Raw genomic sequence first — 65347 nt, forward strand, 5'->3', positions numbered from 1 at the left:
TCACTGCTATTTTATTCATCCTTGATAACAGCACCCAACTACACATGCCGCATTGTTATAACATATTTTAAAGACAACTTTCCTACAACATATAATAAACGATACAGACGACGAGGCTGCGTTTTCGCACGGCCTAAGCGACCGATTGTGACTCGTCTTAAAGTAGTTTAAAATTTACTTTGGTTACTGCATAGAGGGTGCTCTACTATCTCACTGCAATTTATTCGTTCTTGATAACAGCACCCTCCAACACATGTCTCATAAAAGAACACCTTTTAAAATTACTATTAACTTCTTATAATCATACAAAAGGACTGGTTTTATAATATCAAAGAATACTTAAAATATTTCTTTAATCCCCAGGTCAAACATAGGATCATTTTGTCCTTAGAACACACTGATAAAATATTCATGGAATTTAATTAGATAACCTTGTGTTTATGTCCTTAACACAGTTTTCAAATTACACAATACCTGACAGAAACGAGGCTGCTTTTTCGCACGGCTTAATCGATCGGCGCATCATTCCGTCTAAACGCGCATCACCTCGTAATACGCACATTAACGTTTAAATAGCATAATGTAAAATAAAATGCTTTTAAAATGTGACAATGATTTGATGTATTTTAAACAATACCTTAAATTACACAATACTTTACAGAAGCGAGGCTGCTTTTTCGCACAGCTCAATTGTTTGGCACATCAACCTGTTTAAATGCGCATCAATTCGTAATACACACATTAACGGATAAATAGCATGTTAATGTAAAATAAAATGCTTTTTTACAGCCTATAAATTATCACTGTTATTTCTTAACATTATTATGTTCAAATAAGCCTATAATTTATCATTGTTATTTCTTGACATTATCATGTTTAAATTAGTTAAAAAGGAAGTTATTAGTAGTAACCCAGGCCTATAACATGTATGTGGTAATTAAAAGTGTTTCTTATTCAAATTACATTCATACATCTGTTAGTTCAAAACCTAATTTAATTTATGGTATGTTAGTATAATACACTACAGAACATTCAATAAAACTTCTCAAATTTATGATTAAAAGCATTCTTTTAAAGAACTACAAATTATATATTGTATTTTTTTCTCCCAATTACATGTATGAGGTATTTACAAGTTCAAATGATATGTTAAAGTGTTTTTTATTAAAATAGCGTTCATACATTTGTTAATTCAGAACCTCATTTAATTTATGGCATGTTAGTAGAATACACTACAGAACATTCATTAAATCTTCTCAAATTTGTTAGTTACTGGATTAAAAGCATTTTTATAAAGAACTACAAATTATAAATTGTAATTTTTTTCTACCAATTACATGTATCAGGTATTTAAAAGTGCAAACAATATGTTAAAGTGTTTTTTATTCAAATAATGCTCATATATTTGTGAATTCAGAACCTCATTTAATTTATGGCATGTTAGTAGAACATTCATCAACAAATATAATCAAATTTATAAACTACTGGATTAAAAGCATTTTTATAAGACTTTAAATTATAAATTGTAATTTTTCTACTGATTAAAATATAAATTTGCTACTTTGTTTTATAAATTTTAATCAAACTATGGTTATTTCATTTATTTATATATGTTAGTGGTGAGATTTAATCTACAGTGAAAAAAAAAGACCTCAATCATAATAGACAGACTTTGTTGTCAACAAAGCCGAAACTACGAATCATTTTATATTTTGTTAGTAAATGTTTTTATTTTTTTATTTATTACTTGAATTAGCCCAACTCTGTAACTTGTTAATACATTATGGTGAAATAAAATAATAACATACTACAGTGCATTAATAGGGTTCTTTGATACCGTATGAAAGCTTTGATATTGGTCGCAATATCTTTAACGCGTGATGACTTTATGTCCAGACGACTTACACTCTGACACAACTTTTTTAACAGTTAGTGTTGCACAAAACTATTATGTAATCCTACCTAGAGATTCCATAAAAATGGGAAACTCTGATCATTTTATCGTTCTTATGTTTAATTCATTATAGTTAGTATTTTAAAACAAAAAATTGATAGAGTTAGGTTGTTGTTAGTTGTAACATTTGTTCATATACTGGAATTGTCATGTAAATATTCATAAACTTTTAATAATGTCATCTTGTGCAACACACATTAACACAATAATAAGATTTGTTAGAGGCAAAAAATTAATAATAAATAATATAGAACTTGTATTTAGATTGAGTATGTTTGTATTTCAAAAATAACATATTCATAACAAAATTATTTTAAGATGTGTTAAGGCTAAATACATTTAATAACATTGATTAATTTCATTAATTTATTAATTGTAATTTTTGTTTGTGTTTGACAATATTTTTGTTTAAAACTTATATTTTGTGTTATATATAAATATTTTAGAAACATATAATTTGGGGGATTAATTTTTGTGTTACTCTAGGTGTATGTTAAATTGTGTATTTTTAACATTTGTCTATGAATAATGAAGAAAATACAAACACAAATCACAAATGTGATATTTCTGTGACATTCAACACACGAAAATTTTTCGTCCGCACGGCGCAAGCTTAAACCTATCCGCAGCAACCTCGCTTCTATAACAACAAATTAAACCAGTGAATACTTATTTGGAGTCTAAAAACGACCAACCAAAGGTTCTGTAAACAACATTGATTAAGTTTAACATCAAAATTCACTGATAGTAATGCATACACTTATAAATAAGTAAACCACTGTAAGCAATTTATTTAAGTTCAAATTTGTCTAATTGGGGGGATTTTGTCAACAAAATTAATTAATGGGTTGTCTTTGCCTAAGAAAAGGGAGTTTGACCGTGAAGAAGCAGCACACACCTCCGCACAAGGCAGAAGCGGCACACACCTCTGCATCACTGCAGAAGCGGCATGCACCTTTGCATGACAAGTGCAATCTCACAATGTCACCATTATAGGAGCTGATACTCCCATGATAAGAGACAGACTATAATGGGATACACTGCAAGACATCATACTGGGGAGACGCACTTCAACACGCTGTCGCCTCCCACATTGACGTATTTTTGTTAATAAGAAAGAGTTATTCCATTCTGTTCTATATTTATCATTTCTTTGTGGGGGGATTTCTTCAACATAATAAATTAATGGGTTGTCTTTGCCTGAGCCCAAAGGAGTTTGACTGTGAAGAAGCAGCACTACTTCCGCCTGAGGCAGAAGCGGCACACACCTCCGCATTAATGCAGAAGCCGCATGAACCTTTGCATGATAAGTGCAATCTCACAATGTCACCATTATAGGAGCTGATACTCCCATGATAAGAGACAGACTATAATGGGATACACTGCAAGACATCATACTGGGGTGACATACCTTCAACACACGGTCGCCTCCTACATTGATGTATTTTGGTTAATAAGATTAGATCAAGAGTAACCCGAGTCTATTTTATATTCATCATTTCTTTTTGAGGGACTTCTTCAACATAATAAATTAATGGGTTGTCTTTGCCTGAGCCCAAAGGAGTTTGACTGTGAAGAAGCAGCACTACTTCCGCACAAGGCAGAAGGGGCACACACCTCCGCTCTAATGCAGAAGTGGCATGCACCTTTGTATGATAAGTGCAATCTCACAATGTCACCATTATAGGAGCTGACACTCCCATGATAAGAGACAGACTATAATGGGATACACTGCAAGACATCATACTGGGGTGACAACCCTTCAACACACTAATGCAATAGCAATGCAGAAGTAATTAAAAACTAAAATATTTATGTATTTAAGTAAACCATTATACATAAGTACACCATCGCAAGCAGCTTTTTGTCATCAGATTTTGCTGAGTGTCATCCTGATTAGCTTAGTTCAATTAGCAGGGCTACCAACGTGCAGGTTTCAGGATACCGGCCCCACGCGCTTTCTGAGATCGTAAGAGCCAATTGCACCGCCCCCTAAGTGGGACAGGTCCGGTCCACTGTCCCAACTTCGGCGCCAGGACAGCCTCCCTACTCTTAGTAACGCGGTCCCTAGTTGAAAGAACTAGGGACTACTTCCGTTGGTCAACCATACTTGTGATAACACCGGCACCATCCTAGCAGATGAGGAGCCCAAATGCACCTTTAAGATCAACCACCCAGTGGCCCGAGCCGGAAGTAGGACCCCACATGCCACGTGCACGTGTCCAGGTCCCTTTTCGACCGCTGCACTCCTCCGTCAATTCCTTTCGACCGCCGCACTCCTCCGTCAATTCCTTTCGACTGCCGCGCTCCTCCGTCAATTCCTTTCGACCGCCGCACAGCTCCGTCAAATTTCAATCGGACCGACGCACTACCAAGTCCCTAAGATCGCTCGTTGCATAGCATAAAAATGCGTATGTGCTTGCTTGCTTGCAATGGTGTACTCATTTACAAGATAATAACGGTTTACAACAAAAAGAGTAATCAAACTATTGAAACAAACCCACAATACCTTAAGATGAAGACAAACTGCTTGGTTGTGCATTCATGATTGCTTGATGAACATTTTCAGATGTCTTGTTACTGATGATTATCCATTGCTCTTCTGTGTACACTGCAGCGGCGAATCTCTCTTAAAGTTGATGACAAACTGCTTGGTTGTGCATTCATAATTGCTTGATGAACATCTCAAATGTCTTGATACTGATGATTATCCATTGCTCTTCTGTGTACACTGCAGCGGTAAATCTCTCTTAAAGTTGATGACAAACTGCTTGGTTGTGCATTCATAATTGCTTGATGAACATCTCAAATGTCTTGATACTGATGATTATCCATTGCTCTTCTGTGTACACTGCAGCGGTAAATCTCTCTTAAAGTTGATGACAAACTGCTTGGTCGTTCATTTATGACTGCTTGATGAACAATTCAGATATCTTGATACTGATGATTTCATACACAGTGGGGTTGAATCTCTCTGCACTTGATTTTAGAGAACTATCAGATACATCACTCACTCTGAAAAGTCAAGTTTTGAGAAAACGCACCGATTCAACAATGACAATATTCAAAATCCCAAGGATGATGACAATTTATTGATGGACCCAGTGATGATTGGTATAAATTTTTCAGTTTGATAAGTCACTATTGGATTTTAACTCTTCAAAACCTTTATTTATGTTCAAAGAAAAATCATTAAACCTTGTCAAACTGTTTAATAAGTAATCTGTTTTTGAAGCTAGGTCATTTGTTGTCGAATTAATGTGCTCATTTTAAAGAAGGCATATTGATGTGATTTCTTTTAAGCTCGAATGACTTTTTGTTCCCTGAACTGCAATTATCATGGCTAGGTTAAACCATAGGAAATAAAACATGGTTGTTTCCCCAAAACACTATTCACTATAGAGAGTATTTCATTGAGTGTTACACCTTTTGAAAGCTGAAAAAGGGCGAACACTTCACATCTGTTGAAATCGGACCAACAGTAGACATTCAAATATTAAACAGTTGGAGACAAGGGTAAATAAATAAACAAAAACTTGTTAGTGATCTACCTTTCACTGGAGAGTGCAGCTCCTACATCTTGGATTGGTCATCTACTTCTCCTCAGGTAGATGTCTTTGGAAAAGCTTCGTCCAGCTTGAAAACAAACAAGTGCATAATTGAAAACAGTTTTAGAAGACTGCCAATGAATAACTGTAAAGTAATGGAATCAGCCAAGGTTTGTTTGATACTACCAAGATATGGTGTTGATATACCAACAAACAGCAGCCGATTTGCCTGTTACGACAGCCAAGCAAATCCCCCATAGCCAGCCAGGAGAAAGGAGGGTACTGCCTGAATGACACACACAATAACTATGACTATAAGAAGTGTTGCCTGTTACATTTGCCAGTACATTCCCACAGAATCCCCTAGCTGTAAAGAATGCCATGAAGGCTAGCCAGGAGCAAGGGGGATACTGCCTGAAGAAGACAAATTAGAACTATAGCAGTGTTGCCTCTTACAACAGTCAGTATATTCCCCCAGAGTCGACCAGGCTGTAAAGAATGCCATGAAGGCTAGCCAAGAGCAAATGGGGTACTGCCTGAAGAAGAAACATTAGAAATATAGCAGTGTTGCATCTTACAACAGTCAGTATATTCCCCCAGAGTCGACCAGGCTGTAAAGAATGCCATGAAGGCTAGCAAGGAGCAAGGGAGGGGGAGGGGGGTACTGCCTGAAGAAGAAACATTAGAAATATAGCAGTGTTGCATCTTACAACAGTCAGTATATTCCCCCCAGAGTCGACCAGGCTGTAAAGAATGCCATGGAGGCTAGCCAGGAGCAAAGGGGGTACTGCCTGAAGAAGAACCATTAGAAATACAGCAACGTTGCATCTTACAACAGTCAGTATATTCCCCCCAGAGTCGACCAGGCTGTAAAGAATGCCATGGAGGCTAGCCAGGAGCAAAGGGGGTACTGCCTGAAGAAGAACCATTAGAAATACAGCAGCGTTGCATCTTACAACAGTCAGTATATTCCCCCAGAGTCGACAAGGCTGTAAAGAATGCCATGAAGGCTAGCCAAGAGCAAAGGGGGTACTGCCTGAAGAAGAAACATTAGAAATATAGCAGTGTTGCATCTTACAACAGTCAGTATATTCCCCCAGAGTCGACCAGGCTGTAAAGAATGCCATGAAGGCTAGCCAAGAGCAAATGGGGTACTGCCTGAAGAAGAAACATTAGAAATATAGCAGTGTTGCATCTTACAACAGTCAGTATATTCCCCCCCAGAGTCGACCAGGCTGTAAAGAATGCCATGGAGGCTAGCCAGGAGCAAAGGGGGTACTGCCTGAAGAAGAACCATTAGAAATACAGCAGCGTTGCATCTTACAACAGTCAGTATATTCCCCCCAGAGTCGACCAGGCTGTACAGAATGCCATGAAGGCTAGCCAGGAGCAAAGGGGGTACTGCCTGAAGAAGAAACAGTAGAAACATAGCAGCGTTGCATCTTACAACAGTCAGTATATTCCCCCAGAGTCCTCCAAGCTCTTAAGAATGCCATGGAGGCTAGCCAGGAGCAAAGGGGGTACTGCCTAAAGAAGAAATATTAGAAATATAGCAGTGTTGCATCTTACAACAGACAGTATATTCCCCCAGAGTCCCCCAGCTGTAAAGAACGCCATGACGGCTAGCCAGGAGCAAGGGGGATACTGCCTGAAGAAGACAAATTAGAACTATAGCAGTGTTGCCTCTTACAACAGTCAGTATATTCCCCCAGAGTCGACCAGGCTGTAAAGAAAGCCATGAAGGCTAGCCAAGAGCAAATGGGGTACTGCCTGAAGAAGAAACATTAGAAATATAGCAGTGTTGCATCTTACAACAGTCAGTATATTCCCCCAGAGTCGACCAGGCTGTAAAGAATGCCATGAAGGCTAGCAAGGAGCAAGGGAGGGGGAGGGGGGTACTGCCTGAAGAAGAAACATTAGAAATATAGCAGTGTTGCATCTTACAACAGTCAGTATATTCCCCCAGAGTCGACCAGGCTGTAAAGAATGCCATGGAGGCTAGCCAGGAGCAAAGGGGGTACTGCCTGAAGAAGAACCATTAGAAATACAGCAGCGTTGCATCTTACAACAGTCAGTATATTCCCCCCAGAGTCGACCAGGCTGTAAAGAATGCCATGGAGGCTAGCCAGGAGCAAAGGGGGTACTGCCTGAAGAAGAACCATTAGAAATACAGCAGCATTGCATCTTACAACAGTCAGTATATTCCCCCAGAGTCGACAAGGCTGTAAAGAATGCCATGAAGGCTAGCCAAGAGCAAAGGGGTAACTGCCTGAAGAAGAAACATTAGAAATATAGCAGTGTCGCATCTTACAACAGTCAGTATATTCCCCCAGAGTCGACCAGGCTGTAAAGAATGCCATGAACGCTAGCCAAGAGCAAATGGGGTACTGCCTGAAGAAGAAACATTAGAAATATAGCAGTGTTGCATCTTACAACAGTCAGTATATTCCCCCCAGAGTCGACCAGGCTGTAAAGAATGCCATGGAGGCTAGCCAGGAGCAAAGGGGGTACTGCCTGAAGAAGAACCATTAGAAATACAGCAGCGTTGCATCTTACAACAGTCAGTATATTCCCCCCAGAGTCGACCAGGCTGTAAAGAATGCCATGAAGGCTAGCCAGGAGCAAAGGGGGTACTGCCTGAAGAAGAAACAGTAGAAACATAGCAGTGTTGCATCTTACAACAGTCAGTATATTCCCCCAGAGTCCTCCAAGCTCTTAAGAATGCCATGGAGGCTAGCCAGGAGCAAAGGGGGTACTGCCTAAAGAAGAAATATTAGAAATATAGCAGTGTTGCATCTTACAACAGACAGTATATTCCCCCAGAGTCCCCCAGCTGTAAAGAACGCCATGACGGCTAGCCAGGAGCAAGGGGGATACTGCCTGAAGAAGACAAATTAGAAATATAGCAGTGTTGCATCTTACAACAGTCAGTATATTCCCCCAGAGTCGACCAGGCTGTAAAGAAAGCCATGAAGGCTAGCCAAGAGCAAAGGGGGTACTGCCTGAAGAAGAAACATTAGAAATATAGCCGTGTTGCATCTTACAACAGTCAGTATATTCCCCCAGAGTCGACCAGGCTGTAAAGAATGCCATGAAGGCTAGCAAGGAGCAAGGGAGGGGGGGGGGGGGTACTGCCTGAAGAAGAAACATTAGAAATATAGCAGTGTTGCATCTTACAACAGTCAGTATATTCCCCCCAGAGTCGACCAGGCTGTAAAGAATGCCATGGAGGCTAGCCAGGAGCAAAGGGGGTACTGCCTGAAGAAGAACCATTAGAAATACAGCAGCGTTGCATCTTACAACAGTCAGTATATTCCCCCCAGAGTCGACCAGGCTGTAAAGAATGCCATGAAGGCTAGCCAGGAGCAAAGGGGGTACTGCCTGAAGAAGAAACATTAGAAATATAGCAGTGTCGCATCTTACAACAGTCAGTATATTCCCCCAGAGTCCTCCCAGCTGTAAAGAATGCCATGAAGGCTAGCCAGGAGCAAAGGGGGTACTGCCTGAAGAAGAAATATTAGAAATATAGCAGTGTTGCATCTTACAACAGACAGTATATTCCCCCCAGAGTCAACCAGGCTGTAAAGAATGCCATGAAGGCTAGCCAGGAGCAAAGGGGGGTACTGCCTGAAGAAGAAACAATAGAAACATAGCAGCGTTACATTTGACAACAGTCAGTATATTCCCCCAGAGTCATCCAAGCTCAAAAGAATGCCATGAAGGCTAGGCAGGAGCAAGGGGGTACTGCCTGAAGAAGAAACATTAGAAATATAGCCGTGTTGCATCTTACAACAGACAGTATATTCCCCCAGAGTCCCCCAGCTGTAAAGAACGCCATGAAGGCTAGCCAGGAACAAGGAGGTACTGCCTGAAGAAGAAACATTAGAAATATAGCAGTGTTGCATCTTACAACAGTCAGTATATTCCCCCCAGAGTCGACCAGGCTGTAAAGAATGTCATGAAGGCTAGCCAGGAGCAAGGGGGGTACTGCCTGAAGAAGAAACATTAGAAATATAGCCGTGTTGCATCTTACAACAGTCAGTATATTCCCCCTGAGTCGACCAGGCTGTAAAGAATGTCATGGAGGCTAGCCAGGAGCAAAGGGGGTACTGCCTGAAGAAGAAACATTAGAAATATAGCAGCGTTGTTCTTACAACAGTCAGTATATTCCCCCAGAGTCCTCCCAGCTGTGAAGAATGCCATGAAGGCAAGCCAGGAGCAAAGGAGGTACTGCCTGAAGAGGAAACATTAGAAATATAGCAGTGTTGCATCTTACAACAGTCAGTATATTCCCCCAGGGTGCTCCGAGCTGTAAAGAATGCCATGAAGGCTAGCCAGGAGCGAGGGGGTACTGCCTGAAGAAGAAACAATAGAAATATAGCAGCGATGCATCTTACAACAGTCAGTACATTCCCCCAGAGTCGACCAGGCTTTAGAGAATACCATGAGGTCTAGCCAGGAGCAAAGGGGGTACTGCCTGAAGAAGAAACATTAGAAATATAGCCGTGTTGCATCTTACAACAGTCAGTATATTCCCCCAGAGTCCTCCTAGCTGTAAAGAATGCCATAAAGGCTAGCCAGGAACAAAGGGGGTAATGCCTGAAGAAGAAACAATAGAAATATAGCAGCGTTGCATCTTACAACAGTCAGTATATTCCCCCGGAGTCCTCCAAGCTCTAAAGAATGCCATGAAGGCTAGCCAGGAGCAAGGGAGTACTGCCTGAAGAAGAAACATAAGAAAAATAGCAGTGTTGCATCTTACAACAGTCAGTATATTCCCCCAGTGTCCTCCTAGCTGTAAAGAATGCCATAAAGGCTAGCAATGAGCAAAGGGGGTACTGCCTGAAGAAGAAACATTAGAAAAATAGCAGTGTTGCATCTTACAAGTCAGTATATTCCCCCAGAGTCCTCCCAGCTGTAAAAAATGCCATGAAGGCTAGCATGGAGCAAAGGGGGTACTGCCTGAAGAAGAAACATTAGAAATATAGCAGTGCTGCATCTTACAACAGTCAGTATATTCCACCAGAGTCCTCCCAGCTCTAAAGAATGCCATGAAGGCTAGCCAGGAGCAAAGGGGGTACTGCCTGAAGAAGAAACATTAGAAATATAGCAGCGCTGCATCTTACAACAGTCAGTATTTTCCCCCCCAGAGTGCTCCCAGCTGTAAAGAATGCCATGAAGGCTAGCCAGGAGCGAGGGGGCTACTGCCTGAAGAAGAAACATTAGAAATATAGCAGCATTGCATCTTACAACAGTCAGTATATTCCCCCAGAGTCCGCCCAGCTGTAAAGAATGCCATGGAGGCTAGCCAGGAGCAAATGGGGGTACTGCCTGAAGAAGAAACATCAGAAATATAGCAGTGTTGCATCTTACAACAGTCAGTATATTACCCCCAGAGTCTTTCCAGCTGTAAAGAATGCCTTGAAGGCTAGCCAGGAGCAAGGGGGCTACTGCCTGAAGAAGAAACATTAGAAATATAGCAGCGTTGCATCTTACAACAGTCAGTATATTCCCCCAGGGTGGTCTGAGCTGTAAAGAATGTCATGAAGGCTAGCCAAGAGCAAAAGGGGGTACTGCCTGAAGAAGAAACATTAGAAATATAGCAGTGTTGCATCTTACAACAGTCAGTATATTACCCCCAGAGTCTTTCCAGCTGTAAAGAATGCCATGAAGGCTAGCCAGGAGCAAAGGGGGTACTGCCTGAAGAAGAAACATTAGAAATATAGCAGCGTTGCATCTTACAACAGTCAGTATATTACCCCCAGAGTCTTTCCAGCTGTAAAGAATGCCATGGAGGCTAGCCAGTTATGAGGGGGTACCGCATAAAAAAGACACATTAGAAATATAGCAGTGTTGCATCTTACAACAGTCAATATATATTCCCACAAGAGTCGCCCCCCAGCTGTTAAGGACTGCCATATAGGGGCTAGCTTGGAGCAAGGGGAGACTGTCGACACTGGGTTAAGGTCTTGTTGTCGTGTGCCAAGCACCAGTCAGGTTTGGCTCTAGGAAGAGAGGGCTGGGTCATAGTTGACTTGGCGGAAAACATTTGCCAAACAACGTACACATTTCTTTGCATGTCTCGTCCTTATATAGAAAATGATTAATATTAATTTATGTCAAGAGCAATAACAGTCAGAGGTAAATTTTCAAAGTATTATTTGGGGAACTTAACCTTTCACTGGATTGTGCAGCCTCTCTTATCAAACGCCTGTCTTGACTTGTTGATGGTTAGATGTATTTGGAGATAGCAAGCCTTTCTGCAACACAAGAAAAATTATGAATTTGCATTAATTTATGAATTTGCATTATCAGTGATCACAAATAGGAATTAAGGGCTATAGCCCAAAGAAGACACCTCAGAACTATAGTTGTGTTGCCTCTTTTGATAGCCAGTACGCTCCCTTAGACAACCTCAGCTGTAATGACTGCGATAGAGGCTAGCCAGGAGCAAGAGAAGGGAGTACTGCACAAGGAAGACACATTAGAACCACTTGCCTCTTACATTCTGCCAAGAGTCCCCCTAGCTGTGCTGCCTCTTACAACAGCCAGTCTATTCACCAAAGAGTCCCCCCAGCTGTGAGGAATGCCATAGGCGCTAGCCTGGGAGCAAGGGGAGAACCTCAATCACTATAGTAACACTGGGTTAAGGTCTTGGGTCATAGTGGCTGGGTCATAGTTGGGTCATAGCGGAAAACATTTGCCAAACATCATACAAAATTTCTCTGCATGGTTCGTCATTCTATAGAAAATAGAAAAAACAAAAACATGCATAGGTAAATGTTCAAAATATAACTTGCCTTTCACTGGATTGTGCAGCTCCTGTATTGTTGGCCAGTCTTGGTTTGTTGAGGGGTAGATGTATTTGGAGGTACCAAGCCTTGCTGCAACACAAGCAGTAAAACATTGGCAGTAAAACATTTTAAGATAAGTTTATTTTCCCTTAACAATAACTTAATAAATTGCATGAACAAACATTAAAGAAGGCTAAGAAGATTTAAAAGATTTTAAGAACAATGTGAAGGGAAGGGAAGGGAGTACTGCACAAGTTGGGAACATCAATTGCCTGAAACTGTTTTCATAGGGGTTTGTAATGAACTTTACTCAGCAGAGAGCTTTTAAAATGAAACTCATCCAGCAAATGATACACCAAAATTTGAGTTGCTAAAAACCAAGAACTTGTACTAACCGTGGCGTTTACCATGCAATATCCAAGTATCCCTATATAAACAACACAACCATGCCAGTCTGTTTCAATTCAAACCACTTTTGTAATATAACAAGAATTGTAATACCACAAGAAATAACTGTTTTTAACATCTGTTAAGACCTGACTAACAACAGACATTCTGCACAATTATTACAGAGCTCCATTTTGAACCAGGGGTATAGGGTGACAGTGTATGTTGGGAATTTACCTTTTACTGCCAGCTCCTACATCTTGGCTAGTCTTGGACATCTTCTTGTTGAAAGGTACATGTCTTTGGAGATCCTCAGTCTAAGTACAATACAAACAAATCTATATAAACTTGCCAGACTTAGTGTTTTAGCCATCATTTAAACATTTAAATTCAGCTAACTTGCTTTTACCTACTGGTTTTTTGAAAGCAGTCACAAACTGGTTTACCAGTAAGCTCTCAGAGTGAACAATTTGACACGCACAATTTAAATTTGAGTGCCGTGCCGACAAAAACCGACTGTTAAGTTCATTTGCTTTTACTGTTGGATTTTATTGGACACTTTCAATCACAATTAAATGGAGACAAATCATTCAATCAAACAGAATGGTGTATAAACGAGCTCTCAGAATGAAACCATCTTGCAATACGCTTAGACAAGCAAAATTTTAATTATAAACAGCCGATGATTTGTCTTGATATTTTGGTTCAACATCCAGTTTTAAAAGTTACCTACCAAGCATTTCACATGAAATACCCCACATGAAAAAGTAAAGAAACAAACCTTCATTCCTGTAAACTCTGAAATGACTGAAATACATGTACACATCTTTGAATAAATTGTAACCCAAACATTCTGCACAAATACTATAGAGCTTTGTCGAGAAGCAGAGGTATTAATATAAGCAATGGAGTATTCTGCTCTTTGGGTGGTTTAAAGACAGTGGACACTATTGGTAATTGTCAAAGACCATTCTTCTCACTTGGTGTATCTCAACATATGCACAAAATAACAAACCTGTGAAAATTTGAGCTCAACTGGTCATCGAAGTTGCGAGATAATAATGAAAGAAAAATCACCCTTGTCACAAGAAGTTGTGTGCTTTCAGATGCTTGATTTCGAGATGTCAAATTCTAAATCTGAGGTCTCAAAATCAAATTCATGGAACATTACTTCTTTCTTGGAAACTACTCCTTTTCAGAGGGAGCCACTTCTCACAATGATTTATACCATTAATCTCTCCCCATTAGTCATTACCAACTAAGGTTTTATGCTAATAATTATTTTGAATAATTACCAAGTTTCAACTGCCTTTAAGGAATTCACCTTAAACTGAAGATTGCAGTCCTCTCTCAAGGGTTGATCTTGGACATCTACTTGTTTGTGAGTAGATCTCTTGGAAGATGCTAAACCTTCTACAACACAAACAAACTAAACCATTTGCAACTATAAGTTTTTTAAAACATTATGTAGCTCAGTAAAAGAGCCAAAATCTCATAAAATTGTCATTCCAATCCTTGAAAATTAGTCCACATAAAAGAAGTAAACAGCAATGCCACAATAAAGTGTCTCTGGTGTGACATTCTCACGAGACGTCTAATCTTTGAATAATAAATACCTTAAGTAGTGGTTTGATTACTCTGTAGGGCTACCTAAGAAAAACGTTTGACTACCTCTCAGCACCCTTGATGCAACATCATGACAACAATTTATGGATATTGATACCATGAGACAAGAGAGCAACAGCAACAATCCCATTATTCACCCACTGACTTATTTATTAAATACCCTGCCTTACCTCTGAAGATTGTTCCTCCAAATTATGTCTCGGTTGGCCAAAAGCTTCAAGTGGAAGGCAGCCATCGTGAGAGTCTGGAGACGTCAAGATCCCTGTCCAATGCATCTGGTGATCATTTCCATCCTAGTAGGTGGACATCTCAACTGTATGGATGGTTCATCTACTTCACCTTCCAGAACAAGACGTGGTGGATATCCTGGGCAGCCATCTGGAAGAGAAAAAGTACTAGAGACCAAGAGTAAGTAAAGGTTCTTAGAAAAACTGTTTGATGAATGCCACTCTTGCTTCTGGCTGAAGGCATGCCAATCTTAGAAGGAAATATTTCTCCCTCAGCAAAGAACCATCCTATATTATGACTTTAAGGCAGTGATCACTATTGGTAGTTACTCAAAGTAATTTTAAGCATAAAACCTTACTTGGTAACGAGTAACGTGAGAGGCTGGTAGTGTAAAACATTGTGAGAAACGGCTACCTCTAAAGTGACGTAGTTTTAAAGAGAGAAGTAATTTTCAATTTTTTTTATTTAGAGACTTCAGAATTATATTTTGAGGTCTCGAAATCAAGCATCTGAAAGCACACAACTTCGTGTGGCAAGGGTGTTCTTTCTTTCATAGTTATCTAGCAACTTAGATGACCAATTAAGCGCAAATTTTTACAGCTTTGTCATTTTATAGTGTCCAGTGTCTTTATGTAGATGGTACTCTTTTTGTTAAATTAAAGAATGCATTGAATCAAACCTTCATATTAAACACTTCTCTGTCATGTGATTTCCGGATCAGGGGAAAGGAACATCAGTTCCAGTATTGCAAGATTTAACTCTTAAAACCCTTACACTCGAGCTTGTTATGCTGATTGCTTTGGTAACGGTAACAGCCTCCAGAGGACAGCTGTTAAAATTATTAAATTTGAATAATTAAACATCTCCTGATGCTTCTTTTACTTTTAATTTCAGTAATTTGCTCAAACACTGAGCAATGGATTTGATAACATGAGAATAGAGAGCACCAGCAACAATCCCATTATTCACTCACTGACTTATTTATTAAATTCTGCCTTACCTTTGAAGATTGCTCCTCCAAATTATGTCTCAGTTGGCCAAAAGCTTCAAGTGGAAGGCAGCCATCGTGAGAGTCTGGAGACGTCAAGATCCCTGTCCAATGCATCTGGTGATCATTTCCATCCTAGTAGGTGGACATCTCAACTGTATGAACGGTTCATCTACTTCACCTTCCAGAACAAGACGTGATGGATATCCTGGGCAGTCATCTGAAAGAGAACAATTGCTATACAGTAAAAGTTGACATTTAAAGCTACATTGAACTGTGTGTTGGATGCCACACTTGCATCTGTCTGAAGGCATGCCAATCTTCTGCAGAAGGAAGGATTTTTCCTCCAGCAAAGTTTGGTAATTGTCAAGCTTGTGAAAATTTGGGATTAATCGGTCATTGAAGTTGCGAGTACGCTTGTTAAAGCCATTATACCCTTTCGGTACAGAAAACCCCCCAAAAGTTCACAGAATTACAAATAATTTACAGGGTTTACAGAAGGTAATGGTGAAAGACTTCTCTTAAAATATTATTCCATGAAATGCTTTACTTTTTGAGAAAACATTAAAACAATACAAATTCTCGTTAGCCAGAATTACATTTTTTTTTTAACACATGTCATGACACGGTGAAACGAGCGGAAACAAGAATGGGTTTTCCCGTTATTTTCTCCCGACTCCGATGACCGATTGACCCTAAATTCTCACAGGTTTGTTATTTTATATATAAGTTGTGACACAAAGTGTGGGACTTTGACAACACTATTTACCGAAAGTGTATAATGGCTTTAAACAAATTTGTGTGCTTTCAGATAGAAATAAAAGGCTTGTGGGCGGGCGGGCCCGCCCAGCACTGACAATTTCCGCCCGGCACTTCAGCTGAAAAATAGACTGCCGTCCACCACAAAATTTTCCCCAAAATTAATAAAAAAGTAAAAGTTCTACTGATATTGATCACATTACAAGACTAACATGTCATGTTTTTTCGTGTTTTGTCATTTCAAATGCAGTTTGTAATTTTTTTGAGCCAGAATTACAAGCAATAAAAATCTCAAACGTGTTTTCCCACGCCTCTTGCCATCTTGTGAAGTTTTCTTCGTGAAATGTGCCCCGACATTTGTAGAAAGCGTACCGTCTATACACAGAGGCTGACAGCAGTGCTGGTACCGTGCACATGTACACGATGTATGTATGTACATGTGGTGTACACCAGCGCGCGCTGTGGTAGACCCTAGAGTGCACTACAAGTCTAGTCGTGAGGTTTTCGCGGGGACTTCACGCATTCCATGTACACACAAACAGTATCGCCATAAAACAACAGTACAAGGGCTGTGTAAAGTCTAGTGTGCGAGTTCGCGTGTCCCGGATGTAGGCATGTAAACACGTTTGCTTCATCCACACGTGTGACAGCGCGCTCTGTGTAAATTTTTAGATGGCCTCGCAACGTACGGTAAGCTGGACGACTTTTTTGGAAAACGGGAAAAGATTGGAAGATGATATAAAAGTATCTCGTACAGCTTCAGTTAGTGCTGAGAATGAAACTGTACCTGAGACTATCGAGACAGTTACTCCACCTTCAAAGTTCAAGTTCAACTTCATCGCGGCGGGATTACAACAAGCAAACAGCAGAAACTATTTCAAAAACAGTCTGTCCACAACAAATGCATCAGAATTATTTTGTATTAACACATTTACAAAAATATTTTTGTAATGACAATTGTCATTATACTTAAAAATTGTGATTCTTGAATCTTACATAATGTGCATTTGGCACAATTGGAATGTTAATATTTAGCCCTGAAAACGATCCTTACAACAAAGTACGTGCGCACTGCTCGCAATTCCTGACCAAGTTTAAAATCAGCTGCGCCCACCACTAAAAATGTCCTAGCTACAACGCTGGCTGTGTGATAGTGCTAGAACTATCACAAACGATGCATCATCACACCGCCGCCTTTTCTAGTCAAACTAAGACATACCATGTGACGCTTTCTAAACCGTAAAAAAACGTTTGGAAAATGTGGCGTACAAAGCGCGTGCTGTGGTGAACCATAGAGTGCACTACAAGTCGCGTGAGGTTTTCGCGGGAATTTCACGCATTACATGTACACACAAACAGGTTCACCACACAATAGTACAAGGGCAAGGGGTGTGTAAAGTCTAGTTTACCAGTTCGCGTATCCCGGATATAGGCATGTAAACACGATCGCTTCGTCCACCTGTTGTCATGCTTGTGTTGACAGCGCGCTGGGTTTTAAATTGATTGAGATTCGTGTACTCAAAGATGGCTGCGCAACGTAAAATAACGTAAGGTAAGCTTGATGATTTTTTTGGAAAGGGAAAAAGATTGGAGGATGAGAGCAGTATGTCTGGTGGTGGTACAGCTTCAGTATCAGTTAGTGCTTACTGAAACTGAAGCTGTACTACCACCAGACATACTGCTCTCATCCTCCAATCTTTTTTACCTGCAAGTTCAACTTCATCACGGGATACAAGTAAACAGCAGAAACTTGCCTTAGCATTTGATGCGAAGTGGAAAGTTAATCAGCCTTGGTTGAATTATGTTCCTGGTTCAGGCATGTTCTGCCTATATTGCCAACAGTTTGACAAGAGACCCTTTGGACGCGATACATGGAACAAAGTAGGATGCGTCAGGCTGCGAGTGGAACATTGTGATTCTGTTGCAGTCCACTTGCAAAGCCAAGTTTCTTCACACATTGGTGAGTTGCTTTTAAAACTGAAGGAAATTAGCAGAGACAATATGGTCAAGGTTTTCCAGTGCCTCTACTTTTTAGCCAAGAACATCCTACTACTAAGTTTGAGAAATTGCTTGACTTATTAAGACAGCTTGGATTAAATATTAAGAGCAAAATATGCAAAGGGGAGAATGCCCAGGGCACTTCAACAAACATCCATTGGGGAATTTCTTATGTGTCTCAGTGAAGTACAAATACTTAACAAATTGAGAGAAAACAAGTATTACTCCCTGATGTTTGATGAAACAACTGATATAAGCACCATTGAGCAAACGGTTATCCATGCTAGATATGTACAAGAAAACAAGAAAATAGGGAAATAGTAACAACATTTCTGAAAATAATCGACTGTCTGGACAGCGATAAAGGTGATGGTAATGAATTGACTGCACTAAGCTTAAACGCTAATAAGATTTGTAAGAAAGTAACCGGCTACATCGAGGAAAACCAGCTGCCTTATGAGAGGCTGGTCGGCTTAGGCACAGAAGGTGCTGATGTTATGGTCGGACAACTAAACGGAGCAGTCAGAAGAATAGTAGGTGTGCAAATAGCCAAGCAAATTGATAAAGACAAAACTGTAAAAGCATTAGGACAGCACTGCGCAGCCCACAAATTAAATCTGGCGGATTCCAAAGCAGGAAACTCTTTTCCAGCAATTGTCCGGTTCAAGAGTAGTACATAAACTTCATGACTTCTACTCAAGAAGTGCTGTGAGGACCAAGGGCTTAGAATCTGTGCAGAAGCTTCTCAAGAATTCGCTAGATGCTGGATCAGGAGAAACAGGAAAAGTGTTAGACCCAATTGCTTCTGGATGGCTGGCATTAGGCAAGTGTGTATTGGATTTAAAAAAAATCCTTCCAAGTGTTCTTGTAAGTCTGGAGAGAGAGGGTGCTGAGAGAGGAGACCATGTGGCAGTTAGACTTTTTCACATGATGAAGAAAATTTAATTAATCGCCATCCTCCTCCTCCTCTGTGATGTTCTTTCAACTATCAACAGACTCAGTTGTCAATTTCAAACAGAGGCCATAGATTTTGTACAGATTGAACTCTCCCAAAAGGCAACCATAAATGCACTTGAATCAAAGAAGGACAAACCAACCTATGATGACAACTTCCAAAGTTTAGTTTTTAGGTAGTTTCGGCAAAAATGGCTTCAAAATAGATAATGAAGAAGCAAAACTCTCTGCATCAGCATTTGACACCAGTGTTAAAAGGCCTTTCCTTGAAAAACTCAAAGAAAACATCTCGGACAGATTCAAGAATAACAATGTAATTGAAGCATTTGGACAATTTGCTGACAAGTCTTGTTATGTAGAACAACAGAGGGAGGCAGAGTTATCAAAATCAGTCACCATTTTGACAGAACAATTTGGCCTAGACAATGATGAGACATCAGTGGAAGTGACAGATATCAAACACTATATTGATTGTCTTCAACCAGCAGCAACTGCACCAGGTCCATGCAACTTTCTTGACATTTTAGTTTCACAACAACTGGCCTCTGTTTCTAAACATTGCTAAACTTGCCACAACCTACAGAACATTGCCTCCTCATACTGCCGAGTGTGAGCGAGCTTTCTCAGAGAAGACAGCCTGGATTGCCTCATGCATATTTCCCTCAATGGACCCCCTTGTGATGAGTTTCCATATATTGAGGCAGTAAAATTGTGGGCTCAAAAGAAAGACAGGAGATACAAAGTTAGAATAATGTAAAGGTAAGCTTCCCTCTTTATTGACAAGTTACACTCAGCCAGCCACTAAGATAATTTTATTATTTGCCCTATTTCACAAACAGTCTGTTTACAAATTCATCGCAATTATTTTGTATTAAAACATTGTTGTATTAATTGTATTATGTTTTAAAATTGTGATTCTTGAATCTTACAAGATGTGCATTTTGCACATTGTGCAAAATAAGTGATTGGAATGTTAATATTTAGCCCTGAAAACAATCCTTATAATAAATTTAAATTCAGATGCTCACCATTAAGAATGTCCTAGCTACATCACTGGCCAAGACATAAATATGAAGTACAAATATTTAAAAACTTTGTTGTTTAGCATAATGTATATCATTGAATATTTGTGTTGATTGGTATCACCATTATTTAAAATAACAAACGCGAGTTGCCTGTACCTACATGCACTGAGTAATGTCTAATTAAGACATTAAAAAAGCTGTCTGTGCTCTGTGTAGATTTTCAGTGAAAAAAAAATACACACAATGTTTTTTTATTTGCACTCAAACTTTTCCAAATCCTAGCTAAAACACTGCTAGTTGGGGTCAGAGTTTTTCAGAGGTAAAATTTATCTCATCAATCTTGAAAAGAATTTTACCTTACATCAAATTGAGATCATGACTTATTGAAATGAAATATTTTGTGGAACAGTTATAAACAAGAATCATTCAATATTAATTATCTTTTCCAATGAAATGTGACCTAGTCAAATTAAGTAATGTCTAGCAATTTTCATTTTTAAGTTTATCAAATAAGCCCAACGAGCAAATCTCAAAAATGTTTAAAACAAAAGAAAAATCATGATTGTACGACCTTCCTGTAAATAATTTTGAATTTTTGATGACCTCGTCGCTAAATTTTACGACCCGTTTTTGAAAACATAACCGTCAGAATTTTTTTTTTTTTTTAAATTGCGACGCCTCACACTCTCGTTAAAATAATATTTGTTCATAAAATAACACATCGTCTTTTTGTACAGGGCTGATGATTGCATGAGGCATACAAATTGGTGGGTCTGCCTGGTGCACAACTCTACAGTGTCTGTATTGCATGCATGTATCAACACTTGAAAGGGAGGCGCTAATTGCTTGGAGACAATCAGCCTGGAGACACTTAAGAGTTTTTGCATGATTTATATCGTGAGCTAAATGTTAGTTTCACATGCACTTGTGTTTGTGGGGTGTCGTGGCCAAAAGGTCTAGTTCACCAGACCCGAGTGCTTGGTGTTTAGAGTAGCAGAATGTGGGTTTGAATTGAATCCCAGTCATTGAACCAAGGCAGGCCTTGAACCTCGTGTTCAATTGGCAACAATTGCTGTGCTTTTTCCAGACTTAGATGGGCATCACAGCAATTTTGTAGAATTTGAGGGGTATCATGGCAAAAAAACAATAATTTACCAAATTTAACTAGGTTAATTTTTTTTTTTTAAAGTGTATAAACATACAAGCGGACATTTAGTATGCAGGGCTGTATGCTTCGTTTTTGAAAGGGCAAGGGCACCAAGGCATTTTCTCTTTGGCAAAGGGCACCTTATGAGGAAATTGTAAATTTCTACTGGAGCATTTCAAGGGCACCAAGGCAATGGCAAGAGGGAACTGAGGCAATCGCCTCCGTTGCCTCCGTGAAGTATCAGGCCTGAGTATGCATCTAGCAATTTGACAAAAAGGGCACGGCACGGCAACATGGAAATTTTCCTAATTTTTGAGGGCATCAGGGCAATGGCACAGGGCACCTTGCCAACGGTGCCATTGGTTATTTTGAGGTCAGGGAAGGTGTCTTATTTTGCTCTCATAGCCAGGCTCCTAGTGGATGTTACCCATGCCTAAATCCTTATGGACTGTGAAGGGGTAACCCTGTTTCATCCCTTGAGGAGTAGGTGGCAACAACCTCCTGGTGACATTTGTTTTGGGTTTACAGCCTAAATCAGTTAAGTGTACCCTTGTGTCGTAAGGGAATAATCATTACAATATTAAGTTGGTGCCTCCAAGTTGCCTTTAAAAAATGCAAATAAGTAACAAGGCAAATATTGTTGTGCCATGCTGGGCCTCGGTAAGCATCAACTGACATTTAAGTGAAGAAAGTTTCAAAGAGTGACTCACTTGAACATTTTGAGGTTGTAGCTGTAGACCTGCTGTTACTCGTCTCTGTGCTTGCAAGCTCTGGCCACACTGCAGGGAGGGGAAACATGCCAGTACTTTTTCTTTAAGTGCAGCAAACACTTTTATGGTATCAAGCACCATTCTGAAGCTGGTAGACTCTGTATAAGAAATACCCAAACAGTTAAGACATGTAGACCTACATATTCTTAATTAAGTCGTCATAGGGTTTAAATTGTGTTATATAGATAAACCCTCCTACTATTGGTGCCAACTGTGCAAATTATGGTTGATTCCCCCAATAGATTTGAATGGTGGTGGAGCAGCTAATACAGAGTCCTATAGACCTTTCATGGTGCAGCCATCTTGGCTTATTTCCAATGTTACCAAACCGAGGCTGCAAGAAAAAAATAGTCTGGTTCCTAATGCAAAATGATTATGAGGATGCATTATTGACCAGCATGATAAAGGTATATTAGTTTGGTTTTAAAGGCAGTGGACAGTGTGCCAGGGTACTCCACATGCGGTTTTGTCCGAACAAAAAATGCCGCGCTGGACAAAATTGTTGTCACCCTGACAAAAAATATCACGCCCAGGAAAACAATTTTGATAAACACTTCACGACAAACACAAACCACCATTCAATGCGCTGTATCAACTACCTTTTTGTATAGTGTGCAGCGACTGGTACCCAGAAGAAGGCTATTTCGTAATAACATTTGGCGTGCATTTTTCTCTGTGTCGCAGGGCATCCTGACTTCATTTTGACAACAGCGTGTTATTAGACTTGGTTCCAAGTCTGTGATCATATGGTTTAGTCGTCCCTGATATATTATTGGTTAAATACAGCGCCCTCTCATGAACAAACATCTGTCATTAGAGAATGGTTAGAGCGTGGTAGCAAATCTACAGGGGAATTCTGTGTGGCTGATGCAGAAAAATTACCACACTCTCAGGACTTGAAATCAAATTAACGTGGTATTTGGAGACCGATCAGAGATTGAAAAATACCCGGACACAAATCTGAAACTCAATTTATTTTCCGGGGGATCGTGCACAAAGTGGTTTTGTTCGAGCTGAAATGGTTTGCACAAAATTGCTTACACAATCAGTCGATTTTGCAGGAATAGTTTGTGCAACTGCCGATCGTGCAGGAATGGTTTGTGGTTTGTGCAATTGGTTTATCTATTTGAGTATGAATAGTTTGCGCAATTTGCCGATAGTACAGGAGTAGTATGTGCAATATGGTGATAGATTTGGAATTGTTTGTGCAATTAGCAGATCGTGCATGAATTATTTGCGCAATTTGAAAACGGTGCATGAACGGTTTACGTTATTTGACGATAGTGCAGAATTGGTTTAGCGCTTAGACAAAATTTGTGGAGAACCCTGGACACTATTGGTAATTACTCAAAATAAATATTAGCATAAAACCATACTGGTAACGAGTAATGGGGAGCTGTTGATGGTATAAAACATTGTGAGAAATGGCTCCCTCTGAAGTAACATAGTTTTTGAGAAAGAAGTAAATTTTCCACAAACTTGATTTGGAGACCTCAGATTTAGAATTTGAGGTCTCAAAATCAAGCATCTGAAAGCAAACGACTTCGTGTGACAAGGTTGTTTTTTCTTTCATTATTATCTTGCAACTTCGATGAACGATTGAGTTCAAATTTTCACAGGTTTGTTATTTCATGCATGTTGAGATACACAAAGTGAGAAGACTGGTCTTTGACAATTACCAACAGTGTCTAGCGTCTTTAAGTCGTAAACCAACAACACCACTATGTTATGACTTTCAGTGATTGGTTTTAAATGGTACAGTGCATGTAGCTGCAGTGGGGGTGGAAGGGGGGGTAGGGTTATGGTTAGTCCATTTTTTCTTCACTTGGTTAAAGGAACACGTTGCCTTGGATCTGTCGAGTTGGTCTTTGAAAAGCATTTGTAACTGTTTGTTATAAAATGTATATGATCAGAAAGATATTTTAGAAGTAGAATATAATGATCCACAATTAGTAATACTCAAAATTGTGGGTTTTCCTTTTACCTCGTCGAATAACACAGTTGAACATTTATGTTGACCCCCATAAATGGCCGACCATTTATGTTGACTCCCATAAATGGCCGACCCTGTTAGTTTGCAAAGTAAAAGGAATACCACGCAATTTCGAGGCAAGTTTATGTAGATCATTGTGTTCTACTTTTAAAGATAGTGGACACTATTGGTAATTGTCAAAGACTAGCCGTCACAGTTGTTGTATCTCAACATATGCATAAAATAACAAACCTGTGAAAATTTTAGTTCAATCAGTCATCGAAGTTGCAAGATAATAATGAAAGAAAAAACACCTTTGTCACACAAAGTTGTGTGCTTTCAGATGCTTGATTTCGAGACCTCAAATTCTAAACTTGAGGTCTCAAAATCAAATTCGTGGAAAATTATTTCTTTCTTGAAAACTACATCACTTCAGAGGGAGCTGTTTATCACAATGTTTTATACCATCAACCTCTCCCCATTACTCGTAATCAAGAAAGGTTTTATGATGATAATTATTTTGAGTAATTACCAACAGTGTCCTCTGCCTTTAAATCATAACAAGCGGTTACAACGATTTTCAAAGCCCAACTTGACCGAAGGCAACGTGTCCTTTAATAAGGTTATCTTAGAAATGGGTAATTGCTTCCAAACATTTTAACTCCATCCTTCAGCCCACCCATTCCGCTGTACATGTAATAGCACACACATGTGTAGAGTATGCACCATTCAAAACCACTTGAATGGTTTTGAGTGATAGGAAAGCACACTATCAACACTGTTCAAATGGTAATGCAATGTATGTACATTCGCACTGGGAAAATGTGAGATGTGAATGTGAATGGTTTTGAATGGTCTATTGGTAGGAGGGTGGTCGTTTGACAGTTTTTTCAATTTGTTCTTTTGTTTTCAAAAATGAAAAAAAAAGGTTGTTATTGTTTGTAGAATAAAATGCAAGAACTGCTACTATCCAAGCTTTTTAGCTAAACTCACAAATAAATACAACACAGTGTGCGCCGGAAGCCTTGAAGGAACATGTTGCCTTGGATCAAGTGAGTTGGTCAATGGAAAATGTTTGAAACCGTTTGTTATAAGATGCTTGGGTAATTCCATAACACTTTTCTGTGTCATTTCTTGATCTTGGTGCTAGTAGTTCTATGTGAAACATTCCTTCCACTAAGTTTATAAACTGAGTTTTGCTTGACACCCAATGCTTTGAAGTGATATTAGAAATGTGGTGGGCTACATCACATATATTTGGTTTTCTGGTGATGCATTATGAATTACTGGAGTAATTGTTATAAAAAATATACATTAACTTGTTCAATTATGATTATCATTAATAATTGTGTTATTTGGGTGGGTTTTTTTTTAGTGGGGGACAAACAAACAAAAACATAATGAAAGTGGGAAAGCTTTTATAGCAGGTTCCACATACAATTATAATTAACTTACATTCTAGTTGACATCTCTCTCTTTTTTAGTATGACTGCGGCCAACAATCATGATGGCTGCACTAAGAACTTGGGAAAAGTTTCCGTATGGCGCCACCACTTTTTCATTCGATATGAAATAATAAAGTATCTAATTTACCTCAATGAGATATCCCTTTTTGTAAAAAAAGAGTGAACAAGTGGTGGCGCCATACGGAAAGTTATCCAGAACTTGGATTAGTAGGAGGAGAGGACCCCCCTCAACAAGCTCAATCAACCATTCAAGAAAACGGAAAAGTTTCCGTATGGCGCCACTACTTTTTCATTCTATATGAAATAATATTCCATATCGTATCTAATTTACCTCGATGAAATATCCCTTTTTGTAAAAATTAGTGAAAAGTGGTGGCACCATTCGAAAGCTATCCAACAAAACACCCACTAATTAAAACTTACTGATTAATTTTATTATTTTAATTTTTAGTTAGGGACTAAGTTTGTCATTCCGGCCAACAAATCCGAATTGTCAAAGCCCACGGCAACAATTGTTTCCCATCCTAAATTAAGAATGGCAACCTTCGACCAAGAAATATCATCTCAAGCAAATCACTAGAAATATTTCAGGAAAACCTTAACAAAGTGTCCCAAAAATTAAACCATCCCATCCACACATGTTATGTACCGTGCATACGTTACGGCGGGTAAAGTCGCCAGTTTTAAAAACAATTTCCGCTGATTACCAAATAATAAACTAATAATTTATGGAATTCTGAGACGTCAGGCAAGAGTATCAGTTTGAATTATCGAACAAGAAATACCTGAAGATATATTAACAATCATTTATGAAGAGAAAATGTGTGAAAATGAAAAAATATTGGGCATTTACCTTGGCCACTTTTGTTCACACGTTGGCCTCATTGAAAAACAGTCGGAAAAGGGGGACTGTGCGCGCGCACAGGTTTAAAGGGCCCGCTCTGCGTATACACATATGTATGTACGGTGTACGTATACATGCAAGCCACGTGGTTGTGTAGTAGCCGCGTGGATACGACTACTATACGACTGTTGTATTCTCGCGCGTATTCGAACTTCCGGGACCATTGTGGGGTTTTTTGTTAGCGAAATTTTGTTTCGGCATTTATTTTAGTTTATGACCATTATATTGTTGGGAGTGTAATACTAATTAACAAAACTAATGAAATATTTTATTTCATAAAGAATACAGTTCTTCGTTTGACGTGAAGCATTTCTCGTTCAAATACGAGCGAGAATGCAACAGTCGTAGTCGTCACTACACTACCATACCGCGCCGCAGTGCCACCGCTGGTCTTATCTGGCGCCCTCTACAAGGGATTTTAAAGAAAGAAAAAAAAATGTTTCCAAAACTTTTGGATATGAATGTATTCTGTGATTCATTACAGATAAAGAGACAAAATAACATTCGAAATAAGGGTCTCAGATCTCTATAGCTATTCAATGGTACCCTACCTACTTTTCGTCAAAGGTATTGTCAGAGCAGCATGCAGAGAAATTTGTCAAGCAGTTTTTTATGGACCCAATTTAATCAGAAGCTGCTTGACAAATTCTACTTAATATAAAACATTGCTATAAGCAAGATAACCAGTAACTAGTAACAGCAGTGTTAAGCAGTAACAGCAGATATGATATTCTGGCTGGTAACCTATTCTTGCTTTACAGTTTGTTTTATGTTTATACAGAGGCTTTATATGACAAAAATAATGTTTATTCATGTTTCTTCATAGACTTGCGTAGTCCTTCAGCTTCCGATTTAGCTTTTCATACAGTAAATGTAGCGCCCTCTACCGGTGGGTCGCCAATCCAGATTACACGACTGCTTACTAAAATTTAGTGCTGACTTTTCATACGTTTCACACACTGCAAACGGACTGGAATCACATTAACGTAAGTCATTTCTAAACTACTTTATTATATTACTAATTGAATGGTGCGGTAGACATATTTCGGACATGTTAAGGTGAGAATTCGGACTGTAAACCTTGGGAAATATTGCGGAAGGGATTTACCACCTTACCAGCAGCGCAAGAAAAGTGCCACCGATCGTGTACAAAACAATTGTCAATAGGCTACATTACCACTGAATACTACTTAGTCAACTTTCACTTCATCAGCTGCCATGCCATCACATGAGTTCCATTTTTGTCTGTAAAAGAAAAGGAGATCACATATGTACAAGTACACATGTGTACCTGGAGCCAGTAGAATTGTGATAAAACACCACGTGTATTTTGTTGTAATTTTAAGATGTTTACTAATAATATTATAATAGTACTACTGCAAAGCGCATGAATTGATCACATTCAAAACACAACACAAGGCAAGGTCGTCAGGACAGGTCCGAGGATCAGAGGGAGAACGGAAGTTGGTCCTGTATTCTATAGTTACTCCTGGAAGTTGAGACGACTCATCCTTCGGACAACTCGACAGTCTGATGTACTCCAACCAAAACTTAAAAAGACAAGTCTACTTTTGATCAGATTGAGCATGCTGAATGGTGTAAGCTGTAGGTCAAACTTGTCTCTGCTGGTCTATGCACTTCGCAGAGTCCTCTTACTTCTTAGTCTTAGTCTTTTACCGATGCCTCAGTAACGGCTTGTCAAGCTGTCTTGTCTGACCAGTGGAGTTTTCTGACTCATGATTGAGTTGTCCGCTGAGTGAGTTGTCTAACATTAGTTGCGATAATGTAACCTTCCTCCCGACGGAAGAGGAGGGTTATGTTATAATCACCAATACTCGTCGGACATCCATCACAAGCACTGATTTGATGCGCTGGGCGTGTCTGCATTAACTATTTATTTTGTGTGTGTCGCTACAGCACAAAGTTTTATTGTGCGCTGCTTTTTTACTGCTTGATCCGCCGTTGCCTGTAGTGTGGCACTGTGAGTGAGCAAAGAATACATGTAACACATTGCCCCAAAGGCTACATTTAGTTTAAACCTACATGTAAGTTGTAACCCTAATCGGCTATATAACCTTAAAAAACATAATTTCACACGGGTTTTTTTTTCCACCATTTTTCCTTAGATGAAAGAGAGTGAACTCCACATCAAGAATTGGATTTGGAAGTAAATAAAAACAAAGATGAACATGGATGTATCACAGTTATTCAGTTCTGAAAGGTGAGGTCATTAACTTTGGATGTTAAAAAGGGTTTTGTAGCTTTCTCTGATTTGTTATTATGGCCTTGTAAAAAGAGTTCTGGGACAGTATACAGTAAAAATTTTGAGCAACCAGCCCTGTGTCTTGTGGATTCCTCCGTTCATTGAAGACAAATGGGATGCTATGGATGTGCATTTGGCTATTGATAGGCAAAGTCTATTGTCTGTTGTCTCTCGGTACACTGGTGCAAAGATGTAGAAGGTATCATTATGGGACGGAGATAAATCCACACTCCGACCATCCCTATGGTTGTGCTCCAATAGGCGGCTACAGCCAGGCTATCCTGTTACTTTGGGTGTTGCTAAGGGTCCTATACTTCAATGCATGATGATGCTAAAATCTTGCTAATGCTGTTGCTGCTAGTTGTGGCTTGGCATTATTTTCTTCCGTTATTGATAAATTGGGGTTGTCATCCACAGATTCTTTTCAAAACCAAAACAACTCAAACAAGATTTTAACATGGTGCAACCACAAACCTCACCTAATTAGGCATTGTCCAGATTTGCGGCTGAACAGCTATATTAAAGGAACACGTTGCCTTGGATCGGACGAGTTGGTCAAAACAAAAGCGTTTGTAACCGTTTTTTATATAATGCATATGGTTGGAAAGATGTTTTAAAAGTAGCATACAATGATCCACACAAGTTTGCCTCGAAATTGCGTGGTTTTCCTTCTACTGTGCGAACTATCACCGTCGGCCATTTATGGGAGTCAAAATTTTGACCCCCATAAATGGCCGACGTGTTAGTCGACGAGGTAAAAGGAAAACCACGCAATTTCGAGGCATGTTTGTGTGGATCATTGTATTCTACTTTTACAACATCTTTCTACCCATATGCATTTTATAAAAAACGGTTACAAACGTTTTTCAAAGACCAACTCGACCGATCCAAGGCAACGTGTTCCTTTAAGGTATAGGACGTCCTTAGCACCACCCTTAAGCATATAGCCATAGTTGTAGATGCCAATTCTGCTAAGACCTACTTTACTCCCACCATGCAAAATTGCAAGCCCTATTTATTGATAAAAGTAAACGTTATTTGTTTTCCAGATTGACTGGTGGTAGTTTGGCCGGTATTCTGCTGCTGATGTATATGCCTATAGGTGTACTCCTAACAGTACTACGCATCTTCATTGGTGCCCATGTTCTCCTCATATCATGTATCCTTCCAAGAGCATCTCTTCTCAGACGGTAATATTTATGATCAATAAAGAAGTTTTTGATTTTGTTAATATATTTTCTTATAAATGATCTTCCGGTCGAGGGAACTCGGCAAACTCTCGAAAGGGGATATAAACATCAAGCTGGCAACAGCCAATCTCTGTCATACAAACATTGGTTTAATGTCGCGTTGTGAATCAGCGGTTTGCTAAATAGGTTTTGAACCCACAACCAGCTCCGAATTTAGTGGTTTGGGTTATTGGCTTTAACTGTTGACTGACACTAAAGAGAAGAAGAAAAATTCCAGAGATTAAATCTCACAAAGTTTTGAAAATTGTTTGTCTTGTTTTTGTTGTCTTATGCAGGATTGTTCTACGTGTCATGAATTTATTCCTGGGTCTTGTCATTTCCCATGAAGGATTAGAAAACAGAGATCCAGCTGCAAAGGTCATCGTAGCCAATCACATCTCGGTATTTGATCATGTGACCATTGGCCTGGTCGTTCCCTCTATTGTAGTGAGTTAAAATTTGAATTTTCAAATGAATGTTCACAGGATACATGTAGGTGCGTGTAAGTGCACTGCGCAAGTAAGTGCACTACCTGTGTAATTGCACTGCCCGTGTATTAAAGTGCACTGCGTAAGTAAGTGTACTGCGTGTGTAGTTGTGCTGCCTGTGTAAGTGCACCGGGCATGTGAAGTATTTAAGTATCTCATATAACTAGTGAAGTATCTTGCCTGCCAGGAAAATGTCAATATTTTTGTAAGTTTGTCTCTTTACACATATTTTCAGAAAATGTTAGTTTTATAGATTGATTTGCACAATTTTGTTGATGTGTTTGTAGCCCAATGTGTGGAGTTTACCTACCTATGTGACATGGGCAATGGGATACACAGAGATGGGGGCAAGAGATGGGAGAACAACCCTGCTGCGTAATCTCAAGAAACACTTTGCTACCAGTAATGTACCTATTGCATCCCTACCAGAAGGTGCTATGACTAATGGACAAGTTGGCATGCTGAAATTTAGGTAAGTAACTTAGTTCAAGAGGTAGACCAGTTAATCTTGAACTAAAAATTTTGCTTGAGTGTGACCAACAAGTTCTAACTAAGCTGAAGAGTGTTTAACAGATATAAGTATATATATTTGGTTTGCGGTAACTCCATGTGTGTGTCTACTTGCCAGGTAGATTTTGTTGTTCACTTCACTACCACAGAGTGAGTTTTTAATAGGCCTTATCAGCCCGACTAGCTTGCATTAGTCATCGTATACACATATTTTTGTACCTTTATCTTGTAAATACATAGTTTAATGATTTTAAAAAATTTGTAATGTATTTTGTAAGTTTTTTAATTTTTTTATATTGAATCCAACCTTATGTGGTTGCAAATAAAATGAACCTTACCTTACCAGGAGACTAAGATAAAAGTATATACTTGTTTGCAGTACTTGGCCGTTTGACCTCGGGGAGCCAATACAACCAATCATCCTCACAGTGAGGAGACCATTCCTCGGAGTAAACGTTGAAAGCCTCGGCAGTAGCCTCTGGAAAGACATCTTTTGGTTTCTCTTCGTCCCATTCACACGCTTCCATGTGAGGTAGGTACAATGGCCAAGGTATATTCATCCGTTAATATAGACCACTATATGTTTGGCTCACACATTTCCGTATTAGGTACTTTACTCGATAGGGTCTTTATATTGACTCAGTTCCATGTCAAGTACCTCATTTCTAACTTACATGTGCAGGCCTGAATTTACAAAGAGGCCTAGTCTTCTGTGGCACTGGTCTTAGCCTTGGTACTCATTCAAAAGTTCCCCCCCATATCCTATAAGGTTTTTTAATGGAAGTGCCCTTTGCAAAATAAATTTAGCTTTTCCCTCTCAAAGATGAAAATCCTGAATACCTGCTGTCTTTTTTTACAGATTGCTGCCGTCCCAAAGAAAGTTGGGTTCAGAATCTTTGGATGATTATTCAAGACGTGTTCAGAGTCTTATGGCACAAGAACTAGGCACTCAGATCACTCCATTCACAAGTGCAGACAAGGCTGAATACATCAAAAGATCCTATGTTTACCAACCAGAAGGTGGGTTGATAGTCAATAGCAAGGTTCTTCAATTTTTTTTCACTTCTGAACTGGGCCCACTTTTAAAAAGCTGCTAAAGCAAATTTCTTGGCCAAAAACTTAAAGCAGGTCCTAAGTTATGAGTAACTTGTCCTAACTCAAGATAAGACTAGTCTTAACTCTTTGTGAAATCTAGCTAAGGTTTGTTTTGTTTCACTTAACTTAGACAATTCTTTCCCACAGCGACCAGGCCACAGCCTGTTCCCCAGCAGACTACACCGTCTCCCCCATCCCAAGGGGCTTCATCCACCACTGGTTCCCCTAACAGTACCCAGCAAGGAGACTCTGCAGCAAGGACTGATGCTGAGAATGATCAACTCTGCATGATGGTTCAACAGGTCAAAGAAGTACTTCCACATGTCGCTGAGGCTACAATAAGAACAGATCTGGGTGAGTAATAATAATACTGTCATTTATAAGGTCACTGCTGCAGGCACCCTAAACTGCCTGCAAGCCATCTGGCGCTGTGGGAACCTATTCATGGGGTGAACCTGAGGGGAAGACCAGAAGTTGAGCTTTGTTGGTGTTCTGAGAAAGATGCTGGGGTAGAGACCACAACAGAGTTGCCTGCCTGCATAAAGGACAGGGAAGATTGGAGACGCGGCTGGCGATCCTGCCTGCGAGCGATATGATGATAAAGAACAAAGCGCCTGTCATTCAATAATTTACACAAAGAAAACAAGAAAATACATTGGAACAAACAGATCATAAACTAAGAAAAATTGAGTTTCAATTTGGTGCTTGAAAGTGTCAGTAGGTGTCACTTCCCTGATAGTACATGGCAGCTTGTGATTCCACAATTAAGGGGCCCCTTCTTTTAGAAGAGTGGAACCATCGTCCCATTGATATCAGAAGAGGAGAGAAGCCACCTTCGACCTCCAGGCCCAACTGTATTTCTATATGAAGTGAGATTGTCAGAATTTAAATAGTAAATGGAATTTTTTGCTATCTGACAGAAGCACAATAAGGACTAAAACTATTATCAAAATTCTAATTTGTTGTTCATTTTCCTTTTTTAGGAATAACAAATTGTGTTGATACCACAATAACAAACATCTTAGAAGGATGTGTATCAGTAGTGCCTCCTGATTCTCCAGAACGGTTAGAGCAAAAGGAGTTGGGCGGAGCCTGTGCCCCTCCTCCATCAACCCCATCACCAAGTGTAAGTATTTATAGCTTGTTATTGTTAATGCATACAAAACAATGTAGGGACCTTGTCAGTGAAGCCCTCAAAAGTTTTCTAGAATGATGTATTGCTTTTTAAAGGGTACATTGAAAATAAATTTGATCTTTGAATTGGTGTATCCCGATTGTTTTGTAAGGTAGGTTCATAGATTGGTTTTTATCACCAATAAAAGTCACCAGTGATAGTTTCAGCTGAATACAGTGTCTACTTGAAAACAGCGAAGAACTGTCTCGGTATTTTCATCAAAAATGTTGAACCCATTTAGTTTAGTGAGGTTGCAGCAGGTACCAACTGTGGCTCTGGCCACAGCATTCACAATGAGACACCAGGGATATCTAAATTGCCAAAAGTCACTCCAAAACAATCTGTGGAGATTCAATTTTGTTGGCTTACTTTTATTGGTTTCTAATCAACACAGGTATCACAGACCAAATCATTTTGCAGGATCTGCAAACTGTTTGACCGTACCATAACAACATGATTTGAAGTGTTGATACTGAATAAGTTTCTGTTTTGTCTTCTTTGTAGTCGTTAAAATTCTCCTCACCAACATTTGGTAAATCTTCCAAGACACGGCAGATGTCCTACAAAGAACGAAAAGATGCCCTTTTGTTTAACGCTCGAAGGTATGTGAAATTAGTTTTCACTAGATTTGAAAAGTAAAGAAAAATGGCTTTTTGAAAAGTTATTATTTTTATTTGACAATTAAATAAAATAAGCCATGTTTAAAATTCCTTGTTCTGATCTTCTTTTGTTTCAGACATTACATGGAGAAGCACGGTTTGACTACCTGACTGCCCCCTCCCCCAATCTTAGAGACCCCAAAATTTCCATCCTCGTTCTGTTCAGTTTTATGTCCGACAATGTGCGCCACATTTTGCCAACCAGAGGAAGTGTGCAGGCAAATAACAACACAATGACAGTTTTGTTTAAGAAACTTCCAAATATAGAGCACATAGATTACTTAAAGATGCTGGGATAGATTTAAAAACAAAAGGCCATTTAACCACTTCATGATGGATATTTTTGGGACATACTTCTGGCAAACATTTGTTAACGTCTGGAACAATTTCCGATTTTCTGCCAAAATGTGGACTGCCGACACTTTGTCCACCTGGGCTTTCCAGTGTGTAGTGTGATGAGGCAGACACCTACCGTAGAATGCTTGTTATCACCTATTTAATGAGCGACAGCAGGCCCTGAAAACATGGACTTGTAAAATCCCTTTCAAATGGATATTGTTTAACCCAGATTTCGGACCCTTGTGCTGTTGTTTTATGGCTCACTGCCAAGGTTCTGCAAATCGGGGACGAATGTCTACTCAATTTTTCCACACATCGAATCCCAGAACTAATTATGAGAACTTTTGTTGTCTCTCCTTTGTTGAGTTAAGAGTCTCATTGTGGCACTGATATTTTTCAAAGGAAAATTATACTCGAGAAGCTCCAAAACGCTCCGAGAAATAATACTGGACTTTGAAAATATATAAAAAATACCGACGTGAGGTGGTTAAAGATTTTTGAAAGAATGTTTCACTTGGAAGGTTTGTTGAAATATTATTGACACACAACTACAATTACAAGTTTTTTTCCCAGTTTAATGTAGGCATGTATCAAAGAAACTTAACAGATATACCCGTTTTACAAATTTGACAGGAGTACACATAAAATGTTTTTTATTTAGCTTGCCTACAACCTTTCAGCTGATTTGCAGATTTCCTCTTTGCCATTGAAAACTGAAGTATCCTTTAAAGTTGTCTGTACTTGGCTATTTTCTCACTTCATTTATTGCAAATGCAAATGTTGTAGTTAAATGTTTCTACAAATTTTCATTCAGTGAATAATGCCAGATTTGTTAATTTTGACATATTCAGAAAGTTATTGTTAGTCATAAACCAACACCAGAATACATCGCTCGCATTTTAACTGCAAAAATACAACTTTCAGTTTAAAAAGAAGTTTCATCATCCAATGCCATATTAAGAAAACAGAAAGGCAGAGAATGACAATTCAGACAAAAGCTCTTTGTCAAGGCCCGATCCCACTGCAGCGATAACGACGCAAAGAGAATGCATTCCATTGGTTGAATAGGCATGTGCGTATTCTGCATGGAACAATTCAACCAATAGAGTGCGTTCTCTCTGCGTCGTGATCGTTATCGTTTTCGTTATCGCTGCAGTGTGACTCGGCCTTCATGCATTTTAAACGGTGCATATTTTAGTTATAAACGCAAACATAATTCATCATTACATAAGATTTTGGTATAAACGCAAACATAATTCATCATTACATAAGATTTTGTTATCAATAAAACATTATTCATCTCAAATAGTCATTGTTTAAAGTCTCTTGTTTGTTCTTTCGTTTCCAAGTATTATTCTGGAGTAGCTGATTGTCTCTTCACTCAACACGACACTGTATGGTGCTCCTGCTGAACCATGCATCCCAACTTTGTAAAGTCTTCCTAGCTTCAGTTGCTCGAAGGTTATCAAGGTTTTAGATTTATGACAATGCTAAACATTTTTGGTCCATGATATAGGTGTTCTATCGACACATGTTATTACTTTAAAATCTTGTTGATTTCCAAGTTCATGTTTGGCGGGGTCAACTTACTTCCAGCTGTTTATCAAACAAATCTATTGTGAATGTCTCAAAGTTGTTTGGTTCATCATCTCTGGAGGTTGTTTTTTCAGCATCTAGTGGTGGTGGGACAACCGTGCAATCACGAACCTGCTGGAGTAAATTCTGTCGCGCAGAGTTGAGTTTGGCTGCCAGGGTTTTCAGCTCAACTTTGGTCATCGAGCCTTTATCTATGAGAACAAAAATACAAAAGAAAATTAACTCTTTTTTTCAATAAGGAATCGGCTTGAAACTGTTCAGAAATTGTAATAACAGGGGGGTTGATTTCACAAGGAGTTATTAACATCTTATGGCTAGACCAAACTAAGAACGATTACTTCATCCTAACTTGAGATAACTCTTTGTGAAATTCACCCCTGATATTCCTTCTTCACATTTATCATGTCAAGATTTAACAAAACAGTATTTTGTATACAAACAAGAATTTAGAAGATTATAATGCATTACACATCAGAGTGTATGACAAGGCAGTGAGGTTTAAAACCAAAAGAGCGATGTTCTTGCCAAAAGGGTCTTCACTTTGAAACATGGCGTACCTTTAGCCAAAGTCATTTTCTTAGCAACACACTTCCTCAGTATTTGATCAACCCAGTGAATTACATTGGTGGCACAAACAGCACGGCAAGAATCCTGTAAAGATCAACACCGAGAGATTTAAAATTTTGCACCGTGAAAACACACTATATAGAAAACATTATTGAGTCTGAGACGTCACTCCAGAGATTACGACGAGATACTGATAATGAAGTATTCATAACAAATTTACTGTTTCTTCTATGGTGTTAAAAACAAAACCTCTAAGATAACAACAGATTACACTTCCATCCTCAAGACTTGGCTAATCTTATGATCTTTCTCAGTACGAGTTCTTCAAACTTACCTTCTCTTCAATATTCTCTTCTTGTAATGGAGACTCTGGTGCCATCAGAGCTCGTAAAATCAAACTCCACAAAGCAGACCTTTCAAGAAAAAAATTATCTTTTAATCTCTGTTACAATTGTGTTCATAAAGCATCATAGTTTGTTTTTCATATACGCATGTTGTGGTCGGGTTTGAGTTCCGATTTTGACACAGCAAGACACTATTATGGCTTGGGAAAGTACAGAGTATACAGCTTAAGTAATAGCTGCCAACACAGAGAGCACAATGTTTTTATTCGGGGGAAAATAAGAGGAGAATTTATTCTTACAGGGTGTCTTCACTATCGACGCTTTCAACAAGAATCTGAACGACATTTCTTTCCCATGATGCAGCTTGTTGGTTCGGTGCTTCCATCTTGCCAGCCATTTTGATGATTGTCTCCATGGAAACGGCCTGTTGACGTTTTGCATTCCTTGCAATGGCCTCATCAGAACTACAGTGTAAATAAATCTGACAAAACCCTGCAGAATCTACAAGAAAGTAAAATTAATGAATATTTAAAAACTAAAGGCAGTCTCAAAATTCTTAGAATGAAACAAAATTTTCTCAAGCTTAAAAGATTTTTGCAACAAACTATAAGAATCTGAATGAGTTAAAAGCTTTCCCTTAGAACAAGGAAATAAAAGTTTCAACTTTTTACAATACCTTCTTAATAGTTCTCTTGAGATTTTATAATTTTTTTATTCTTGTCCTCTGAACAAGTGCATCATATATTTTTTTATCTCAGACTCTATTAGTTAAAATATTACAGCTAAAGTTTCCTCTACATCATGAGAGTGTTCCTTTGCAGAGATCATTGTTTTGACAAGTACGCATTTCCAAATCGGGTCTTAAGTTCTACGAGTTGTTCAGAGAATGCGGAAAGTTACATGCAAACTCACGTTTCCTTGCCAACTGATAATACTCATATCTCATGCTTCTGTAGAACATATTGTCATCAATAAGGAAGACAATCGGTGATGTCTCAAGTTCACATTCACTGGATGAAGGAGTCTCAACCTTCATCGTTCTAGACATCAGTTGGTCTTGAAACAATGACAACAGTTTGGTCCGAACCTAAAAAGAGCAAAAAATTGTTCTATTTTATATTTCGTGTTGTGAAACTAAGGGACCCTCAACAGCATCTTGCACTGTAACCTATAGGATGCAGACTGTAAAGAGAAGATGTTGTTGATTAGTTTAAGATGTGGGAGGAAAACCCCAATGGGGAAACACACATAATCAGGTAAGGACTGAAAACCCTATCTACACAAGGGGAGGGGGGGGGGGGGCATCCAACCAGGGAACACAGAGGTGATATACGAAGAAAGAAACCATTCTAACAAACTGGCCTTGGGCCCAATTTCATAAAGCTGATAAGCAAAGTATACTGCTTAGCAAATATAGACGAGTGGGGCACCAGCGGCGACAGTGTACACTTGGCTTGGCTGGTTACTGTTGTAACGCTAACAGGCTTTTTGCGACATTGGGCCCCGGTCCCAATGCAGTTCATTGCCTATCCCATCTTTCAGGATAATTTTTGGCACGTGGCCACCAATTTATCCGCCCTTAATTAACTTCAAAACCACTGAAATATTTTCTTACCTGAGAAGAAGGGTTACCGCATATATACATCCAGAAAAAAAGTTTGTAAACAATGGTCAAAATTGGGCTGTTTTTGACTCGCAGTGCCCCCCCCCCCCAAAAAAAAAAAAAAAACGGCCCGAAATTGGTGGCGCGGTCGTTGTTCTTCTTCCCAGCCTGAGAAATTGGTGGCGAGGTCGTAAAAAAAATTCCAAGAGTTCAATTGACCCTAGGAAATTCTAATAAAAGAAAGAAATTCCAGACAATTCTCCATACTTCTCTAGCAATTGGTGAAATATCTTGGCTTCTTGTGTGTCTGTCTAAATCAATGTAGACATCTCTTAGATTCGGTGTTTTGCTGCAACGAATTCTTTCCAAGATGAAGTCAACAGAGCTGATGATCTCTTTCCGGTAGGTTTTCCATGGCGATACCTCAGGCTGGGAAGAAGAACAAAATCAATTTAGTGTGAGTCTAGAACACATTTTTTATGAAAAAATTACATTGATGATTCCAAGTTTTAATTTTTTTTTTTCAATTTTGAGGTTTCAAAGAAACGAATTATTCCTTTTTGGGGAAAAAACGTATCATATCCCAGAACCCATCTCATGATTCATCATAGAGTAAAATTACATTTAAGTTACACAGAGATGATGTCAGAAACACAATGACACATTGTCTTGTAACCATAGTAACGGATTTACTGAAGCCAATACAAAGAAAGAAACATTAGATTCAGTGGGTGGCCCCACAGGTAAAATCTCAATATTTTATGCTAAATTAATGTAGAGAATTCTCATTACACTCTGTAGTGTGGTTGCTCTGGGGGCATCATCTTCTCTCATCGTCTCCATCTGAAGATGTCTTGGGATGACTTCATCATAGCAAAGATGCAGGACAATAGGATCTCTAAGTTCTGGCCACCCATCATGGAGACGGTAACATGGCCCCATCAAAGACTCGGCCAGTGACGTCTTCCCAGCACCTGGTAAACCACAGAGCGCGGCTAGACATATCTTGCTTTCTCCAAGACGCTCAAGGACTTTCAGTGATGTCTCCTCCATCTCAAAATCTGCTTCAATATCACCACACTCCTCGATCCATCCTCAAACTCCATGTCCTGATCTGGAATGGAAGCAATTATTAGTTGTCTTAAAATCTAGTATTCGAATCAAATGCATTCAAATATTTTCCCTGAATCGACACAAAATAAATAGCCACATTTATTTCGCATCTTTTCCTTTTTGTATCAAAAAGATAATGTTTATATAATTACTGAAATGTTACAAGATGCGTCAAATGACCTTCAGTGCCCCACGAAAACGTCAGCAGCAAATGCGCGGACGTTCGTCCGTCCGTCCGTCCGTGCACCGTACCACTGCTTGCGAGTAAGCTAGTCAACTCTATTATAGGTAAATACTCAATATTTCCCCACAAAATACTAAACTTGTAAAAGCTACAATACAACAAAATAACAACTTTGCCTAACTTTTGATAACCTTTATTAGTTTATCAATCACATTTGAAAGAACAATTCTATAAAAATAACAATAATTAGGGTCTCACAAAACTTGAGGCAATTTCTTACATATAAATTTACACCTAAAATAAAATGGAACTGTCTGCCCAGTTTCCGGTTTTCATTCATACACACGCTTTCATCACATGGCGAAATAGACACTAAAATATTTCATCCGTGATCGAAATGTGAACTAATTTTACTAAAAAGTCGACTCAAAACGGAACAAAAAAGTTATATCTGGACTCAGAAAGGTGTAGTCTATTGAAATCAACAGCATTTGGTTCACTTTTACCGGAAAGGTTACTGTTATTTGTCATCGAAAGCTCGACTGATTCTATTTGAAGTGGTGCGAAACATACGGTATTCACGTACATGTGTTAAGAGTAGGAAGCCGGTTCGAGCATTTTGGATACAAATTCCTCTACGGAGTTGCCGTTTTCCAGCGGGGAAAACCTGACTTTTCTGAATACAGACGATTATTTCCTCCCAGTGCCGTAAGGTTCGAGGATCTCACCATCATGTCTTCGAACGACGAGACGGCAGCGGACAGGAATGTGGAGATATGGAAGATTAAAAAATTGATAAAGAGTTTGCAAGCTGCTCGTGGGTAAGTGAACGGCCATGTTTTACAAACCATGAACGTGCGTGGTTGGCCGTGATGTCGCAATCACGCCATACTCGCTGCGTATTTTCACAGCCTTTGTAAAAATTAAAAATACAAAGGGAATGCCTGGTTTTATGTGTACTTTGGGACAAGCTTGGATTGTACGATTTTCGTTTATCGCGTATTGGTTTACCACAAATGTGGGAGTGTTTTAATTTAAAATGAACCTGTGAGTGTGAGTGACTGTGTAACTGTAAGCATGGAGGTTTGTTATGAAAAAAAAGTATAAAAATTAGAAACTGACTGACAAATGACAGATGGATGAATTTGAAATGATCTCATTTGACCATGGAGGTACTTACAATTGTTTTTAGTGTATCATGTCAACAAAAAGATCAACTGTGTGTCCATAAAGGGGGGGGGAGTGAGTCCACTATGCTCTCAATAAAACAATTACTTGGATAACTTTCTGTATGGCGCCACCACTTTTTCACTCATTTTTACAGAAAGGGATATCTCATTGAGGTAAATTAAATACTATATTATTTCATATCGAATGAAAAAGTGGTGGCACCATACGGAAACTTTTCCTTTTACTTCTTCACATACAAGTATTAATTAATTAAAGCCATTGGACACTTTCGGTACATATGGTTTTTTTTTAAGTTCACAGATTTACAAATAATTTACAGGGTGTACAGAAGGTAATGGTGAAAGACTTCTCTTGAAATGTTATTCTGGGAAATGCTTTATTTTTTGATAAAACATTAAAACAATATCAATTTTCGATATCGAGAATTACAGATTAATTTTAAACACATGTCACACGGCGAAACGTGCGGAAACAAGGGAGGGTTTTCCTGTTAATTTCTCCCAACTCCGATGACCGATTGAGCCTAAATTTTCAAAGGTTTGTTATTTTATATAAGTTGTGATACACAAAGTGTAGGCCTTCGTCAATACTGTTTACCGAAAGTGTCCAATGGCTTTAAGACAAATTAATTTATGAAACGACAAGAATGAAACAAAGCAAGGTGTGGATCTCTGATTGGAATCTATGATGTTGGCTCTTCTTTTTGAAGTCCTCATTAGGCTACCTCTCGAAATGTTTGAGAAAAATGGTAATGATTTTACCTTACCCATTCATAAATAACCATGAAATAACTAACTAAATCTGCTCAGAATTGAACACAATATGAGCACAAAAATCCTCTTTAGCCATCATGGATTTTTCATGACCTTTTCACTTGGTATGGGCTGTGCCTAACTTTGTTGCTGTAGTGACCCGTTTAAAGCGACGATTAACAACAAAAGGGGGGGCGGTCCAGGTCTTTTGAAAGCAAGGATGTGTACAAATAACAAAGTTGTTGCAATGATAAGTCCTAACTGTGTTAGTAGAGAAGTCCTGTTACATTGATTTTCATATCATGAAAACATACAATTTTTTTCTCACACTACTCAAGTACTATGACTGTGGTCTACACATCATTACCTTTGCATGGGGTTGGCTCAGTGGTTTCTTTCCCTGTGTTTCACCTCTGTGGTGGGCCCTATGCTTTTTTATGTTAATGTTTTTTATGATTCAGTCTTATTTCCTGTCTTAAATCTTTACAGCAATGGCACCAGTATGATTTCCCTCATCATCCCACCTAAGGATCAAATTTCAAGAGTTGCTAAGATGTTGGCCGATGAGTTCGGCACTGCCTCCAACATCAAGAGTCGAGTCAACAGGTCAGTTAATAACTATCTTAAGTTCTCACCTTCTGAGAAAGCAGTTTGACCTTGCCTCTCACCAGAGTTAATACGTTCAGTATTTCTGAGAAAACAAGTGATGGTCAGTCAGGCCCTTGAACTTTGCTCTTGAAAGGGCACAACCTTTCTCCTCCAGTGGTAAATGGCACTTCTATAGAGAAGTTGTAAGTGTGTATTTGAATCTTGCAGAGGGCACCACAGGAAAAGCACAGGGCACAACATAGATTGCTTGTGGGTGCTGTAGGTTTTTTTGAGGCTAGGTCAAGTTTAAGATTCCGGATACAACACCCGAAATGCTAACCTTAAATCAAGTGCGGGTTTTTGTCTTGAGTACTAGGCCATAATATGGCCACGACAGACAGACACACTGAGCATTTTTTCTGGCGTTTAAAGGCAACCAACTTCACAGCATACAAAAGGAGCACTTAGGCAGCTCAATAATAATAATAATAATAATAATAATAATAATAATAATAATAATAATAATAATAATAAAAGAGACTTATAAAGCGCATTTTACAAAATTCAATGCACTGGAAGAGTGCTACGGAAAAGACGATTATGAGAATAGATGTGTTTTTAATTTACTCTTGAATGTCTGGAGTGTGTTGGTGTTCCGAATATGACTTGGTAGGACGTTCCAGCACCGGGGAACAGCGACTGAAAAGGACCGGTCCCCTGCCATTTTGTGTGTGCGAGGGATTGTTAGATTCTGGCTCTCCTCTTGCTGTAACTCACTATCCACAAGAAAATCATGAGGAAACTAAAATGTGTATCAATGAATGTTCTTATCCGAGCTTGCCTGGAGCTGGGTGTCTTTAAGTTGCCTTGTGTGACATGGCCTTTAGTCATTGAAACTCCATGAAACAGGGAAGCAATAATTTGTCTCTCTATAAATGTGTAACTATTCTCTAATTCATCATAGAAGGTCTCTCTAAAAAAAACGACTTGTTCTCCTAACATTTAAAAGTTGGTATTGGTGACTGCTATGGAAAGAAACAAATTCTTTTAGTTGAACCAGTATGTTAAAGCTTCTTGCAATTTCTTCCGATCAGACTCTCTGTCCTGTCAGCCATCACATCTGTACAACAACGTCTTAAGCTCTACTCCAAAGTCCCTCCAAATGGCCTTGTCATCTACTGCGGTACCATCGTCACAGACGACGGCAAAGAAAAGAAAGTCAACATTGACTTTGAGCCCTTCCGACCCATTAATACCTCACTGTACCTTTGCGATAACAAATTCCACACAGAGGTGAGTGATATGTGAACCTTGAACAGAATGTAGGAAGAAATGAAGATCAATACTACCCCAACTCTTGAAAATCCACTGCATGTTTTGTCTGAGGAATTTGCTATTTAACTGATTATACTTTACACTGGGTCTGCTAAACCTCCAGAGTTTGACATTGGGTGTTGAGTTACTGAATGGTGTTGGACTGACGAGTGCACCAATAAACTGATCTGCTTTTCCATGGGATCAGGCAAACCACCATCAGAATCCAACAGTTTGGGCGTTTTATATGGGCTCATGGGGCATACCACCATAGTCAAAGTCCAACAGTTTGGGTGTTTAGTTACTGAAAGTGGTTACTGAATGGTGTTTGATTAAAGACTGCCCTTTACGTGGGATCAGTCAGGCAAAAAGCCAAGTCACACTACAGCGATAACGAAAATGATAATGATCATGACGCAAAGAGAATTCGCCCACGCTCATTCAACCAATCAAGAGCGTGCATTGCTAACATTCTCGTTTTCGTTCTCGTTATTGAGGCCTGTGTGACCGGGCCTAAATTTTGGAATAATGAAAGTCTGACAGTTCGGTTACCTTGTTACTACATGTATGGTGCTCATTTTGTTTTGTAAGCGCGAGGAAGGAGTTAAGTAAACTCCTCAAAGGAAATAGGGGTATGATGTAAGTATGATGTATTCAAGCACAAGTACTCAAAATGATATTTGCAACCTTAACTAGAGGACATTTTAAGAAACCCCAGAATGCTTTCTACGCCAACACAAGAGGGCAGCATACAAAAATATTGAGTTAATGTGTGCCATCTTAGAATTATGTTTGTAAACTGCAATTTGATATTCATACTGTTGTTACTCAACTCTCAACAGGCACTGACAGCATTGCTGGCCGATGACAACAAATTTGGTTTCATCGTTATGGACGGAAACGGTGCCCTTTTTGGCACACTGTCAGGAAACACACGAGATGTCATGCATAAGTTCTCTGTTGACTTACCAAAGAAACACGGTAAGGTTAATTTATTTTAAGTGGACCTTATGTAATGAATTTTTACTGGTCCTTAGGAGATCCAGTTATGCCTACCTACCATTCTGATCTAACGAGAATAAATATGCCTTTTGTGTTTGAAATCCCTCAAAATAAACGCACATTTTAACACAATTAGTTAAGGAAGATGGGTGAACCCCCAAATCAAAGGTGTTCCAATTTCTGACTTTGCATGTTGACTGTTAAGAGAACTTTGTTGAATTTACATGTGTGTCTCTTTATTCACTGTATTATGTTTTCCACAATAACAAACTTCCAAAATCTTTTTTCACTGTATTATGTTTTCCACATAACAAACTTCCAAAATCTTTTCTGTCATCCATAGGTCGTGGTGGTCAGTCAGCACTGCGTTTTGCCCGTCTTCGCATGGAGAAGAGACATAACTACGTGCGCAAGGTCGCCGAGGTCGCAGTGACTTTATACATCAGTAATGACAAACCCAACATTGCTGGATTGATCCTGGCTGGATCTGCTGATTTTAAAACTGAACTTAGTCAATCAGATATGTTTGATCCGGTATGTACCCTTCAAGGTTTAGTCAAATACTCCTGTTGTTATGTTAGGGCTGTGAATGCATTTCTTCACTATTTCAAGTTGATAAATTATAGTGAGAGTCGTTAACCACCGGTTTTTTTCAGAACCAACACTACTCAAAAGATTTTTAAATCCTACTTTATTTTAGTGAGTAATAATACCGGAACATATTCAATTTGATAACTCTGTTACCACTGAATTATGTGCTTACAATCACTGTCTCCGCTTACTGTGCAACCTTGAATTTCTGCGCTAGCCGTGTTTGCGTTGGGGGGGAATATCAGGGCCAAACTTCATAGCTCTGCTTACCGTAAGCAAAGAACCGGCGCTTATGGAAGCAAGGAATTCCATGCTTACATTACTAAAATTGAATAAGTTAACTGGGACTGTTTGCTTGTCTGGTGCTTACTCCATACTCCGTGCTTACACAGCTAGCCCAGAAAATCTGCACTTACCAGTAAGCGGAGCACCGTGATAAAGGCCCGGTCACACAGGCCCCGATAACGAGAACGATAACGAGAACGATAAAAATGCACGCCCTCGATTGGTTGAATGAGCATGGGCCTATTCTGTGTGGAGCATTTCAACCAATCGAGGGCATGCATTTTTATCGTTCTCGTTATCGTTTTCATTATCGGGGCCTGTGTGACCGGGCCTTTAGTGTAAGTGTAGGATTCAGCGGTAAGCAGAGCCATGAAATTTTGCCTAGCTTTAGAATACTGGGATAGCATGGGTTGGAATCCCCGCCAACAGTTCTGATACTAAATATTTGAATTGATTTTTTAATTCTCAGAGGCTACAGAATAAAATCTTGAAACTAGTAGATGTCTCCTATGGAGGTGAGAATGGTTTCAACCAGGCTATTGAGCTGTCGGCAGAGGTGCTGGGAAATGTTAAGTTTATTCAAGAGAAGAAACTCATCGGTAAGTAAACAGAGAGGAGGATGTGAGGAAACGTGTCACTTTATGAAATTTTATTGAAACCTCAAATGTTTTTCATTTCTTATTTGGAAACTGTATGTTGACACTTGAAGCTAGGGTCGTGGATTGGTTTTAGTCAATGTTATGCTGATTTATAGATCAAATATCAATAAAAGTACAATAGTAGTCACCTGTGAAAATGTCAGCTGAATACAGTGTCTACTTATTGAGAAAACCGTATTTCTGCTATTACCGTACTTTCATCAAGAACATTGAATCTTTCCCTGTTAAGCAAGGCACCAGCAGGCCTGGATGCATGCAGGCCACGGACTCCAATGCCTGCCCCTGGTCTTGGCCTTGGTGCTTCAAAAGTTTCCCATTGACTTAAAATTTTCCAATGGAAGTGTCCCTCGCAAAATGAAAATGGCCTTGCCCTCTCAAAGATGTTTCCAGGCCTGTACCAGTGGACACCTTTTTAATCTCAGCCCTGAAAATTATTGGTTTCCTTTTTGTCTTGTTTGGTTTTAAGGTAAATATTTTGATGAGATCTCCCAAGACACAGGGAAGTATTGCTTCGGTGTTGTGGACACACTCAAGGCTCTTGAGATGGGAGCAGTGGAAATCTTAATCGTCTGGGAGAATCTGGAGATTATGAGATATCTCTTGAAGAACCACTCTGCTGATGGTATGTAACTCTTGCATCATTAGAACCGTATGATATCTATTGATCCAAAAGACCCTTCAAATGAAATATGGCGCGTGTGCACTAACATTTTGGTTGGAAAATTTCTCTGTTTTATATACGGCTAATAACTAAGGGATACATCTGCCAACCAATAGGGTCTGTACGCATGCGTGAATGTAATTAGCATATTTCATGGGAAGGGTCTATTCACCTGACCTCATCACAACAATGACTCCTGGTTGCGCCATTGTTGTAGTTAGTGTCCCTGTGTAGAGTTTACTGTCCAGTGGGCATTTTAGGGCAAGTCCAGGTATTAACCATTGGTCAACTTGACATGGTTACACCCTGTGTGATATCTTTTGACCCAGTTGTGGCTTGTCGTGGCCAGGCGGATAAGAACACTGGAATCAAGCTCAGAGTGTGGGTTCGAGTCCTGGTTGTGACACCTGTGTCCTTAAGCAAGACACAATATTGTGTAGTAGGCATTTCAGTCACTGCACACATGTTTACATGCTCACCAAAATGACTGACCGTGGACAGACATTATCCATGTGTAACGTCAGTACAATAACTTAGTAAAGGGGTTGATATTCAAAGTGTAAATACTAAACAAAAATATAAAGAACTACTAGAGTTATAACTGAGACACAATAATACATTTATAATTTTTTGATTCTGATATTTTTGTTTTGTGAACAGAGGAGAAGGTTCTGCACCTCACATCTGAACAAGAGAGAGATAGAACGTACTTCATGGATAAAGATGTAAGTTAGTCAGGTAGATTGACTTATTAATCTTAATTTTTTTTTACCCATCAACGATGTGTGTTAGCACTGTATACTCATTACTTTATCGAGTCCTGTGAACAAATATCACAGGCATCACATCAGTGTATGGGTAAAAACCAAAATTAATATTCTTTATCCCCGATGCAAATTTAAGCATCTCTTATAGATTGATTTAGAACATAGTCCCTTGTTTTTTATCTGTTTACAAACCCTAAAATGTATCCCTCTGCAGTGTCACACTTGTTTTGCGTCATTTTCTTCAAATCTGATTTTTGAAAATGTGTTCTTTTATCTCTTTGATTGATACTGTCATTGTTTTAATACTTTGGAAAGAAAATGAACCCTGACCTTTGACTCTTGTAAATTTGGTCGGACATAAGCCGTAATTCCTAAACCAACTGGAAAATTAGCTGCTCTGTGAAAGAATGTAATTGGGCAAATGCTGGTGAAAATTGTAGGACTTTCAGTTTTGTTAATTTTTTCTTCTGATTTCCTTTTTGACAGACCGGTGTCGAGCTTGAGTTAGTGGAATCACAGCCATTACTGGAGTGGCTTGCAAACAATTACAAGACATTTGGTAAGCAATCTCTTCATCTTCTGGTCTCAAATCAAAACTTTATTTAGTCGTAATACCATTTTATTTCATTTTTCAGGACTTATGGTTTGTGGATAATCTCATCACTGTGAGAGTTTCTTTCTCTTTAAATAGAACTCAATTAATTCAAATATTTTCAGCAGGTGGTTTCATTTAGCCATCCACACCTATGTGTTTGTGTCGTCTGTGAGACCGCAGCTATAATGATGTATACGAAAGAACATTATTTTGCCAAATTGTTTACAGTTGGTGTAAAGATATGGATAGAGAGATAGATAAAACTTTATTATCCCTCACTGGGGAATTTAAATGGGCTTGACAATCAACAGCACAATACAAATGATCAGCAACGAATGGGTCACACAATTAGTGTAAATCCATAGAAAGAAAAAAACCGCAAGAAGACAATTTGGTTAATAGATAATTAGGGATCAGAGCCAGCCAGCCCCATTGTTCAAACAGCTCATTGTACCATTTTATAGCTGCTGGAACAAATGAGCTGTCTTTTCGCGGTGTTGTGGTCACTCTTTGAAATGGTCTTGCAGAAAGCCTGTCCTAAATGACAGATTTGTCTCAGTGCTTTTAAAGATTTTGAAGCATTGTTTCATAACCAGAAATTTAAAGGGGCACAGTCACAATCATGGGTATCAGTTTTTGTTGTGTCCATTTTACGCACCTGATTTTATGAACAACATTCTGAAAACCACTGATGTAGCAGCTATCTCAATTAGTATATCAATATAAACAATCGCTGTGTTTTTAATAATGAATAAAATACAAGATCTGCATAGAATATCTCACTATTTATCTGTTTTTTATTTGGTGTTTTTATAACAAAATGTGTACCTAATCATGGGTACACATTTTGTTTGTTACAAAAATACCAAATGAACAACAGATAAATATTGAGTAACTCTTCGCAGATCTTAAACTCAATAAACACAAGCGTTTTATTGTTACTGTGCACCAAGGAATAACTTAGAGGCTTTTGGGATACAAACTTTACTGGGTTTTTTATTGTGTTTTTTTTAGGTTCCACCCTTGAAATTATTACAGACAGATCACAAGAAGGGTCACAATTCTGCAAGGGATTTGGTGGCATCGGAGGAATTCTCCGCTACAGGGTGGACTTCCAACAGATGGAATTGGACGATAATGATTTCAACGATTTGGACGACTACTAAAGGAAAAATAAAGATAACGTTCTCATACTGAGAGGTCAGATTAAGCCCACTTTGAGGGATGATTAGTCAAGGGATTAGTTGGTATAGCTACTGTGGATTGTACCTGGATTGTGAAGAGATTAGCAGAGGATTTGCTTAATCTTGAGCAGTGTCACTAAAAACATTGGCCAATGTGTGAGACTGTTAAATATGAACCTATTTTAAGAAAGCCAGTTGGGTATAAATTTGAACCATTAAAATGTACCACAATGCAGTGACACATCTTCCCTGTCACTTGTCAAGATGATGCTACTTAGTAAAACAACAAATGTAGTTCAAAAGTTCAAACCCCAATCTTTTGTGGGAACTGGGAAACAGGTTTTTTAATTGTTTAATAGTAAGAGCTGAAAACAAGTATTCAGCCTTCTATGAAAATCAGGCAACTATTAATACCTCATACCTTAAGTCAAATTGTCACTCCACCCTTTATAATCCATTACCAATTTAACCCTTTAATGTTATAAAATGTATGCTGTGATTTGCAGGAACACCATATTCATTAAAATAATCGCTCTACAAGTTGTGGTAGTTTTGAAAGGGACATTGGTAACAGACCTGGAATTTAACCTTTGAAAGGGCAAGGCCAATTTCATTTTGCCAAGGGGCACTTCCATTGGTTAATCTTAAAATCAATGGGAAACATTTGTAGGGGCACCAATGCCAAGTCCAAGGACAACAGAGGTCATGGCCTCCGTGGGCTGTATGTAATTCTAGACCTGTGGTGAGCAACCATTCCGCAAATCAGCTCATTATCTCGTTTTGGGGGTTTCTTAGCGAGAAGAAAGTCTTGTTCTGCCTAGCACTTTTCCATAAGTCCTGTTTTGCATGGTTGTCTTCAGGAGGAAGCTGGCTTCTGATGCTGCAGCCTGTCAATCCGAGCATACCTTTTTGATTGTATTATCCAATTGTTTAAACCACTTGTTCTTTTCAGAATCACCACAACTTATTCTGAGATTTGTTCATGTATATAATCGTGGTGTTACCGCACACCTTATTAAGTAACTCCACCATGCAAAGGTTCACATACTTTTTAAAATATTAATCAGAAAACTGAGTTGCGTGTTACACACTGCTTACCAACCACAAGGATCTTTGGTATAAATAAGGAAAACTAATAGTTGATGGCCCGAGGTTTCGACCCTCGACCCTAGCAGAATCTTTCTCAAGAAAGACTGGTGGGGTCTAAAGAAAGATTGTTATGGGGTAGAAATAGAATTTGCAAGGGTGGATACATCGGGCCATTAACTATTTTTTATAATTATTCATAATTTCCCCCTCTTGTATAACCCCCTCCCCACTCTTTTTGAAATTTAAATCCGAAAAGGAATATACGATTTTATAATCTTCGACTTAAAGGGCCGTTGCATTCTGTTGTTTTTTTTTTCTTTTTTTTCTTTTTTTCTCAAATATATTCCCACTTTTTTGAATTGTAAAGCTGGATTTAAGTTTGTGATTTGAATCTCCACTGTCAAGAATTGGTATACATGTACTGTGGAGGATTCTATGGTGAGAACCAGTGACAGAGGTGGGGACCGGTTTTTAGGATCACCTGGAATGGAATTTTCAAAAGAGAAGTTTTTCTGTCAAATTTTTTTGTTCAATTTTCCAACAATAGGATTGCCTTCCCTTTTTCTTGTCTGTCTATTTCACATAAAGGTAACTAACTGGCATGAACCAAAGATATTTTAATGTTTTTTTCCTCTCATATTTGTACACTTTGGCCAATGTTTGTTAGATTTTGAAGCTTCTTTTAGTATCTGGATGAGAAGATATGATCATGGAATTTTCACAGTGATAATTTCTTTGGGGGTTTTATGCAAGTACTGACTAATAGATGGGTGCAAACAATGAGTTAGGATATGGTTTGTTTATCACTGATGTAGTGATATCACTAACTGCTTCTGGTGAGATTCGAACCTGTAACCCTTCTGAAGCCTTCCTTTAATTTGAATCTGCTATTCATGTGTTTGAATTGCTTAACATCATGAGAATCAAGAAATATACAGGTATGCCTGTGTCATTTTAGAACTAAGAATCAGATTGCTGACTGAATCGTTATACAGCCATCGCCATTGTCTTGTGCCCTAATCTGGCACTGATATGCATACATTGTGTTCAATGCAAAACAGGTACCTGACTTATTATTCTTATTGGAGAAAAAAAAATAAGTTGGTTGCATATCAGAAAGTAATGATTACCCTCAAAAGAAAAGAAAAGTTATTAGGAAATTTCTGTGGTGAGTTGCCACAGTTCACTTGTATCCATTTTTATACTGTGAAGTGTGGCATTAAATATCTTGTGTGGTGGTTCACTGTTTATGTAGATTTAATTCAATACAGGAAAACTGTCAAGAAAGTATTTTATATATCAAGAGAGTTATGTCATGCTTCAACTTGATGATCCTCCACCTGCAATTGGGAAAGGCCCAACTTAGGATGGGCCCAACTTAGTGGGCCCAACTTGGGATGGGCCCAACTGCTGATTGGATGGTTACTCAGGCTTTTAGGTGACACTCAACAATGTACATACATGTCTTTAATATCTACCGAACAGAGAATGACGTTCTTATTGTTTTAAAAACTAATAATTTCTTTTCTTTAAGCTACTGAAATTTGTTGTTACATGTAAACAATAAAGATTCAACAAGGGAAAACAAAATATAGATTGACATCAACAAAATCAAATAAAGGTGTGATGTTTATACTTATTTGTAATATGACTGATGTTCAGTTGAAGGTTGATTTTAAAATAAATCTTAGCATGGGAAACTCGGTCTGAACTTGTATCTTGGTAAAGGCTCAATTTGATTGTTACAAAAAAATGAATGCTAAACAAGAATTAGCAAAAGCCGGTTACAAACAGTTGGCATAACATGGCATATTACCTTGTATCCTGTTTCTGCTAAGCAAGATTTGTTTATAGACCCCCCCTTGCTTATGACATCACATGCCCAACCAGCTCTCTCACAGCACAGGTCAGTGAAGATCTATCATTGGCTGAGTGTTGTGCGCAGTATGTCATGCGCGCACGTTTCAAGTGCTTGACCTCGGGGATGGTGACCAATGCAAGGGGTCCATCAGCACAATGTCATCACATTGGAAAGTTGTTCCCAAATGTTTTCCCTTTTTTCCCTGTGATCTTCAGTCTTTGTATTTTGATGTAAGTATCGTCCTATTTTTAAAATGATGTAACCAGGACTTATTTGGAACACATTTTGAATTATTGCAACCAATAATATTGACCACAAATAAAGATATTCGGTGATTACATCTTATATTTCATTGCAAATGAATTTCAATTTCTCATGTATTCCTCTATTAGTGAGCACGTTTTGATTTTCAATATTGTTTAAATTTGATTTTAAAATCTCTTCAATTAAAATAATAGACAAATTTGACAAAGCAAAGAAGTTAATGGACACCATAGGGGGGCCTACTCCTTTTGCTCTCGCCAAAACATTTTTTTAAAAGTTTGTTGTGTCTATAGAGGGCGCTATTCACAGCTCTGTTGACCAGTCAATAGTGCATGTAAACCACATACAGCAAGTATATGGAGAGGTAGAAATGATCACAGGGGGGAAAGAACTGCTCTATTATGCAGTTAAATCCCTCCCCCCCCCCCCCCTTCAAATGCAAAACATTCACCAGTGTATTACAGTGTAATTATGCAGTTTGCTTTCAAAAATAATGATTTAAAAAAAATACTAACTGGCCTCCGAAAAGAAAATTATCTGACTTATCATCTAATTGAAAAGTAATCTCATTTTATTTAATGTATTTTTTGTTTTTTTTTGTTTATGATTTCAATTGTGAATAATAGTTAAGTGTAGGCCTACTTAAAGGAAAAGGCATGTCATTCTGAAAAAGTCACCATACGCCTACTTGAAATTCATATTAAATAGACTTGTCATCTACTTCAAGTTCATATTAAGTAGAAAAAATGTTTTTTTTGCGTTAGAATTATCATTTATAAAATCTACTTAAGGCCCTCATTTTTTTGCCATTGTGAATAACATTTAAATGTAGGCCTACTTCAAGGGGAAAGGCATGGCATTTTACCTAAAAATCATTACATTAGAAGAAAACCGTCAGAATGGCAATTACCAAGTGCAAAAGAAAACAAATTGCAGGGGGGGGGGTACAAAAGCTCCGAGAGACAGAATCTCCTGCCACACCGGGCAAGCTCCTGGTGATAGTTGACACTCTTTGAAAAACAATTTTTTTCCACAAAATGTGGGGATATATATTAAATTTTGAACGATTACTCTTACCGAACATGCTGTGGGAAGAACCCTACTAGTATTTTCAAAGCATTATTATTAGGCGGCCAGTTTGCCCAACAAAAGTATGGCCTATCCAAACACACACTCAGAATTCTTCAAGCAAACAAAGTGCACACTGCAAGCTGTACCAGCACTGGTTACCAAACGACCTGCTTGCTACTTACACTAAATTTAGCAGGAAACCAGTAAAAACCAGCCAAGAGCGATGGTTTAGATGAAGTTATTAATAGCTCAGCACGTGACGATCGGGGGATATTTGCATAACGCATTCTGAATTAGCCAATCAGTAGAAGGTTTTTCACAACTGTTGACCAATGGCAAGCCCTAAAACGGTTCCCTAAAATGCTGGCAGACGGCATTCACCACTTTACTCGTATCCCTTCGCACCAAGGAGAATGGGTTTATTTATTTTTGTTTTCAAAATAAAAATTAAAACAAACTTAAAATGTATCCTTCTTAAGCCATATTGAGAATAGTTAACAAGCATTATATAGGTTTTATTGGACAAAAGGTGAATTTTGATGACATTTTCAGTGACCGCGCAAGAATATAAATCCAGTAAACCGCCCCTTGGAAGAAAAAAAGCAAAAGTGACCCACGCAACCTGTTGCGCTTGTTCAGTACTAGTGAAATTGTTAACGCAGAACTGACTCAGCTAAAATTATTTAACAAACAATTCTCATAAAATTCCTTTTGTCAGGTCATTGTTTCCGTTTTTATTCTTATACATTGACCGAGAAAAGTTTCCAAGTGGAGCTGGTGTCTTTTTCATCTCAGCGGAGGACAATATTTCCGGGAAATTTTCCACTGAAGTCATTGCCGGAAAACGTTTGCAAGTGGAGCTGGTTTCTTTTTCATCTTAACGGAGGACAATATTTTCAAGGAATTTCCACTGCAGTCATTCCTCTTTGGACAAAGCTTACCGTGAAGTGTTGGGTGTGCAGGCTCATAATATGAACAACAGCGGACAATTTCGGTGAGTTATCAAAGCGTTGTAAACTGCGAGTGAATTACAAAAATGCCCGAGAGAACTGGAAGAATTTGGGGGTATGTATGCGTAGTACAGTCGTAATGTATTATTTTTAAAACTAGGCCCAACATCATGTAAATGTGCCTGTGCAGTGGTAACTCGGTACATAAAATAATTCTCGACCCCTTGGGTCTGTCTGTAGCCTTATTCAATCTTCAATATTTTACCAAAATTGTACATTTTGAAACAATTCAACCCGTGTCAGTTTGATGATATCAAAATACTAGTGGTCTAGACATGTAAATAGCTTAAGTTAATCCGATTCAAAACAGAACTTGAGTGCCGTAGTAGGAGGCTCACTACAATAGAAATTGTATAACTTTTAACTATTGTGCGAAAAACCTGCCTCGTTGACACTGAATAGAGTTCACGACCCAAGAATGTGTGAATGCGTCTCTTCAGCAACAGGGATGATTGGAAAAGTACATTCATTCAAGAGGCTGAGACTGAAAGAGGACATTAAGAAACCTCTTAATATTCGCCTTAACATTTACTCTGATTGAGTGGAAATAAACTGAACTGAACTGAATTAAACTGATATGAAAAACTATGAGACTTTACAGTTTGAAATGGTGCTAACATCCAAAACAAACATCAACAACAAGTACAGAACATCAAACATTACAGAACAAAAACAAACAACAGACCACAAACTGCTCAAAAACTCAACAAAATAAATAGGTTTAAATTTAATGGTAAATATTTCAATATCACAAGTTTTTAAACCAATTAGGCCTTATATAAAATTGAGTGTGTTCGTTTTTTTTGACAGGAATGATAGATTTTGATGGATAAAGTGAAACTCTTTGAGTGAATGGAAGTATGTATGATATACACTTGTGTGGAAATATTCTTATTATTCTTATTATGTATGTTGTTTCTAATGGCATAATTGAGGATTGTTTATCCTCTGCATTGGCTGTATGCCAAGCCCACAATGATGACAAGTCATGTGTTGTGGTGTAACACTCTTTGTCTTTTCTCTTATTTTCTGTTGGCCTTTTTGAGGAACCCTTTAATCCTCATAACAAAATTGGTCATTACAAATAATCTCCACTTATGATGGAGCTGTTGTCATGTTAAACTTTGTGGTCTCCCAGAATATGTGTTTACTAAAGGCTGCTCTTTGGAGAAACACAAAAACAATTGGATTGGATGTATTATTTTGGTTTGTGGTAACACCATGTCTACTGGGTAGATTATATTCCTTTGAGAACTTGTCCTGCTTTTATGCTTTACTCAATTAAACTGAAATAAGGTCATATAGAGATATAATCTCACTTGTGTTAGGATTCTGTTAAACTTGATACGAATCTCAAATGTGTTATTCTCTTCCTGCATACAATATTGACTCATCTGAGGAATTTTTTAATCTTCATAACTAGTCAATACAAATTTATATCCTCTTATTTCGACCTGTTGTGGTGTTTACAAACTTTTAGGTGATTTGTTTACAAATCTTTTAAGGCATATAATATTATACCCAAAAGCCTATGGACCAATCATGACTTGTATTAATGCCTATATAGCTATTTTTACTTGTTTACAAATTTTGAGGTGATTTGTTTACAAATTAGTAATGTTATAGAGATATAATCTCACTGGTGTTATGGTTTTAAGAAATCATGGTTCATGAGTTGTAGGTTTTGATCTTTAGGGTTTTCAGAATTCATAGTTGATGAGTTACTGGTTTTAATCTTCGAATCAAGTGTCTGATCTCTTCCTGCATGCTAATTGACTCATCTGAGGAATTCTGTATCCTCATACTTGGTCAATAGCCCCCTTCATTGGATGGAACTGCTGTCATGTTAAACTTTGTGGTCTCCTTGGAAGATGTGTTTACCCATCATCAACAATTAAATTTAAATTAATAAGGTCAGGGGATATAATTGTTGATGAGTTGTAGCATGTCATGTGCTATAATCGTTAGTGCCTTATCGGCTCATCTGAGGAATCCTCAATCCTCATAATTGGTCAAAGCAAAAAATATCCCCTTAATTAGAGCTGCTAGTGTGTATAGCCTACATTTCAGCTAAATTGAAGTAGGGTCATAGAGATATAATCTCACTTGTGAACAGGGTTCTGAGAAGTCATGGTTCATGAGTTGTAGGTTTTAATTTTTGTATAAGTGTCTCTGATCTCTTCCTGCTATTGGCTCATCTGAGGAATCCTTAATCCTCATAATTGGCCTACAAGTAATCTCTCAATGGATAGGGCTGTTTTCATGTTGAACTTTGTGTTATCCCTAGAAGGTGTGTTTGTTAATCATTAACAGTTAAATTGAAATTAGTAAGGTCATGAGATGTAATCTGACTTGTGTTAGGGTTCTGAAAAATCATTGTTGATGAGTTATAAGTTTTAATCTTTGTGTTTATCTGATCTCTTCCTGCCTATCTGAGGAATTCTTAATCCTCATATGGTCACATAATCGCCTCGTAATTGATGGAGCCGTTGACATGTTAAAAACTTGTTGGTCTCCCTAGAAGATGTGTTTACAAATTAGTAATTTCATAGAAATATAATCTCATTTGAGCTAGGGTTTTGAGAAATCGTTGGTTTATTACAGTTGTATGTTTCAATCTTTAGGGTTCTCAGAAATACTGGTTGATAAGTTGTAGGTCTTAATCCTTGAAGCATGTGTATGCTAAACTCTTAATGGTGTTGGCTTGCTGTGGAATAATTAATCCTCATAATTGGTTAATACAAATAATATCTTTTTAATTAGAGCTGTTTGTGTTATTTAAGGGTCATAGAGATGTAATCTCACTGTTAGGGTTCTGAGAAATTATGTTTTATGGGTAGTGTATCTGATCTCTTTCTGCCAATATTGGCATGTCTGAGGACCCCTTAATCTGAGTAATTGGGAATCCCAATAATTTCTCCTACCAGATGGAGCTGTCGTCAATCATGTTAAAAAACTTTGAGGGAAATTTAATTAGGGTCTTAGAAATAAAATCTCACTTGTGTTATTTTTTTTATAGCTCTGAGAAATCATGAGTTGTAGGTTTTAATCCTTGCACCATGCGTATGCTGATCTCTTCCTGCCTGTATTGGCACATCTAATGAATTCTTAATCCTCACAATAGAGTTGATGTGTCAAATTATTGATCTTAAGATGTGCACCTTAATGTCATTAATTTAACCCATCCTTATGTGTTCTAAGGCATGTGGACCCATCTGTACTATACTCTTAGGCCTCATGGGACTCATGCATTCACATGGACCCAAGTTGTCTATGTAAAGGCATATTATGCCCCTCGAATCTTAAGGTTAAGGCCATGTTTTTAAATATTCTTTTAATGTTATGGTGTAATAATATTGAGTTTACTGTTCATCTTCTGTCTTATCTGTCACTTTCTTTGGCTACTTGGGAATTTATTATCCTCCATGCTGTTGGCAGTGAGCTTGGTCATTGGTATGTATAAGTCAGCATACTTCTTTTTGGGAATTATATAGTCCTCATAATGTTGCAAAATGTCAATCTACATGCTCTGTTTTAGAAGTTCACAAGGCCTACCAGTGGGGAACATCTTATTTCTCAGCAGGGGGCAGGAACTACAGTTCCTATCAGTAACTAAACAATATTAGCTTTCAGCGCTTAAAGGTGATTAAGCCATTTTCTATCGACTTGAATATTCATGTTTCGTAACTATGGTGATAGTTTTTTGCCTGGAAAATAAACTTTGTGTTAGTTTTCATCCTTGCTCTTTCTTTCCAAGTTGGCTTATTGAGGAATTCTTAGTTCTCAGTGTTTCGGCCAATATAATGAACCTTATTCCTCAAAAGGAGGCAACCTTTTATACCATCTCTTGTGCCATTTAAAGGCAGGGTACTAATTTGGTAATAGCCAAAGTCCAGTATCCTCACTTGGTATAAAAATCACTGTTAGTAATTTTGAAAGGATGTGAGTGAAAGTTAAAATGATTGATGGATTGATGAATGAAAGTTATAATAGGGGACTTAGGACTTTTAAAACTATTGGGTAAATAAATGTTAAAAATTAAAACAACTTGTAACAATCATCAAACAAAAACAACTTGAACAAAAACACTGCAGTCAAACATAATGTACAAACAAATAAACAAACCACTTAAAGCACCATTTCTTAGGGACTGAGACTTCTTCATTTTGAACTTTTTCATGGACTACTTCTTCAAACTAGCCATGCCAAGGCAATTAAAGACTTCAAGATATTTTCTCAGGAATCGGACATCCAAAAACCACCTGTTAATATTATTGGATGCACTGCACACTAACAAGTGTGACGCGGATTGTGCCAAACTCCTTGGAACATGTGAATCTACCAGCACACACAGGATTGTTTGACACATTATGGAGTTGTGAGTTCTTCTGCCCGAGAACAATGTCTGTTGTTTTTGGACTCTAAAAACAATGTGATACGGTGCTTTCATAATCAATTGAGTAATTAGTGATCTGATTTATTGTTTGCCCTTCACTGAGGAACAAATATCAATTCTTTATCATTGTATTAAAATATGAAAATGTATGGATGTATGGAAATCTGTTACCAATGTTACCAAATGAATATTTTGGTCAACTCATGGAAGTCAAAGAGTCAATTTTAAAGCCATTTCAAGGCAATATATTTTGGTTTCCATGGAACAAACAACATTAATGACATTCAAAGGATAAACGCCTCAAGTTGTCAAGATGTGCCAGCAACTGACAAAGTAACAGTGAAAGTCAGGATCAAGTGTGGAAAGTCAATGTGAACTGAGTACACTCAAGACAGTTTAGAAAAGTCACCCTGGAGGAAAACCATCACCAACTTTGCCAAGATATGTGCCAGCAAATAACATGTGTCTATGGAAAAAATGTGTCTATGGAAATGTCTGTGGAATTGTCTTTGGAAATGTCTATGGAAAACAAGAGTGATGTTGTGCCAGCATACATTTATGAAAGTGAACAATGTTTCAGTGGATTGGCATTTAAAGAACAAAGAAGTCAGGACAAACATCATCACTGACTTGTGCCAAGAGAAAGAAAAAATAAACATTAAGGAGAGAACAGTGACTGATACAAAACAGCAGACAATGCAACATTCACAAACAATGGACACTCAGTCAAACAAAAAACCCACAAAACATGTCAACATCATTAAAATAGAACAATCACATGTTAAATAATTGTTTACTTCAATGTTCATTTAACTAACCATTTTGTAAATTACAAATTTTAAAGGAAGGATGAAGAATGAAGTGATTGAAATAGTGTGGGGTATTGGTACTTTCCAATACCGAGTGTTTGAGTACTGATGCAAGGAATGGGCCATCCCTCTTATTATCATATGTAGTGGGTCACTGACCCCACCCCCCCCTACTTTCTATTTTTATGGTGAATCATCTATCCCAATAGTTTTTTCTATTTAAACTGGTGACCATCTCATATTCTTCTCGATGGGTCATTTCGCTCACTTTCTCTTCCATGTTAACTCAACGTTATCAACTTTAAACTGGTGCGTGTGTGGAATTGGCACAATGACCCATCTTTACTATGTATTAAGGCCAAAAATTCTCATATAAGGACACATTGCAGGAAGCACACCCAATGGTGGACCTGAAAAAAAGGTGGTTCAACGATATCAAAGCACTTCTGCCAAGAGGCTGTCGTGGCAGCAGGACATCTAACAAACAACAGAGACCTATGGGGACGCATGTTAGTTAGTTAGTTGGGAAGCCATCTCCGAGACCTACCTCGGGAGGACGGCTTTAATTAATTAATGAAGGCCTATGGACCGAACTTTACTATGTATTAAGGCATCCATAAATACGTTTTTAATTAAAAGTTGAAAAGATATCTTTTCAGTATTTATTAAAGGCCTATATGGACCCGTCTTTACTTGTATTAAAGGCCTATAAATGGACTAACGTTGAGGCCTACGTACCCATTTTTAAGGCATGAACCCACTTTTACTTGTAATTAGGCAAATTGACCCTCTTTTTAAGGCTTATGGACCAATTCTTACATATGTATTGAGGTCTTTAAAATAGACCCATCTTTCAAGGCATTTGATGTATAAAGGCTTATGGACCAACGCTACTTGTATTAAGGCATATGGATCCATGTTTACTATTAAAGCCTATATGGACCAATCTTTACTACCATATGTATGACCTGTGGACCCATTTTTAAGACCCATGGACCCATCTTTACTTGTTTTAAGGCCTATATGGACCCATCTATGTGTACCCATCTTTTAAGACCTATGGACCCGTAGGCTATGTACTATGTATTAAGATCTTTCCCATCTTTTAAGGCCTATAGACCCATCTTTACTATAAATGTTAAGATCTATAGACCCATCTTTTAAGGCCTATGGACCCATCTTCACTGTGTATAAGCCTACATTAAGGCCTAATGAACCCATCTTTTATGAGGCGTATTATGGACCCATCTTTACCATGTGTTAAGGTATAAGGACCCATCTTGTAAGGCCTATATGGACCCATCTTCACTGTGTATAGGCCTACATTAAGGCCTATGGACCCATCTTTCATGAGGCGTATTATGGACCCATCTTTACTATGTGTTAAGGTATATGGACCCATCTTGTAAGGCATATGGACCCACTTTTACCATGTATAGGTCTACATTAAGGCCTATGGACCCATCTTTAAAGGCATATTATGGACCCATCTTTACCATTGTGTTAAGGCCTGCCCATCCCTTAGGGCATAAATATGGACCCATCTTTACCATGAATAAAAGATCTGTGGACCAATCCTTTAAGGCATATGGACCCATTACTATGTATTAAGGCCTATCTGGACCCATCTTTTGAGGCATGGACCCATCTTTACCATGTATTAAGATCTATGGACCCATCTTTTAAGGCCCATTATATGGGCCCATCTTTACCATGTATATAAAGGCCTATATGTACCCATTCTTAGGGCATATTATGGACCCATTTTTACCATGTATTAAGATCTAAAGACCCATCTTTTAAGGTATGGACCCATCTTTACCATGTATTAAGATCTAAAGACCCATCTTTAAAGACATGGACCCATCTTCACTAAGTATTAAGATATATGGACCCATCTTTACTATGTATTAAGGCCTGTTTGGACCTATCTTTTAAGGCATGGACCCATCTTTAATGTATTAAGGCATTATGTACCCATTCTTTAGGGCATATTATGGACCCATTTTTACCATCTATTAAGATCTAAAGACCCATCGTTTAAGGTATGGACCCATTTTTACCATGTATTACGATCTATGGACCAATCCTTTAAGGCATATGGACCCATCTTTTGAGGCATGGACCCATCTTTACCATGTATTAAGATCTATGGACACATCCTTTAAGGCATATGGACCCATATTTACTGTATCCAAAATTGGTCCAAAATTCTCAAATAAGGACACATTTTTGCAGGAAGCACACCCAACCTGAAAAAGGTGGTTCAACGATTTTAAGCACTTCTGCCAAGAGGCTGTCGTGGCAGCAGGACATCTAACAAACAACAGAGACCTATGGAGACGCCTAGTTGTTAGTCATGAAGCCATCTCTGGGACCTACCGCGGGAGGACGGCTTTAATAAATTAATGAAGGCGTATGGACCCAACTTTACTATGTATTAAGGCATCCATATAACCTTTTAATAAAGAATTGAAAATATATCTTTTCAATATTTATTAAAGGCCTACATGGACCCATATTTATCCCTGTGTATGTCTAAAGATTTAAAATAAATAAACAGATGCTCTGATAAATGGTGATTATAGTAGCATAGTGGTTAAAATGCATTGAGCAAGTTGTGGCTCAAATGAGAGCTTCATTCTTTGTTGGCCGAAACTCCAAATTCTTCAACTGTTGTTGTAATGTCGGTTTTATCTTGATCATCCATGTGTAACCATGGTGATAGTATTACTGAAAAACTAACTTGGTGCTAGTTTCCTTGTTCTTTCTTTCCATTGGCTTATTTTGAGGAATTCTTAGTCTTCAGTGTCACAAAGCCAATACCATAAATTTCTTATTCATCAAAAAGTGAGGCCACTTTGTAAACCATCCCTTGTGCCATCTCTTCAAAGGCAGGGTATATTTTTGGTAATTGCCAAAGACCAATATCCTCACTTGGAGTAAAAATCACTGTGAGTTGTTGAAAGGATGTGAGTGAAAGTTTAAAATGATTGATGGATCGATGAATGAAAGTGACAATAGAGGAATTAGGACTTTTAAAACTAATAATTGGTAAATAAATAATGGTTAAAAATAAAAACATCTTGTAACAATCATGAAACATATACAACTTAAACAAAAACACAGCAGTCATACTTTTATTATGTACAATCAAACAGACTTATCAAAGCACAATTTTGTAGGGACTGAGACTTCTTCGCGATTCAAACATTTCAAGGACTATACTTCTTCATTTGACAGTGTCTTTAAAACTAGCCATGCCATGGCAATTAAAGACTTCAAGATTTTTTCCTAGGATTACAAGTCCAAGAAGCCACCTCCAAGATCATCTGCACTGCACACAAAAACGGAGATACATGATTGTGACAATATTCTTTTGGAACATGTGAATTGTTTGAACTATATATAATTGAGATCTCAATATGCCAAAGAACAATGTCTGATGAATTTCAACTCTAAAAACAATGTTATACTGTGCATTCATAATTAATTGAGTAGTAGTGATCCAATTTATTTGTTTGCCTTTCATACAAATATCAGTACTTTGTCATAATATTATTTAATATTTTGGTAGTGGACATTAAAGACCCAATTTTCAAAACCCTTTTGTGGCAAGAAGCTTTCCAGTGGAAACAGCTTTTAATATAATTATAGTATAATGACATTTTGAGGATAAAAATGCCTCGAGTTGTCAAGATTTGTGTCAGCAACTGACATTGTTACAGTGTACATTCAAGATGGAAAGACAATGTGAACAAAACAAACTCAAAGCCTTTGACAAGTCACCAACAAGGAAAAAACATCATCAAGTATCAAGATATGTGCCAGCAAAGTGAAATGTGTCTATGGAAATGTCTATGGAAATGTCTATGGAAAAAGGGAGGATCAGTATTGGAAGTCAACACATGTACTCAACTGCTTCATGGAATCTGATAAGGCGTGCTGTTGTGCCAGCACAAAATGTTCTGTGGATTGACAATAAATGAACAAAGAAGCCAGGAAAAACACTATCAATGACTTGTGCCAAGAGCAAGTAAACAATAAACATTAAGGAGAGAACAGTGACTGTTACTAAACAACACATTGCAACATTCACAAACAATGGACACTCAGTCAAACAAAACAAAACATGTCAACATTGTTAAATACAACAGTTACATGTTATTTAAATAAATTAATCAATAGGCCTACTTGTAACCAATTTTAAAGGAGAGATGATGAATGAAGTGGTGGAAATAGTGTGTGGAGTTTCTTATAAAATGTATGACAGGGTCATCTATCTCACTTTGTTCTCTTTCAACTGGCTGGTCATCTTTTTAATACTTTCTTTTCCCTGGGTGGTCACCCCCCCCCCACCCCCCCCTCCCCAAGCACATTATTATCCTTGAAATGGTGGATCATCTATCTTGGATGCTCTCTCATTAACCAAAGGGGTCATTCTGTTCATTTTCTTTTCCATTAACTGGTGGCCATCTTGATCAACTTTGAACCTGTCCCTTTCCTTTCAGCAAATTGCTGTTTCTGGAACTGGCTTCTCTTTAGCCAACATCACCAATCTCTTTTGAACCTCAAAAACTATTTTACTTGTCCAACTTCTAAAGCTCTTTTTACAACTTTAAAAACAAAGTGGTGGATGAGTGTTCAAGCTGTGAAAGTACAGTGAATGAATATGAAGAGGTAAAATTTTGATCAATGGTCAATTTAATAAAATTAATAAGGTTAACAAAAATCAATACAGTACGACAAACATAGATACACAAAACAAAAAAACGAACACGGCAAAATTACATTTAGACCATCAAACACTATAATTAAACAAATGTTCATCTGTTCAGATAACAAGAGAATTCAGTGAAACAAAACAGTGGCCATCGACAAAGCTCTATGACTCAAGAAACAGTTAGGACTGCTTACTCACTCTTAACTGTGCTGCAAGTTTATTGTGTGCCAAGAACTGTTTTGGAATTACCGTCAGTCTCAACACAGTCTCAACTCACTGGAATGTGAGAGCAATCTTCTCTCTCTCTATTTCCATGGAAATGAAAGACCCGATCTTTGGAAAGGACATAAATACTCTCAAGATATTGCTCAAAATCAAGATTTGAAATCTAAATAGGATGGATTTAGGCATATCATAAAATAACGACAACAGGTGGAACACATTAAAATTGTGTATGTGCGTTAGTGAAGAATCAGTAAATTTCCCTTGTGGTATAATAACTTGATTACCAGTACACTGTTTTTTATACTTGCATTATTGTTTAAGAACAAAGAGGGTGTAACTGCATAAAGCAGTTGTTTGTTCTCCTGTGATCATTTCTACCTTCCTGGGATAAGCAAGGTTCAGGTTTGCTTGGTGTATGTGGTTTACATGCATTAGTTCAATGTAATACACTTGGTGAATATTTTCTATTTTACCAAAAAAGAAGATGTAACTGCATAAAGCAGTTGTTTTCCCCCTATAATCATTTCTCCTCCCTATACTTTCTGTATGTGGTTTACATGCATTATTGACTATCCACTCAGATTGGATAGAGCCCTCTCCATAGACACAACACACATTTTAAATGT

The 65347-nt window shown here is 38.3% G+C and overlaps 3 protein-coding genes across 3 annotated transcripts; 2 read left to right on the forward strand and 1 right to left on the reverse strand.

Moving 5' to 3' along the window:
- The first annotated feature begins 27398 nt into the window (after positions 1-27398).
- Positions 27399-35811, forward strand: LOC139940942 (lipid droplet-regulating VLDL assembly factor AUP1-like). Its single transcript, XM_071937348.1, has 11 exons — positions 27399-27506; positions 28647-28741; positions 29833-29973; positions 30309-30459; positions 30788-30972; positions 31390-31542; positions 31870-32030; positions 32253-32459; positions 33089-33231; positions 33784-33881; positions 34016-35811. Exons 2-11 carry the CDS (start codon positions 28704-28706, stop codon positions 34047-34049), a joined length of 1311 nt encoding a protein of 436 aa, XP_071793449.1. The 5' UTR covers positions 27399-27506; positions 28647-28703; the 3' UTR covers positions 34050-35811.
- A 47-nt stretch (positions 35812-35858) lies between these two features.
- On the reverse strand, positions 35859-39752 carry LOC139940943 (L-seryl-tRNA(Sec) kinase-like). The gene is made up of 8 exons (XM_071937349.1): positions 39681-39752; positions 39180-39501; positions 38655-38816; positions 37697-37871; positions 37084-37285; positions 36775-36853; positions 36431-36524; positions 35859-36064 (listed from the first exon to the last, which is right to left on the reverse strand). Exons 2-8 carry the CDS (start codon positions 39438-39440, stop codon positions 35859-35861), a joined length of 1179 nt encoding a protein of 392 aa, XP_071793450.1. The 5' UTR covers positions 39441-39501; positions 39681-39752.
- A 281-nt stretch (positions 39753-40033) lies between these two features.
- On the forward strand, positions 40034-50808 carry LOC139940709 (eukaryotic peptide chain release factor subunit 1). Its single transcript, XM_071937075.1, has 10 exons — positions 40034-40505; positions 42117-42233; positions 43310-43508; positions 44372-44510; positions 44875-45065; positions 45877-46006; positions 46533-46688; positions 47388-47452; positions 47981-48053; positions 49104-50808. The coding sequence occupies exons 1-10, from the start codon at positions 40417-40419 to the stop codon at positions 49253-49255; spliced, it is 1311 nt and encodes a 436-aa protein (XP_071793176.1). The 5' UTR covers positions 40034-40416; the 3' UTR covers positions 49256-50808.
- The last annotated feature ends 14539 nt before the right edge of the window (positions 50809-65347 follow it).

The sequence above is a fragment of the Asterias amurensis genome, chromosome 8 (genome assembly GCF_032118995.1).
Source record: "Asterias amurensis chromosome 8, ASM3211899v1".
NCBI lineage: Eukaryota > Metazoa > Echinodermata > Asteroidea > Forcipulatida > Asteriidae > Asterias > Asterias amurensis.

Coding starts and splice junctions, on each gene's coding strand:
- LOC139940942 (XM_071937348.1), top strand. CDS start 28,704: ATGAACATGGATGTATCACAGTTATTCAGTTCTGAAAG. Junction 30,460..30,787: donor TGGTCGTTCCCTCTATTGTA/GTGAGTTAAAAT, acceptor ATGTGTTTGTAG/CCCAATGTGTGGAGTTTACC. Junction 33,882..34,015: donor CTTTTGTTTAACGCTCGAAG/GTATGTGAAATT, acceptor CTTTTGTTTCAG/ACATTACATGGAGAAGCACG.
- LOC139940943 (XM_071937349.1), bottom strand. CDS start 39,440: ATGGAGGAGACATCACTGAAAGTCCTTGAGCGTCTTGGAGAAAGCAAG. Junction 36,525..36,774: donor AAGAGAATATTGAAGAGAAG/GTAAGTTTGAAG, acceptor TGATCTTTACAG/GATTCTTGCCGTGCTGTTTG. Junction 36,065..36,430: donor GAAAATGACTTTGGCTAAAG/GTACGCCATGTT, acceptor TTGTTCTCATAG/ATAAAGGCTCGATGACCAAA.
- LOC139940709 (XM_071937075.1), top strand. CDS start 40,417: ATGTCTTCGAACGACGAGACGGCAGCGGACAGGAATGTGGAGATATGG. Junction 40,506..42,116: donor AGTTTGCAAGCTGCTCGTGG/GTAAGTGAACGG, acceptor AAATCTTTACAG/CAATGGCACCAGTATGATTT. Junction 45,066..45,876: donor AATCAGATATGTTTGATCCG/GTATGTACCCTT, acceptor TTTAATTCTCAG/AGGCTACAGAATAAAATCTT.